Source organism: Monodon monoceros, unplaced genomic scaffold (assembly GCF_005190385.1).
Source record: "Monodon monoceros isolate NGI ecotype Baffin Bay Population unplaced genomic scaffold, NGI_Narwhal_1 Super_Scaffold_7, whole genome shotgun sequence".
NCBI classification, from domain to species: Eukaryota; Metazoa; Chordata; class Mammalia; order Artiodactyla; family Monodontidae; genus Monodon; species Monodon monoceros.
The window spans coordinates 66,371,854-66,443,942 of NW_021703784.1; the positions used below are offsets into that span (position 1 = coordinate 66,371,854).

Consider the following 72,089-nt stretch of genomic DNA (forward strand, 5'->3'; position numbering starts at 1 on the left):
CCACCATGATAGTGACACATTTAATTCAATTTGATGAACAAGGAACAAGTTACTAACAGAAAATATAAAACCACCAGGAGCACATATGGTCACAAAGACGAGCTATTAGACCAAGAACATTCAGCTAGCCAAATATTCCCATAATGCTTCCTTATTACTTTTAAAATTTGGGAGCAGGTTTTAATGTGTTAACATTTATGGAGAAGAAACATAAAATTGACAAAATTCTTTCTACCAAATTTTCTTGGACCTGGGAAAAAAGACCACCATTATTTGATTTTAGCTGTGGGAACACATTGGTCCAGCTTGTGGAATCCTAGTGTACTAGCAGAGAAAGTTTGAAAACCACACTCTTAACAGTCATACCTTTACTCAAAGCATGAGTGATAGTCATACATTTACTGAAAGCACGGGGTCATTAAAAAAAAAAAAAGTATGACCTTAAACAACTTCATAGAGAGAGAACATTTTGATTACGACTAATTAAATTCACTTTTTTATGTTGTTGGGCTTTAAGAAACTCTTTGCATAGCTTAGTAGAGTTCAGAAATTTTCCTGGACAGACTCCTTGAGCCACATAGCATTTTCCCCACGTTCTGGCTGGTACAATCCTATGGGTTAAGATTCAGCCTCCACCCTCTTTATAGAAGGCAGTGCTTACTTACAAGGAGATGCTAGCTCTCTGGGTGGCCCAAGACATCAAGATTACAGATCTAGGGCTTCCCTGGTGGTGCAGTGGTTGAGAGTCCGCCTGCCGATGCAGGGGACGCGGGTTTGTGCCCCGGTCCAGGAGGATCCCACATGCCGCGGAGCGGCTGGGCCCGTGACCCATGGCCGCTGAGCCTGCGCGTCCAGAGCCTGTGTTCTGCAACGGGAGAGGCCACAACAGTGAGGCCTGCGTACCGAGGGGAAAAAAAAAAAAAAAAGATTACAGATCTAAAAACATTTATTTTCAAGATGTTCTAGTGATATGACTGATGTGATTTTTTATTTTTTATTCACCTGAAGAGACAGACAGGCAGTATATCTATAACGTATCCTGATTCATCTTAATGTAGGAGACATTCTTACAGAGTCTTCTCATCTAACATTTTTTTAAATTGAAATATAGTTGATTTACAATATTTTGTTAGTTTCAGGTGTACAGCACAGTGATTCAGTTATACATATCTATATGAATATATGAGAATTCTTTTTCAGATTCTCTTCCCTTATAGTTTATTACAAAATATTGAGTGTAGTTCCCTGTGCTGTATGGTAGGTCCCCGTTGGTTATCTATTTTATATATTTTATATATATATATTTTATACCACATAGTAGTATATGTTAATCCCAACCTCCTAACTTATCCCTCCCCCCCTCACCTAACATTTCATAGGCATGTGTCCATACCCTGTTATCTCTATAGCTACACTCATTTGGTCACTCAATAAATATTTATCTGTCTACTGAGTACTCTGGCACACATCATATATACTTAACATTATTTGCTTATCAATACCCATTTTGGGGTGTCTCAATAATTTTTAATTGTCATTATTTATAGTATTAAAATCTTTGGACTTTCTTCTTTTAGTTATGCCTCTCAAAATGGTATTACTAGGGAAAGGTCTGACCAGGTCAAGGAATCATATAGCTACTCTTGTGTGTGGTCAGGATTAAAGTGTAGGTTTTAAATTTAGAATCATATGTAAAGTTTATGGTTAGGCCACTGTAATAGACTACAATAAAGATGACAAAAGTCTAAACCAGACCAATGGTAGTAGGAGTGGGAAAAAAAGATTAGAAAAATACTGAGGAAGGGAGAACATTGGGCTTGGTATCTGATGAGATATAGGGGGTGACTGTAGAGTTAAGGGTGACTAGTGGGTTTCTAGCATAACTAACCAGACAGGGAACACAGCAGTGGAACAAGGAGTGAGAGGAGTGAGATAAGTTCCATCTCATAACGTTGACTTTGAGGTGTCTGTGGGTAATAGCCAGGTGGAGATGTCCCAGTTGATTTATAAAGTTCGTTGAAGAAGTATATGTAAAAACACAAGGCTTTTTTTGGTTTGTTTTTATTTTTTATTATTATTATTTTTAAATTTATTTTTGGCTGTGTTGGGTCTTCGTTGCTGCGTGCAGGCTTCCTCTAGTTGTGGCGAGCAGGGGCTCTCTTCGTTGTGGTGCATGGGCTTCTCATTGCAGTGGTTTCTCTTGTTGTGGAGCACAGGCTCTAGGCACGTGGGCTTCAGCAGCTGTGGCTCGTGGGCTCTAGAGCCCAGGCTCAGTAGTTGGGGCGCACAGGCTTAGCTGCTCCGCGGCATGTGGGATCTTCCCGGACCAGGGCTTGAACCCGTGTCCCCTGCATTGTCAGGCGGATTCTTTTTTTTGCGGTACGCAGGCCTCTCACTGTTGTGGCCTCTCCCGTTGCGGAGCACAGGCTCCGGACGCGCAGGCTCAGCGGCCATGGCTCACGGGCCTAGCTGCTCCGCGGCATGTGGGAACTTCCCGGACCAGGGCACGAACCCGTATCCCCTGCATTGGCAGGCGGACTCCCAACCACTGCGCCACCAGGGAAGCCCTGGCAGGTGGATTCTTAACGACTGCGCCACCAGGGAAGCCCCACAAGGCTTTTTAGTATGAATTTTTTGAACTAGAAACCCTGGAGGTCAGTTAACTGTATTATTTTATAAGGACATAGACCCAGACAGATACATCTATTCTCAGAAAGCTACTCAGAGAACTGAGATTCAATTTAGGAGAATCTCATTCAGGGCTGTTTCAGCCCACCATGCTGCATTTCATTTGTCTGTCTTGTTGGTTTTACAATCAATAAAAAAATACATAGTTTTCTCAGAATCCCACAATTATACACAGAACCCAGATAAAAGGCACAAATCCCACTTGCCTTCTTTTGTCACTACATAACTAACTTCTTTTTTGTTTTTTGCGGTACGCGGGCCTCTCACTGCTGTGGCCTCTCCCGTTGCGGAGCACAGGCTCCAGATGCGCAGGCTCAGCGGCCATGGGTCATGGGCCCAGCCGCTCCGTGGCATGTGGGATCCTCCCGGACCGAGGCACGAACCCACATCCCCTGCATTGGCAGGTGGACTCTCAACCACTGCACCACCAGGGAAGCCCTAACTAACTTCTTAATCAAAAAGATTCTGCCATGCCAGAGATAGAGAAAATAAACAGAAAGTGGTCAATTACTAGAAGTGACTTTTGATCTAAGTGAGCAACTCTAAATATTACATTGTTACTGTAATCTGGCTGCACATATTTCTATACTCAGTTGTTAAAGAATCAGTCATTCGATTGTCATCCTGAAAGCAAATAAAAACAGTATGTTCATCACAGACCACCCATGATATGAGGTATATGGGTTGTGACAGTTAAATTTAGCTGTGACAACAACAGTTTATAAGCAAAAGTGCTAAAGTTAGTTAAAACCTGACATGATACTGTTATAAAGAATTCTTGAGAAATAAAGCTTCTTTTAAGTAAGTTTCTGGTGTTAAAAACAAAAACAGAGCTTCCCTGGTGGCGCAGTGGTTGAGAGTCCGCCTGCCGATGCAGGGGATGAGGGTTCGTGCCCCGGTCCGGGAGGATCCCACATGCGGCGGAGCAGCTGGGCCTGTGACCCATGGCCGCTGAGCCTGCGCATCCGGAGCCTGTGCTCCGCAACGGGAGAGGCCACAACAGTGAGAGGCCCGCGTACCGCAAAAAACCCAACCAACCAACCAACAAAGCATTCAAGTAGTGTAAAATTAGGACCTAAATTCTGAGGGAGGTATGAAGATCATGTGGAGAATAGGTTTCCGTCTTCTCTGCAGTGTAAGGAAGGAGAATGGGGAAAGAAATAGAATGAATACTTATTGATTAGCATCTACCATGTGCCAAACATTCATCATAAATACATTATATCATTTCATCCCTCACATCAATTCTATGAAGCAGACATTATAAGCACCTCACAAATGAGGACACTGAGGCACAAAGACACTGAGGCACAAAGAGATGAGGCAGTAGTGTCAATGAATTACTAATTGCAAGGCTTTCATGTCGGATATAAAACCCTGGCTTTATATCTGAGTTCAACTCTTAATATTAAGCCTTAATTGATAAGAAGTAACACCCTCTCTTATGACTGTAGTCATCATCTGTAAATGATGATATTAATAGTATTTGCCTGGTAAGAGGCATTGGGAGGATTATATATGCCATGGAAAAAGCACTCAGTGTTATGCCTGGCACACGTAAGCACTCAATAAATCAGCTACTTACCATTGTCTTAGACCACACAGCAAGTAAGTTCAGACAGGACCGTACACTTTTCTGATTCTAAACTGAACTTCTGCACTATACCCGGCTACCTCTTCAGGCTCCTGAGATTCCTGGGGGTGGAGAGTAGAGTTCGGGGCAGGGGGTGGGAACAGATAACATTGAGAGGGCAGTAAGGCAGGGAGCTGATATGCCTGACCCTACTTTGAGGACAGCACTCAGAACTGTTAGGGCAAAAGAACTATAATTTTAAACCCAATCTTGGTTTAAGGGAAAGGCTATAAATAATTAGCTGACTAAGGACATTTACCAGTGTGGAAGGAAAAGGTCACCAGTAGAACCACTTACTTTATCCAATACATAGCACAGATATTTCACACTTGATAATATTTGAATTTTAAAAAATATTTTGGTTTTCTTGTCTTTTTAGATAACCTGAAGTGAATTCCTCTGTCTCCTGTATTATTTATAAATCATGTGGAAAAGTTTCTCACAGCTAGCAAAATATCACTAATATCAATCTCCTTGCTAATAAAAAATTATATTGTTTTTTCTCCTTATAAAAATATCTCTATAAACTCCAATCACTTCTAATCCCAAAATGAAAGTAACTGCATATGGCTCCCTCTAGTGTCAAGACAGCAAAATATAAGGGCCATTTAATTTTCTTGTAAGATTTACAGTTTTTCATTCAATACATTTACATATTTAGCCCTTACTTGGTGCCAGATACTGTGTTTATTCTCTTACTAGACATCATGGTCCTAATTATATGATATTTTGTAATGTGAGCACATAAAATGTATTTTAGATCCCTATTAAAGGAGCAGTGTAAACAGCTTTTCTAAACAGTGCTGCTATCTCACTCAGTTTACATTTAGCAAGTGTACAAAGCTAATAAAATGCTAATGAAACAACTGTTTTAACTTTTTTCTCTTTGTTCTCCTTATTTACGAATTTAAGAAAATGGCAATGTGAGCCAATCTGATCTGAACAAAAATGGCCAGAATGTTAAGCAGGGAATTTTCTGAGAGTATAAAAAGAGATATATTCTAGGACATACAGAGGCATACATCCTTGGGATTTAAAATGCAGTAATGGTTGATTGTGAATACAAAACCAAAATGTTTAATGTGCTAAGCTGCTTTTCCTGCCTTACGTATTGTCAACAGGTGTTCTATGGAAAAAGGATTCCCCGGTTATGTAAGATTTAGATATGCTGGGTTAAACCAAACTAATCTGTTCTCTTTACTGAAGTGCCTCTCAAAATTTTTAGTATGCTAATGTGCACAGTGAATCTCTGGTACAGGACAGTATAAAGCTTTTCCCAAACTTACTTAACTATGGAATCCCTTTTCTCTCATAATATCTAATGACATCAAGGAAGCTATGCTCAGTGGAACAGAACTTGGGAAATGATCTAATCCAAAGTTGCATCAGTCCCTCTGCTCTCATCACAAATCTCCAAGCCTTGACTTTGCATCAAACTGATCCCCTTCCAGCATTCCTAGTAGCTTTCCCATTTGGTAGCCACTGACTTTCCTTTCAGATCTCAGTGCTCTGGAATCTCAAATGCCCTATAGTCCTCTGGTTCTCTCTGATTAAAAAAGCAAGTGGCTTCAAAGTTTCTGACATCATACAAGGTATCAACCTCCTTCACACGCCAAACAAATCATTCCATTCTCACTTAAGTGCTGAAATAGGAGATGCTGCTTTCACTCCTTCACAGACCTTATCTATGGACTCATCCTGAATGCAGCCTGAATCCTAGCTGGAAGACAAAGTATAATAGTTTAGTGTTCAGACTTAGCTAAAAGAGCAGACTACCTCAATCATCCCCAAGGAAAGCAAGGGCCAAAAGAACAGCACAATCTGACCCTAGGGAACTCAGCTCAGAAATGCATTTGGAATCATATTGGGATGGTGCCCAGCCCTAGTGTAAAGTGAGGAAAAGGGGAGGAGGGAGTGAGGCATAGAGGCAACATGGAAACAGGACAGCTTTTTGAATCCTCCCAGTGCAGCTCAAGTAACTGGCTGGAATTAATTTAATTCCTAACAAACATAAAAGAATACCCAAAGCTAAAGTTGAATGATTAAAAAATCTATTTTGGATTATCTACTTTTCATTATGATTCAGGATAATTAATAGTGTGTTTATTTTAGTCAGAGTTCATAGTACTCTTTTAAAATGAAGATGGACCTGTTTTCTCAAGGTATTTGATACCATCTTCCTGGATCTAAATTTCAGAGAAAAGCCCTTTAGAACATGATAAGGCATTCTTACAGATGCTGATGTTAGAATATTAAATTAGTAAAAATCAGTCAAGTAAATCAAGGCCTATCTCATTTCACATCACTGCATTTGTAAATTCTCTTAATAAAGTTCATATATTCACGACTCAAACAGCAATTTAAATTTATAATAGAAATCTATAACCCAACTAAAAGAAATCCATTTCTCATAACTAAAATTATGTAATAACACATTTGTTTACAAAACAAAAGATTTAGGAATAGATCTGTTTATTGTACTGTGAAAATGGTCTTGATACATGTGAGAAACATTATATACTTTGAGGACAACATTCAGAACTGTTAAAACAAAAGACAAACTATAATTTTAAAATCAATCTTGATTTAAGGGAAAGGCGATAAATTATTGGCTGGAATGCATTCAGCATGAACTCAGATTCTATATAACATAAAGCACAAAAGAGTACAAAATATGTTGGAGTCCAGTAAGCCCATACCTAAATTTTAACTGTAAAGCTGCAAGGACTTTTTTGTTTATTCTTATATACTAGTTTTCTTCTGAGACAAGTTGATTTTATCTCCAAGACTTAAGGCCATTCCCTATAAGAAAGAATGAAGATGTTTATAATTATTGAAACTATGTACAATCAGTAGGTTATTCTATCTTAACCAAGCCTCCATGCAATGATACCACATCAACAATGAAACCAAGGATGTACAAAAGAGACTCACCAAAACTTTACTTGGTTAAGTACTTTTAGTGCTAGATTTACAAATAGTCACCAGATTTGTAGCTTGGATTTCAAAAAACTCTGAAGAACCCATTTCACAAACACCCCATGGGAATTAATCTGATTTTAAGCAAACAAACAGAATGAGTGGCCCAAAAGGTGGGCTATTTTAATGAAGTAAAGTCATATTTCTATTCAAGGATACTACTATTATGAATATACATGCATCTAATGCATGAAACACTGGTACGACAGAGGATGATACATATAGAAAATAAAGAGACATAAATTATTTCTCTTTTTATTTAGTTCAGAGACCATCTCAAAAAAACACAACTGTTACCTGACTCTTTGCACGAATTCTTATGTGGCCAGTAACAGGGGCCTCTGGTCCCTGTTGAATCGGCTTCTCAATGCTGACATTTGCAAGTGCATCTTCTCCAAATATGGAACGAGCATAGAGGTTGGCTGCCATAAAGCCACAGTAACCAGAAAGTGCCTGGAAGAAATTTGTGATGAATTCAATACTCTACTAGAGAACTACACATAAGCAAGACCAAATAGCATAGGAAAATTACCACTTAAAACAGGACTTACCATGTGGTAGTAGTTACATGACTGTGTGAATTTGTTGACACTCATAGAACTATAAATGTAAAGAGTGTGAGCTTTACTGCGTCTATATTATACCTCAAAAAAACTGATTTTAAAGAAATAGCACCTATCCTCATTTGTATTTATATGTTCTTTGTTTACAGCTGTCTGCCTGCCTCCCATACCAGACCCTGAGCTCCATGAAGGAAGAGACTGTTTTTATTTTGTTCTTTTTTGTACATCCAGCAGCTCACAGAGTACTGGGCATATAATGCTTGTTGGAGTATTTGTTCAATAGACTAATATGAGTTAAAACCTACTTGTATGGCAGCATTCTTTTATGATTAAATCAATATTACAAGGTTAGCAGAAATTGTATAAAGAAAAACAAATTCCTGGGAATTCCCTGGCAATCTTCACTTTTTGGTCTTTCTTTCTAGTCTTTTTTCATACATACACAAACACAGCAGAAAATCAAAGTACATTAACAATTCCATACTTGAGCAGATATATTATGACCCACAATCAGAGCCAACAGAAGAGATCATGGACATTTTCTAATCCAGTATTGTGAACTACTGTGGAATAAGCCTTTAGCCAAAAGGGAGAAGACTGAAAAGAAAAACCAATGTGATTATTCAGTTGGGTCACTGCACTAGGAACAAGCAGATATTGTTCCTATTCCAGTAGAAAGCAGTGAGCAGATTCATACATTCTATGGGATAACTTCTTTTAGCTGGTCCAGAATGACACTGCTTTCCTCAGGCTAAATAATACCAAAATACACTAGAGGAAATACAAGAAAGCCAAGAATCTACCATCTTACTCTCTATCAGATTTAAGAAGTACAAGGGCAAATTTTACCTTCTCTGGAGTGAGGCATTTCATGTTGGTTGACTTTAATATGTGCTGTAAATAGTCATTTAAATCAACTATATTTGTGTTAACTGTCACCTGTACAGAGGGAGAGAAAAAAGTCGAGGTTATAGCTCTTACTTTAAGAAAGTTGTGAATTTCTTATCTTGGGGTTGAAAAGACAATCATTCGTATGTCATATTAGAATCTCCTTCAAAGTATTTAGGTGGAAAGGGTGGGCAACAAAAAGTAAATGACATCTACAAAATCCAACAAACTGTAGGTTGGTATCAGAACTTTCAGATACAGATAACTTCACAGACAATCAACATGCTGTATATAAAATATTTCTAATAAAAATCAAGGCTTACAGGAACAAAGCTCCCTAGCAGGCACTGACTTTGCAAAGCTTCTACTGGACACTGGATTCAATGGCAAGTTACTATTCATACATACAAGGGATGGAACATTGTTTATAATGTCTTGAACAATCAGATTAATTATAGAACTGTTACTCTCACCAATTTAAAACCGTAACTTAACCAAACCACTTGCATGCTTTCCAGTTAAAGCTAATTTGTAAGCACAGATATTGAAAGACTTTGCTTTTCACATCTGACACTTATTAGAGGGATTAATTTTATCAGAGAATCCCTCAACACTAGCCAAAAAGAAACATAAGGAGTTCAAGGAAATCTCCCAAGGACTAACTTTGTTCTCCCATTCAAATTCGGCCCACATCTGACGGAATTCAGCATCAGTGCAAGTTGCAGGTTGGATATAGTCCATGATGTCAATGTGAATATCACTGAGGACCACACAATTTCTGTCACTTGCTGCTCCAGAGACATCATAAACTGCAATATACACATATAAAAAGATCGCCAATCACCAAAGGCAAATTTTAATTAAAAATTTTTAATATTTCCAAGTAACAACTATGACATTAGCAAATAGTTTTGATTATATAGTAGGCTCTATGTTTTACAAATTATTACCTATTTAATATGACCATCAATCCTATGTTATAGTATTATTATTTTCCATCTTATAGAGAAGTAAAAACAAAGATAACTTAATTAAGTGGCTCAAGGTCACAGAACTGGTTAAGTGGTGGAGGCCAGGATTCAAACTCAGTGAGTGCTTACATAGCAGTTGCAGTGTTAGACACTGTAGAAGGATACACAGGTAGTAGTGTTCTCATGCACATGCTTAACTAATATTTCTGGATGAATACTGCTGAGCCATAGTACGTAATGATACAAGACCTTTTCTTCTGTAACTGTTTCTTCCACGGTAGAAAGTCATAATCTGACTGGAGCCTACCTTTTTTTTAGCCTGTTTTCTTGACATTCCCCCACCCTACTTTTGGAGAAAACTAAGGTTACCAAGACTAAGTTCCTTTAATTTTCAACCCCACCTCTAAAAATAAATGTATCTTTCTCTGAATCAACTTTCACCTACTTACCTTTCCTATCAGACAAGTACCGCCTCTGCTCTTCAAGGTTCATACTTGCTGCCATCTGTGATGCCTGCTTTGGTTCAGGACCTCATTCCATCAATCATTACCTCTTTCGTCTTTACCTTCATATTCTTTACTGACTTTCTTCCCTTATAGTTTATAAACATAGTCAAGGTCCTCTCATCGTCAAAAAAAAAATCTTCCCTCATCCTTTATTTCTCTTCTGGCTACTGCCCTCTCTCATTCTTATCAAAACCAAGGTCGTACACTCAGAGTGGCCTACACTCACTATCTTTATTTCTCCACATCCTATGCAGTCTTCAATCCACCACCACTGCCCAAGACAGGTCATAAGAAACGTTTTATTATCACTGATTGTCAAATCCAAAGGGCCCTTCTCTTAGGGATCTTCTGCAGCTGCCGATACTTCTTCAGAATTTTTCCTTGCTTCTCTAACCACACTTCCTTTGCAGGCTTCTCCTTCTCTGACCAGCTTTAATACTACCCTGAATAAAAACTCCAAACAGCTCTTAATATTGCCGTTCTCTCGGATTCGGTTTTCAAATTTCCCTTCTTCTCACTCTTTATGCCTTCTTTGGGTGATTTCTTCCATTTCTATGGTTTTAAAACAAATATTCATCTCTACTTTACCTCTCGTTCAAGTTCCAGACTCATCTCAAACTGCCCTTCAATAACTTAAGACACTTCATTACTTAACCTCAAGTTTAACTTATCATCTCTCTCAAATCTGTCCTTCTCTCCTATGTTCCGTTTTGGTGATTAACATAAACACCAACCCAACATACCCAAGCAGGAAATCTGAGCGTTGCTCTAGCCACTTTCTCTTCAATCAGTAACCATGTCCTGGACATTCTATCTCCTTAAGTATCTATTATATTCAGCCCTTCTCTCCATCCCAACCACTACTGTGTGGGTTTAAACTCTCCATCATCTCTCACCTGTGCTACTGCAAGTCTACTAGTTAATCTTCTTGCCTCTTCCAATCAGTCTTCTTTAGTGCTGCCACAGAAATATTTAATCATGTAACTCACTCACTAGTAATTCCTTAATGGCTCCCCTCTATATCCAGGATAAAGTCCGAAATTCTTAGCATGACAAGTATAATATAGCTGCCACTAACCTTCCCAACCTCCTTCTCTTCTACCACCACCCTCTAGCACACTCTAGACTCCAGGTATATCAAACTACTTGCATTTGTTCTAACTGAATCTCTATCTGTAGACCATTTACTGATCTTTTAAAACCCCACTTGAGCTTCAGCTCCTCCACAAAGCCTTTCCTTTACCTTTCCTCCCAACCCCCCACCACTCTGAGAGAACCGACCCAATCTCTTAATAGACTTCCACTTCACCCAGCACAGCCTTCTTTCATAGCACTTACCGTTATGTACTGCACATATCTACTTCACATATCTGTTTTCCCTTACTCAACTAGAAGCTATCTGAGGACAGAGATTTTTTTGTTCCTACCACAGAAATTGCTTTTCTTTTTTTTCTTTTGGTACGTGGGCCTCTCACTGCTGTGGCCTCTCCCGTTGTGGAGCACAGGCTCCGGACGCGCAGGCTCAGTGGCCATGGCTCACGGACCCAGCCGCTCCGCGGCATGTGGGATCTTCCCGGACCGGGACACGAACCCGTGTCCCCTGCATCGGCAGGCGGACTCTCAACCACTGCGCCACCAAGGAAGCCCCAGAAATTGCTTTTTTAAAAAAGAAAGCTTATTGCCTTAATACCTCTGTACAAGCTAATTCCTAGGTGGCCCGGCAACAAATGCCTATACACGGTTTGAGACCCAGTTCAAATGTTATCCTTTGATAATATACCTTCCTCCTTTATAAAGCCTTCTATACTGTTAGCATTTTCCCTCTATGATCCCAAAGCACATAGTATATAAACTAGCCATTATCACATTGTATTCTAATCTATTATTTATCTCTCTCCTCCTTTTGCTTGACAGTTTGAGGACAGTGACTCTATCTGGTTCATTTCTGTATATCCAGAACACGGTACAACACTGAATAGCATAGCAGATGCCCCATAAACGAATGAATGCATGAATGGATTCAAGTCCTGTCCTCAAGAAATGTCACACAGCTACTCATTACAGAAATTCTTTAATAAAGTATCCAAACATCACATGCTATAAAACAATTCCTTACCTATATTGCCAAAAATTATTCCATTTTCTGTTGATGCTACTTTCACATTAGCTTTAATATTTGCAAAGTCATGTGGAGCAAGAGTCAAAGGAGATGGCTTTTCCACAAGTTTCAGGTCCCCTGAAAAAAAATTTAGACATGGCTAAAAGGACATAAATATTAACCTCTCCAATCGTAAAACCTTAAAATGTATATAGCTCAATAGTTTCTAGCAAAACAAGGAACAAGAGAAAGGTTATGATTCAAATATAAGGAAAAATAAAGAAATCATTTAACACTATTATTCACATCAAAATGCACATTTTCTTTTAAAAGGTAATAGGCTTCTCAGAATAATTCTATATTTAATTCATGTGTGTGGGGGAGGGCAGGGCGGGGGTACTCTGGGCATACTGCTTTATTTCAGTGAATGGATACAGATGTCTCAAAAGCTTAAGTCTTAAACTATACACTCCATTACAAAGATAAAACAATCTGAAGAAAGGACTGCAAATTCTTAGAAACAGTTCTTTATATAGGCCTCAAGCTATGCTGAGGAAGACAGGGCAGAACTGTTCTCCCTTGATGTCTTAAAGTCCCTTAACTCTTGTTTAAGCCATATGGAATTTCCTAGGGGCAGTGCACTGTTCCTGTATGCAATTTATACTTTCCAACTTCAAAGCCATATGTATAAATGACCAGAGAAAGTCTGATTCATGTGTCTATATAAAGAAGAAGAAAAAAAAAAATCTCACATTGCTAAATGTGATAATGATGTATTACTTTGGCCACACATGGTATGTATTAGTAATGGGCTCAGAAAATACCTAGTTCTGTACTAAAGCAATTAAAACTTAAAACTACTTGGTAAATCTGTAACTTAAACAGCTCTTATTTAATCTAGAAAAACTGACATATGCTAGATTAAGCTCACTGAATACCAAGAACATAAGCATAAGAAAGTCAGTATCACAAAGGTTCAGAAAATTGGAGTAGAAGGAGACTAAATATAAAACTAAGACTTGATTCAAAATGTCACAAAGGGCTCAAGAGAATTCTTATACTAAGACTTGTGCACTTCTCTTAACAATCTGTCATAAAGATTTACTATGTAACGATATCTTTCTGTTATGGTAAATTTCCTCACCCAGAGTAGCTAACTCTAACGTGCAGTTCTGCAAGGTATCACTGGTTTGGTTCACAACAAGTACGTCCAGGACGATATCATACTGGTTGACATGAACATAAGCTTCTGCATATACAGGGTCTGAGAAACCTGTCAGTTGGGTGACCTGTCAAACAAAAATAAAGATAATCAAATGACTGAGACAATTTAACCAAACATATCCTAGCCAAATGACTAAGTCTGTTAGGTAATTAACAGGTGTGCTTAGATTAGACCAGTCATTTGAAATGTATAATAAAATTGTTTTGTAATGTAGACATGGTAACTGAAACTTAGACATTAAAAATAACAGGTCCTACACTTTACAGCTCAGTAGTAGAAAGACGTTAAATATGTTCAGCAAATGCATTAAACATTATCCTAACTTAGGAACTGAATAGATTTGCATACATTTTCAGTTAAATCCCTAAGCACCTAAACTCACTAGCTGTTACCCAAACTCAGGAAAAATAATTACAAGCAAGAAACACTTGTAATTCCACAAAGATAAATTTTTAGATGTTCCCCGACCAAAAAAAATTTTTTAAAAAACATCCAGAGTATATATAACACTTTAAAAATGTAATATTGTCACCAAAGACATAAGCAACAAAAGAAAAAAATGGGTAAATTGGACTACATCAAAATTACAAACTTTTGTACATCAAAGGACACTATTAGCAGAGTGAAAAGACAACCCACAGAATGGGAGAAAATATCTGCAAATCATACATCTGATAAGGGCCTTGTACCCAGAATATATAAAGAAATCTTACAACTCAACACAAAGAAAACAACCAGCCAGATTAAAAAATATGCAAAGGACTTGAATAGACGTTTCTCCAAAGAAGATATATAAATGACCAATAAGCACACAGAAAGATGCCCAACATCACTAATCATTAGGGAGATGAAAATCAAAACCACAACAAGATATCACTTCACATCCACTAGGATGGTTACTACAAAAGAAATAAAAAGGAAGTGTTGGCAAGGATATGGAGAAATCAGAATCCTTCTGCATTGAAGGTTGGAATGTAAAACAGTGCAGCTGCCATGTAAAACAGTATAGTGGTCCTCAAAAAATTAAAGCAGAATCACTATGATCCACCAATTCCACTTCTGGGTTTAACCCAAAAGAAATGAAAGCAGAACCTCGAAGAGATATCCGAACGTCCACATTCATGGCAGAATTATTCACAACAGCCAAAGGTGGAAGCAACCGAAATGTCCATCAACAGATGAATGGATAAACAAAACGTGGTATATATTCACAGTGAAGTATACCCAGCCTTAAAGGGGAAAGAAATTCTGACACATGCTAAAAAATGGATGAACCTTGAAGACATTAGGCTAAGTGAACTAAACCAATCACAAAAGGATAAAACTGTATGGTTCCACATAAGGTACCTAGAATAGTCAAATTCATTGGGATAAAAAGTAGAATGTGGTTGCCAAGGGCTGAGGGAAGAAGGGAATGGGGAATTATTGTTTAATGGGTATAGAGTTTCAGCTTTGCAAGATGAAAAAAGTTCAGGGGATATAGACGGTGGTGATGGTTGCACAATAACGTGACTATACTTAATGCCACTGAACTGTACACTTAAATATAGTTAAGAGGGTAAATTTGATGTTATGTAAACTTTACCACAATTTTAAAAAATAAATTGAAAAATTTTATAACTGTAATATTGTCAATATCAATTCCCAATTCTAAGGGAGAAAAGTGTTTCAGTAGTTCCTATTCTGCCACTGATCTTATCTTGGTCAACAAAACCAATTTGAGAATGTTACTCATCTAATGGAGGAAGGATTAAACCAGATTTGTAAATTTAACATCTGAGTAGAGAGAGATTAGAACAATTTTCCTAATGAAATCCTATTCAGAACTCAATATATTAAGACTATAAAAGTGTAATTGTCCTGTTTAAAGTAGCAGGGGGCAGGAGAAACTTGAGGGCAGGGTATTGGGGAAGAGGCTAGTGCCCTTTTAAAAGTTTTAGTCAACCACTAAGGATCCCTCAGCGCTATGTTTCACTTTGTGGTAATTTGACACACAACTGGAACAAGTTAAAACTCATCTCTGGGACTTAACAGTGCCATCATATAGTAAAGTATCAGGCTGCACCGAGTTTCAATTCATGTTTAATGAACCTATCAATCAGAGTAACTTGACAAAAACTGATGCTGTACTAGTTATTTTTCCTTTTAAAAACAGCAAGACCAACAACTTCCTGATTACTACTTTCTTAAGTAGCCAATTTAAATAACTCACCAGTGTATTTGACATTTTGTTACCTTGTTAAGTTTAGATGCTAGGGGATCTGCTGCCTCTTTCCTCTGTGTGTTACCCATTGCTGCCAGCAAACTCAGCTGAAACTGATCTTCCTTGCAGTTCATTTCATTCTTAGCAGTTAGTTGCATGAAGGAAATGGGGTCATCAGGCTGTACTGTCACATTCCTCTTTTCAGATTCTTTCTGTGTTGAAAATACAATATACCATCTCTCTTTAATATGGAAAAAAAGATAGCTTTTTGTAGGCCTTCAACAGGGACAAGCCCTCACACATGAGGACTGAAAAACCAACAGCAACAACAATAAAACCAAAAAGCACTATTATGGCTTTATCATATATACCTTACCTTTTGGGATAATTTCTCTTCTTCAAGTTTAGCAGATAACATGTGAGAAAGGGACTGTCTGCATTCCTTATTGAAAATGTCATTCATTAAAGGTGAGCATTCAGATAAGACCTTGAGGCACAGGGAAATTCGATCTACATCATCATCTGTAATTGGCTTCTTAGGAAGAGAGGATTTTCCCAAATGCAGGATAGTGGCCATGAGCAACATGGCCTCAGCAACAAAAGACTAGATAAGGAAAGAAATGGCTTATTTATTGTCAGGCTTCTCCAAATGCAATAATGTCACTTTATTATAACTCACAATCCAAGAAATAAACCTAATTTTCACTTCACCTGAATAAGATTTCAAATATTTTAGATTTTATCTCCCTGTTTTTTTGCACCCTTTTCCCTCCTTTCTATTCTAACTGCCACCCTCTAAAATCTTCATTAACCCTTAACTGATAGACAGAAGTGGTTTTTAAACTATTTTCTCTTACTCTAACCCCTCACAGGCCAATGCTATCTTTTATCTTTCCAACTACGGAAAGTTAAAAGAATGATACACTTCACGGATTGTTAATATTCTGCTATAATTGCTTTCTTACTCTACCTATATAGGTACACTTATTTTTTTGGCTTAACATATGAAAGTAAGAATCTTTAATTCATAAATATTTAGCATACATCTCTTAAGGATCAGGACAGTTTCCTTTATAATCATAATATCATCATCTCACTTAAGAAATGTAACAGTTCCAAAATATATCTACTACACTCCAAATTGAACTAAATCTTCCTAATTGTCACAAAATGTTTTTTTTTTTTTAACCCAGGACCAGTTTCATGCATTTTATTTGACTATTATTCTCCTTAGCCCCTTTTAACCTAGACCAGTCCCCTGGTTTTCTGTGTTGTTTTCCATCACAATGATTTCTTTTAAAGAGCCCAGGCTAGCTGTTCTACAGAATGTTCTCCACTTTTAGTTAGAGTACAAGATAGGTAATGTTTTGCATTATCTTATTGTATTGCATTAGGAGGCACATAATGTCAGGTTGTCCTGTTACTGGTGATGCTAAGTGTGGTTACCTACTATCTTAATCTTTATTGGGCACCAATCATTTCACTCCACATGCAAATACCTTCAATGATTTCCTACAGCCTTCATGTTGAAGTCCCTATCACTCAGCCTGCTATTCAATCATTTCACTCCACATGCAAATACCTTCAATGATTTCCTACAGCCTTCATGTTGAAGTCCCTATCACTCAGCCTGCTATTCAAGGTCTTCCACCAGTGAATTCGACTTACTTTTTTAGTCTCATGTAGCATTATCCTGACACATGCTTTATATCTTTGTCAAAATGTCTTTGGCTAAGTATTGATCAGCATACATACGTGAAAAAACTACCAGAAGCCTGGGAAAGAACCTCAGAAGAGTAAGTGTGATAATCCTTTGAGCCTAGATATTGTCTCCAGAAGGAGGGGAAAGAGGAGGGGGACAGAAAAAAGTAGCTAAAGAAATAACGGCCAAAAAATTCCTGAATTTGATGAAAACTACAAAACCACATATCCAAGAAGCTCAATGAACCAAAAGCAAACAAGAAAACCACACCAAAGCATATCCTAATCAAATTACTGAAACTTGAAATTATAGTGATAAGGAGAAAATCCAAAACAAGCCAGAAGAAAACGGGACACATTCCACACAGAGACACAGGAGCTACATCTTGATAGTACGGAAAGCCAGAAGACAATGAAGCAACATCTCTACAGTACTAAAAGAAAAAAACTGTCAACCTAGAATGCTACATCTGCAAAGATATCTTTCAAAAATGAAGGAGAAGGACTTTTTCAGACAAACAAAAACCAAAAGAATTAACTGCCAACAGACCTGCACTACAAGAAAAGTTAAAGCAAAATCTTTAGGCAGAAGGTATATGATACCAGAGAGAAAGTCAGATCTACATGAAAAAATGAAGAGTGTCGGAAAAGGCATAAATGAAGGAGAGCCGGTATGGTGATAAACAACCAAACTTCCTTCTGCCTCGTATCAAAGGTCACAAACTTGCTGAACCAGGTATGTTACCAGAAATCCAGTTCTCTTAAGCAGGTATCAGCAAATGGTCTCCCAACTTGCAGAACTGAGACATAAAATGCTGGAGATTTCTAAAAAGCATAATTTAAAGAACAGACAAGACCTGAATAAATAAATAATGGCCCACAGAGAGTTACAAAGTAAATTGCTGCCCATAAATAAAATTAGTCAATAAAAAAGAGATAATACATCTTGTAATTTTACCCGACCCTCTAAACCTCATTTATGGATTTATAAGGAAATCTATAAGATGGAAATTAAAAAAAAAATCCTTTGAAAGTCCCTAATCTAAAAAGAAAATGTCTAATTATATGGAGGTTTGAGTAAATGAAAGAATCTAATGGACTATTATGCAGCTATTAAATATTATTATGATTAGGAAGGGTTTAGAATAACATGGGAAAATGTTATAAAGTTAAGTGAAACTGCAGTATTGTAAAACACAAAATGATCACTACTAGGGGAAAAAGTGATCATTATTAAAAGCCATAATGAACTCTTTCTGAGGAAGGAAAGATTTTTGTTACTATATCTGGTAATGTAATTCCATCTTTTGATGTTTCTATCTATCGCCAGCACAATATTAACAAGATTTGTACTTCAGTGCTCTAACCATGAGTGTTTTTTTTCTCATTAGTTTTTAATACATCACTCATTATTTTAGCAATGTGAAAAAAGATATGAACAAAAATAAAATAAAAACGTTCACAATTCTACCACAGAGATTTTTTTTTTTTAATGAAAGCAAAGTAAAGATTTTTTTCAGGCAAATGTAAGCTGAGAGAATTCATCAGCAGCAGACCTACATTATAAAAATAATCAAGTTCTTTAGGCAGAAAGAAAATATCAGATAGAAATCTGCATTTATACAAAGGAATGAAAAGCACCGTTAAGTGGTAAATATGTGGGCAAATATAACTTTTTTCTCATTAAAAAAAATACTTGGAAGAAAATTGACCATTTATAATGGATGAATGGATATACAGAAACAGCAAAATATTATATAGCCTTAAAAAGGAAAGAAATTCTGACAATGCTTCCATACAAATGAACCTTGAAGACATGCTAAATGAAATAAGCCTGTCACAGAAGGACAAATATTGTATGATTCCATTTATATTAGGTATGTAGAATAGGCAAATTTATAGGGGGAGAGGAGTAGAATGGTGGTTGCCAGGGGCTAGGGGAGGGAGTATGGGGAGTTACTGTTTGCTGGGTCGTTTCAGTTTGGGATGATGAAAAAGTTCTGGAGAGGGATAGTGATAATGGCTGCACAACAATTTGAATATACTTAATGACATTGAACTGTACATTTAAGAACAGTTAAACTGGTAAATTTTATGTTATGTACATTTTACCATGAAGAAAAATATGAAAAAACAAAAACAAAAACCCACCCAGGAAGGTACGTGAACTTTGTCCTGTTCTCAACTCTCAACTTCTTACAACTTGCTAAGTATGTCCCCCTTCCCTACCTGAGTCTGGACGCTAGATAAATAAGAAATGGGAAAGAAATGGTGAATATATACTAAAAAGACAACTGACTATTTAAAGCAAAAATAACAACAATACATCACAGGGTGGATAACATGACATGTAGAAATAAAATATAGGACAATGACACAAAGGATGGTAGTAGGGGTTGGGTGGAATGAAAGTACATTATTGTAAATTAACATACAGTCAGAATGGTCAGACGCTACAATGAAGGTATGAACTGTAGAAACAGGAATACATTTAAGAGGCACTTCTAGGATAAAACAGACAGTAACTGACAGGATGAAGATGCTGGAGGGAGAGACATTTCCTTGACTGGGCCCTGACTAATCCCAGCAAGCAGAAATAACCTCATAAACCCTTGTATCACTTCCACTGGACTAATCACGCGCTATTGTTATTACATTACTTTGTCAATTTTACAATCATTAGGTTGTATATATGTTATGCTATATCACTTTGTCCATTTCCCCAACTAGAGCATAAGCTCTCAAGATTCATTTGTTGGGTAAATGTAGGATAAATGAACTTACATTTTGCTTTTTCTTCTCCTGAACCAAAGCTACATAGCGCAAGGCAACCTTGGTCAGAGTTGTGGCAAGCGAGGCAGCCACAAAGAAATCTCCATCCAGAAGGAATCCTCGCAGGGGAGGTCTGCAAAGCAATCAGGGAAAGTGAAAGCCACCAACTTCTCAGCCATCAACGACTCAAGGAAGCCTACTGAATACTCTCAGTGCCACCCTTCAGTGATAGGGATCTCAATTATGGTTCCCTCTTTAGCTCTCAGAATGAAAAAGGAAAAAGAAAAAATCACATGGCTTTAACACTTATCTTCAAATGATAAAAGAGCTAAATGAATAGGGAAAGAGAAAATGGTTAAAGGTGCATATACTGAAACCAATGAGCTACATTAAAACCCCAGCTTATCTACTTATTTATTATGTCCCTCTGGGTAAGTTGCAAACCTCTCTAAGCCTCAAATTCCTCTATAAAATGTGGTTAATCAACAGGATACTGTCAAAGACTATATGACACAAACTCTTTATTTAGCCCAATGCCTAGTACATAGTAACCATTAAAATTTTAGGCACATTTTCATCAACTTCACTATAAAATTGAGAACAAAATAAGGAGGAAAACATCAAAATTTTATTCCATCAATTAGAAGTGGAAAATCTTCAAAATATGTTTTCCAAATGCAAAAAGGCAACAAAACTCAAATATCATCAGTTACCTCCACTTAGCATTTTCTACATGAGTAAAATAATTTTAGTTTAAACAGAACACAGTTATTTCAATGAGAACAGTTATAAGGAGCAGAGGATTAAAACTATTAACACAATTTCTGGGGGAAAGAACGTAAAACATCATTCTCCTTTCAAGTATCTTATATGGCAAAAATTTCCATTTGGGTCAAAAGAGGAAACTATCAATTATAAGAAAAAGAAATCCTTTGACTGTTTTAGACACAGGAGTAATCATAGAGGTGTAGCTGGCAGGGCACAGGTGCCACAAATTACCTTTCTTCCTCTTTCTTGGTGGGTCTGGAACTGCTAAGGGCACTCTGTGTTGCATAGGTGCCCATTTCAGTTACCAACTTCTGAACTGGCCCCACAGTTATTTCTTCTTCAGGTTTTAATTCACCAGCTTCTTTTTTAATTTCTGACTCTACAATTGGGATCTAAAAATCAATTGGAAACATCAATTTAGTAATAATATCAGTAGCAAGCAAAACATATTTAAATATTCAATCATTTCTATAGTTCTTTACAGAACTATTCCCACAATGGGATTTTTGGAACTTGGGACTCTGCTTTCAGTTTTCATCCCTTCCCAGGGTAATGTAGTGAGAACAGGGGCTTTGGAGTTGGATGCCACTTTTAGTTGTATGGTTCTGGGAAAATTAATTAAACCACTTTGAGCCTCAGTTTCCTAATCTGTTAAATGGAAATCTTAATTCCTTCCACACAAGTTACTTAATAGGAAAATGCTTAGGACACTGACTATAAGACAAAGGAGATACTTACTAAGCCTTATTCTTCTTCTCCATCCCTTCCCTTGAAATACTAACCAAAACCAGCACCCATCCTTCCATAAAATGAAATAAATCTAACTTATTTGTACATAATAACTTCATCAACTTCCTCTTTAAACCAAATGGATACTTTGTATTTATTTCTCAACACCAGTCTATCATCTAACTTAAGAGCTCTAAGAGTCTTCAATCATTATCTATCGACTCCTTTATTATATAGATGAAAAACCTGATGTCCAGTCAGGTTTAGGGACTTATATCCAAAGACCCAGAGCTAATTACTGGCAGAAGAAAGACTGGAATCCAGGCGCCTAACAAGCACTGTTCTTTCTATTCTACCATATGGTTGTTTGGATGAGGAAATACTGCCAGTTTTAGTACATAAATACATATTCTAAAGTCAGCCCCGTTCTTATAATATATGCATTCTTTTTTCATAACACAGAGGATTAAGCAGAGTTTTACAAGTCTTTTTCTTTTTTTAAAACACAGACCTTTTGTTCAAATAAAATCTTACCCAGAAGGGTAAATAATACAGATAAAAGAACAGGTGTTATGGCTCAATGTAGGGGAGGGCAACTCTCTTAATTTCCCATTGCCCAAAGGCTTAATTATCTGTGTAATTAAAATTTTTTCAGTGTTCTTTAGCCCAAGCACTACTAAATAAAAACACAAAAGCAAATCACCACATAAAAGTCAGTTTACTAAAGTAAAAAATCACCATATAAAGTAGAATTTACTAAAAGTAAAACATACCTCCCCAAGGGACCTGCGGACCTCAGTCATCACACTCTGAATGTCTTCCTTGGTACTACAGTATTCTCCCAGGATCCATAATGCTCCTCGGTAAATCCTATAGCAAGAATACAAGTTCTGAAACACTGATTCTGCCAACAAATCTTGAAGCAGTGATCTTTCTTTGTGAATTTAAGCTTAAGCAAGAAAACAATATTCTGCAGTTGTGAGGGACTATGGATGAAATATTAAGGAAGAATATAACAAAGACACTACGTTTCTTTGATTCTCTCTTGAAATCACAAGGATTAAAAGGAAAGTAAGCGTCTTATCCATCATTTTTAGGAACATTCTACAACTGGTAAACCTAGTAGTAAAAATAAAATACCAAAATGTTTCCCAGAAAGGTGTTATCTTCCATTTAGGACCAAATTTAAGGTAAATTTGATTTTATAACTTATCACTACAAAAAATGTATTATTTTAATATAAAAAGTAATTCACTGAAGAGGCAGGAGGCTGAAAAGAACAATGAAAAAGGAAGGAATGCAGAGGATCATAACAAGAAGACCAAAAACATAAAGAAAGCAACAATTTTCTAATTAAAAAATGTTAAACTGAATAAAGTCTTCAGTCATCTTTTCCCTAAGATTTTCATTAAATTTATTCAAAAAAATTCTAGAAACTGAAGCTCTAAGAGATTATGGCTGCCAAAAGCTAAACTTTGATATGTTGTTTTTTTTTTTCCCAGAAAGGAAGCAAATCTTTCTCACTTCCATAAATATCAATACATCTTCATATCATAAAACCAATTTTGTAGTCCCTTCTTTTCTATACAGGCAGATATAATGCAAGTCTACCACAGTCTATGAGATGATTTACATGAAGCAAAATTTGGATGCAACGTCCTTTCTCATTAGCAAAGGCTATCTGAAAGGAAACAATTCAGACTTAGGTTGTATTTTCAATCCTTCACTTCAGTAAATGCTAAAGGGGGGATATAAATAATAATGGTATCCCCAAAATGATACCTTTTAAGAATATGTTCCTTAGTCACTTCAGGATTTACAATGTTTTAGAGGAAATGAGAATAGAGAAACCTACCTACAACACATGGGCCAAAAATTTTATTTTGTACATAGATTTTGGGTTAACTAAGGGTGAGAGTAGAGGTGACATGTTTCTGACATTTATTTTGTCTTGACTGTGTTGAGACACCTCTCTTCCCCTATATTGTCTATCAACTGACCCTTAAAAACAGAAGTTGGGGGCTTCCCTGGTGGCGCAGTGGTTGAGAGTCCACCTGCTGATGCAGGGGACGTGGGTCCGTGCCCCGGTCCGGGAAGATCCCACATGCCGCGGAGCGGCTGGGCCCGTGAGCCATGGCCGCTGGGCCTGCGCGCCTGGAGCCTGTGCTCCGCAACGGGAGAGGCCACAACAGTGAGAGACCCGCGTACCGCAAAAAACCCCAAAAGAACAGAAATTGGTAAAATGCTTATTTGACTTTACATTTAAACAGATTTTAAACCTACTTGACAGATTTGATAGCATGAAAGACTTCAAGCATCTTCTCAACAATAAGCATCCTCAGGTTATCAAAGCGCTGAATGGCTTCACGAACAAACTCCAAGACATCAGCAGCTGCTGCTTCATTACTGTCACTGAGAAATTCCATTAACTAAAAGAAAAAAATGCATAACGATTACATGTTTTCAGAAAGAAAATTATCTAAGGTTTAATAAGTAAATTAAACAAGTTTACAAAGAATATAAATAATACTTTTCAAATACATAACAAAACGTAAGTTGAGAGACAAGCACCATTATGTAAACAAAGTCATGATGGCTTTTCAGTTTATTACAAAACACATGATAAAACAGAAGCTGGAAATCCACAAGTCAAAATAACTGGACACATCTAACTTGTAACTAAAAGTAAAATCATTTTAGAGAAAATTCAGAGCTCGAAGTCAAAATTCCAAATTCCAATAACATACCTAATTTATCTGACAATGACAGAAAACAGAATATTCTGGGTATGTTAATTTTTCCTCTAATTAAATCCTTCAATTTTAAGAGGTAAAATCCCACTGAATAATCTATACACAAAGAATAATTTTACTTTAGGGGACTGTAACAAACATTAATTGCAATAATATGTGGAAGTATTTTTGTCACTATTTTTTTTTGTTTGTTTATTTTTTTGGTGAAGATGTAAGAGAAAGAAGTCAGAGTCCTTATCCTTTTGAGTTTAATAGTAAACATAAAGATCCCTTCTGACCATGAGATTTAGTGAGTACAGACAGTTGAGATTTCCAGAGTTTAACTGTTAAATAACTAGAATTTAACTTTTATTTTTAGAGAATTTCAAAGTTAAGATCATTGGAATTACATACCACAGGAATAACATTTGCAGCCATATCTGGAAATCGGACAGAACAGGAATGCAATGTTCGCACAAGGAGTTGTCTGTATTTGTCAGTATCTTCATGCTCTGACACATTATTTGTTTTAATCACTTCCTTCTTAAGGACAATAACCAGCTATAGAACAAAGTAAAAATAAGTGAGAATAACATCATGTTTGGCTTGACAGCTTACAAAGTGCTGTCAAAGTTTTGTTTTACCTCTTCGACATTCCTAGAGGAGACAAGATCCAGTGCTAACTGCAGAGTTTTCTTGCGTACTTCTAAGTCTGGTGTGCTCAGTACTCTCAGGATGTCCATAACCAGATCCTGAAAAAGAACAAAAAAATCCAGAATTAACACCAGTATTTCTAGTCACAAGAAGAAAATCCTAACTGTAGAATAAAGGATTCTGTCCCTCATGACCTTAATTCTTTGATCTATAATAAAATCACTACTGGTGGAAAAACCAGATAATTCGAGTCGCCTGATATAAGGCAATATGAAGTATATAACATCACATATGATGCATTCACATTGAAAATGTTTACTCATGACTCTATCAAGCTTTCTTTTTTTTTTTGCGCTACACGGGCCTCTCACTGTTGTAGCCTCTCCCGTTGCGGAGCACAGGCTCCGGACGCGCAGGCTCAGCGGCCATGGCTCACGGGCCCAGCCGCTCCGCGGCATGTGGGATCTTCCCGGACCGGGGCACGAACCCACGTACCCTGCATTGGCAGGTGGACTCTCAACCACTGTGCCACCAGGGAAGCCCTATCAAGCTTTATCTCAAACTTACAGTTTATAGGAAATACAAAAGTCAAGAGGAACAAGCTAAATGACACAAAGAAAGTAACCAGACACATCCAGAAGGAGTCCAGACATTTGGTCTGGTCTCTTGAACAAGTCAGTGTCATGAAAAAACGATACTGCTCAAATTAAGAGACTTAAGGAACCATACATCACAACCACATACATCACAACCAGATGTGATGTTTGGTCATGAACTAGAAAAACAAAACTAAAGGGCGTTTTAGGGACATCTGGGAAAACTGGATAATATTAAGAAATTATTAACAATTTTGTTAAGTGTGATAATGTTATTTTGGCTCTGCAGGAAACTGTAATATTTTAAAGAAGCATACTTAAAAATCTATAGCAAGTAAGTATTTTTAAATATAGCAAAACAAAATATTTTACTTCTTTAAAACTTTCTATTTTTAAAAATTTCTCTGATAAAAATGTTCTATAAATTTTAAGAATGAATTAACTGTATAACCTTCACTTACATCTGCCAGTTGTTAATAACTTATTACATTTGCTTTGTCATACTCTCTCTACTCCTAAATGTTTTAGTGTATACTCAAGAAAAATTTCTTATATAACCACCGTAAAATTCTCAAATTCAGAGAACTTAACATTGATCACAGTACTATTAAATAATAGAGTCTACATTCACATTTCTCCAACTGTCCCAATAATGTCCTTTATAGCAAATTTTTTGTTGTTATTCTGATCCAGGATCATCATTGAATTTAGCTCTATTTGTACCATGGGGCTTTATTTTTATAACAACCATTCTCACAGATTAAATAGGTATGCTGATAATTTTCTAGAATCTAATCATCTTTATTCTCAGTTGGTATAATTATTTTCCAATAAATGTAAATTATATTAAAATTAAATATATCTCTACTGCTAAGAACACCAAGTGCAGTACAAATAGAAAAGATAAAAGGTAACATATTAATTCATGTTAGAAATGTTTTTTTATAACAAAGACAATATCCCAAAAGGCTATGGTGGTTCAAGAGTTACACCTTAGTTGACCAAAATTTAAACTGCCCAGTCTCCAGGCATGTAAGCTAACCAAGACAGTAAGTCTTAGGAATTATCTCAATTTGAAAAAAGATTTTATTGAGGATTTCTCTCTTTTAGAAAACACCTACCTGTAGTACTCGTTCATGAGCAGGATGTTCTTTCAGTTCTATCAATCGATCCAGAACTATGAGCTTTACATTGTTGTCACTCTCCTTAATAATTAAATCAATGTAACACTGAGCAGCAGCCTATATGAAAAGAGAAATATATTTTAAGAACACATTCACCTACCTTAAACACAGAATCTGAAAATAAGAAATAAAGCCTCCAAGAAACCAAAATACATTTACCATTACTGCACTAAAAGTTTATGCATTTTTCCCAGAGGAATGTGTCCCTCTATTTCCTAAGTTCTAACAAATTTCATTATTTTTTTCAAGGTTACAAAAAATCAGAAGCATCACAAATTAAAAGGATGAAAAGGGGCTGTTACAGGCAGAAACACTTGTTAACAGGCAAAAATTAAGGGCTGGGCTTCCCTGGTGGCACAGTGGTTGGGAGTCCGCCTGCCGATGCAGGGGACACGGGTTCGTGCCCCGGTCTGGGAAGATCCCACATGCCGTGGAGTGGCTGGGCCCGTGAGCCATGGCCACTGAGCCTGCATGTCCGGAGCCTGTGCTCCGCAACGGGAGAGGCCACAGTAGTAAGAGGCTCCCCCAAAATTAAGGGCTGAACCTAAGGAACAAGGGAGAAAAAAGCTGACAGAGAATCCCAAATAGTTTAGCTATTGAGCATCTTTTAGTTTAGGTGCAAACTCTAACACACCTGCATTATGGTACAGAAAACTCAAGTATATAAAGATGGCCCTGAGTCATTAAAAGCAAAGGACAAAGGAGCAAACCTGAAAGAGCTCCCAATGACCAAAGCTAGAACAATTTGATCAACAAAATAAATAATAATATTGGATTATAATCCACAGAATAAAATATCCATATTGATATAAAGAGAGAAAGAAGGAAAGGAGAGCGGGAGGGAGGGAAGAAAGGATGAAGGAGAAGGGACAGCTCCTCCTTGCGGAAGAACTCCAAATAATACATGTAGAATAAGGGTAACAGAAAATCACCATTAGAATATCATAGTAGTAACTGTTGTAGAAAAGATTCACTGATAGGTGCTAAAATTAGTTGGTGTAAGTCAGAGGAGAAATAGGATATCTGTACAGTTTCAAAGTATCTTCTCAAGATATTGATTGATTACAAAAGGAAAAATCATAACTCAACAGTGGAGAAATCTGGCAGACACCACCTTAACCAAACGATCAAGGTTAACATCACCAGTAAGACGATGTATCAGCATCATATACTCCTAGATATGATACACTGAGAATGGTGCATCACTTCTGTGGTATTTCCCCCTCGCCCAAATGCATAACCTTAATCTGATTAGGAAAAAACTCCAGACAAACCAAAATTAAGGGATATTTTACAAACAAACTGACCCAGTACTCTTCAAAAGTGTCAATGTCATGAAAAACAGGGAAGGGATGAGGAACTCTCACAGACTGGAGGACGCTAACACATGATAACTAGATGCTACATGGGATCCTAAACTGGATCCTGGGACAGAAAATGATCTTTACTGGAGAAACTGGTGAAATCTGAATAAAGTCTATAGTTTAGCTAACAATATTGTTCCAATGGTAATTTCTTAGTTTTGACAACTATACAATTGTTATGCAAGACATGAACATTATGGGGAGCTGGGTGAAGGGTAATGGGAACTTTGTCCTAGTTTTGCAACTTTTCTCTACGTCTAAAATTATTTCAAAATAAAAAGTGAAAAGAATTTTTTAAGTATTGGTGGTGAAAGCAGTAAATTCTCCTATTTATACAATCTGGCTTTCTAGAACAGTTCATTCTATGAATATAGTAGGGGTTCTTCACATAGTCTTGATAAACTAAAAAAGAGAAATATTTCATTATTGAAAATATACACTGGAACTTTTTTAGGGTCCATCCTTTAGGATCCAGTATCCATTTTCCTAGATCCGTTTTTTTTTTTTTTTTTTTTTTAGCGGGTATGCGGGCCTCTCACCGTTGTGGCCTCTCCTGTTGCGGAGCACAGGCTCTGGACGCGCAGGCTCAGCGGCCATGACTCACGGGCCCAGCCGCTCCGCGGCATGTGGTATCTTCCCGGACCGGGGCACGAACCCGTGTCCCCTGCATCGGCAGGCGGACTCTCAAACACTGCGCCACCAGGGAAGCCCTAGATCTAGTTTTTAATGTAACTAAAGTATGGGTGGAGATCTTAAAATACGAGTGTCATTCTCCAGAAACCAGAAATACTGCTATTCTCTCTCTGTCTCTCTTGCTCTCTCCCTATATACATATGAAAGCAGAAAGAAAGAAAAGGAAAGTCAGACTACGTAAGGAATCAAATAATTTTCTAATATTTGTAGTTATTTCTATGCCATGTAATGCTGTGTAACCACACAGTAAACTGCAATGTCACTAAATCATAAGTGATAAGATAGCATATCTATCATCTAATTGGCACCCCCCCCAAAAAAAGGAGTACCTTGATTGCAGTAGGTGCACTAGAGAGTGTCACTAATGTTCCAGCGGCTTCATATTTTACAGCAGGGCTAGATGACTGTAGTAAGTTATAGATGCAGCGAATGAAACGAGCCCTTTCTGATGGATTAGCATGACAGACCTGGAGAAGAAAACATTTAGGTTTCAGTTGACTGCAGGAACACTTGCTTTCAAACAGATTTTTTAAATAGATATCAGCTTACAGGATGCTAGTTTTCTTAATCTGAAAGCTAAGAATAGTCTTATAAGGACACCTGAAGATGTCGGCCAATGTCAGATGAGACGCTGTGACACAACACTGGTAATTTCAGAAAGTAATAGGTTTTACTTCAAATAATTGTTACAGCTACTCAATCCATTTATTCATTCAATAATACTTTATATTTCCACTCTTTCTATAAAGATTTTTAGATGGCTCATAATTAAAGATATGCGTACTATACACAAGTGAAATAGAAAGAGAAAATGTAAAGTAACAAAGAAAGGACAACACATTAACTAAGTACACTAATATGGGTACTGTAATAGGTATTAAATTTGTTCCTACATTTTTATTCTGGATGTCACGTCAAAAAGGGAAACATGATGGATTATATAAATCTCAACAGCTGATAAAAGAAAAATACCAATTCTTAAATAAAGCAAGAAAGATAACCTCTTCTTCAAGTACTGCTACTTATTATTTGGGGCCATATTCAATGTTGGGAAGACAACTATAATTTTCTATCCCGTTCTAAATGCATTTCAATACCTTTACCTGTGAAGCAAATATTCCTTACTTTTTCTATTTTGAAGTCAGTATTTATGTTAGATTTTCCTAAAATATATAGTCAAATCTCCACTACTCCAACATGACTCAAAACTTCTTCCCTCTTATTATAACCTGGATCCTACCAGACAAAGAAGTCACTGGATAGCAGAGAATCCCTATTTTTGAGACTCTCAGTGGTATCCCTAAACCATACACATGAATTATATTTATATATATTACACATATATTTATATATTTATAGTTCTGGTTTCATCTTAAATGCCAGTTCCAAATGACTGGGTACCCTGTGTTGAAAGGGGCCTCTTTCCTGCAGAAGCAAAGAGGTTGTAATGAGTGAGAGTGTCTGCTAGGGGTATTCTGTCCATGCCACCCTATTCAATAAAAGTCATTCCTAACAAATATTTTTGTTGGCCTCCAATGGTATCAATAGCAAAACTGGATGTTATTGCATCTTTTATTTTCTCAGATCGTTTAAGATGAAATCAGTTCTTTCGAAGGATATATCAAATTAAAATGTTGCCAATAGAGTACTTCATTTTAAAATCCAAATCTCTAATCTAGTTTTAAACTTTCTGTGAGTCACCGGCTTACAATGTCATATTAACATATTTAAAGTCTTTCTATTCTCTTTTACAAACAGGAACAAAAAAATACTTAAGACTTTATTTTGGTTTGTTTTTAGATTTCCAAAGTAGTCTTGTGTGGGGACTGCCCTGGTGGTCCAGTGGGTAAGACTCCGCGTTCTCAGTTCAGGGGGCCAGGGTTCGATCCCTGGTCAGGGAACTAGATTCCACATGCATGCCGCAACTAAGAGTTCACATGCCGCAACTAAGAGTCTGCATGCAGCAACTAAGAAGTCCCCATGCCACAGCTAAGAGTCCACATGCCGCAACTAAGACAGTCCACATGCTGCAACTAAGAAGTCCATGTGCCGCAACTAAGAAGTCCGTGTGCCGCAACTAAAGATCCCACATGCTGCAACTAAGACCTGATGCAGCCAAAAAAAAAAAGTAGTCTGGTATGTATTCAAGAAAAGATCCTGACTTTTATTTCAAAGCCTAATTCATAATCTATTCAGTGACTTAGCGGTACACAACAATTTCTTTGCAGCTGTATTGGGTCAAACCACGAGTTTTCATAGAATTCTTTACTGAGGTTTAGAAAGAATGGAAATATTTGGAAAATATGATAAAACAAAGGGGGTGGGGAAGACTTTAATAGGCCATGATATGAAATATTTCTACTGTTAAAACATGTTATCCTAGCAATTAAGCAGCATCCCAGAGACTACTTAACCTTATCTCAAACTCTTAATTTTGCCCATTATAGATTAGTCTTACCTTATAAATTAGTTCAACAATAACCAACTGAAGAATGTCTCCAAATGTCTGAACTTGATCAATACAAGTACTTAGGTAATCCAAAGCTCGATCCTGAAAAAATAACAATATATTTATCAAACTCAACCTCATTCAATAAAAGGACTTAATGAACTTTAAAAAATATATACAAATAAATCTAAAACAAATGAGGAAATGAGGGCAAAGGAAAATTAATTGATGGAAAAAAATGAAGGTTAACACATAATGTAAAAGTCAAATATACCTTCTAGAAATGGGCCACAAATCTAGGGTCTGAATTTTCTAGCAGCTAAGCCAAGTAGAAAGACATTATGTATTACATGATTCTGGGTATCCACACAATCAAAACAAACCAACTGATTATGAGCACAGTTACTCCTATTTCTGAGACCCAAAAGAAAAATCTCATTGATTCTCACACACTGAACACTGTGATAGAGAGAACTATGGCCTCAACAACAGCTCTACAGTAAAAGTATCGACAAATTTTATTGAACTATTTCTGATTATGTCCCTTCATGCAGGTAAACAGCAATAACATAGGTCAATAAAACCAACTCTAGAGAACGACAAACACTGTGGCCCAAATAAGCAGCTTTCTTATAATCTTGTTTACAAAGATAAAATGATAGCATCTATATTTCAGAGGAATGGATAGATTCCATGCTTTCCAGTCTTCATGCATATTTTGATAATAAATACTGGATGGTAAAAATTCCGAGATTAGATCCCACCAAGGTATGCAGAGTCACTGCTAACCAGCAGAAGAATAAACTTTAATCACCAGCGGAGCTGGATGTACAGCTGACATTTACTTATGAAGTTTGAAAAGCCTAATAAAGACATATCTACATTGAAGTCCACCCTCTTTTGAAGCTATGGCTCAGGATAGACCCCATACTATTTTTCTCTGTTAAACAATTTTAGATCTATACTGAAAGGAAAAATAAAGCCCCAAAGCAGAGTGCCACAGCACATGGCCATAATAATTTCAGTCTGGAAGAACTGTAAAGTGGCTGCTATTAAATGCTTCTCTGATGTTTACTTTAAAAAAAAGAGTATATACTTAAGCAATATTCCACAGAAGGAATTTTTTTAAATTCTATTTTTATATAAATTAAGTTAAAAAATCTAAAAAAGTCAAAATATACAAATCACATGTACTATAAACAAAATTATTGACTAAAAACTTGATTAGGCCTCTGAAATATCTTTAATTCTCATTTAAATACAGTGATAAAAGTATTTTTTAAAAAGTACTTCACCTGATCGGCATGAATAAGCATCATAAATGCATTTCTTTTGCAACTTGCATCCTTCTCATTCACCAGAAAATCATGAATCAGTTCAGGAGCATCAGGTATAAGATGTTCAAAATTTCTTGAAATAAAACAGGTAATATCCATATTTAATAAAAGCTACTTTGTTATTTTAGTAACTCTCTGGACACTACCAAAATTAACCTTTATCAAACCTTATAACACTATCCATTTTTTTGCTTTTCAAAACTTTAAATCAATTAGAAAATTTTGGGTATGAATCAGAAGCTTACATCTTCATCTATTAAGTTATCAAATTATATGTTTTCTAAGTTAATACAGAAAAAGCTGATTTATCCAACATGCTACCTATCAAATGAATAGCTCTTAACAATTCTCTTTCATATACTTTAGGGATATAATGCTGATGCTCATAATGACAACCTCAAGGTACTGAAAGATCCTTCATTAAGAATTATTAGAGAAAAAAGTCCCCTGAATTTTATTAATTATGCACTGTATTTATTTACTTCTTATTTTGAAAATTTAAACTGTTTGCAGTATACAAGACAATGAACACCAGCTCAATAAAAACGGTCACCTAGCTTTAACAATGATTAATTCAGTCTTTTTTTTTTTTTTTTTTTGCGGTACGCAGGCCTCCCACCGCTGTGACCTCCCCCGCCGCGGAGCGGAGGTGCAGGCCCAGCGGCCATGGCCCACGGGCTCAGTCACTCTGCGGCGCGTGGGATCCCCCCGGACCGGGGCACGAATCCGCACCCCCTGCATCGGCAGGCGGACTCTCAACCACTGCGCCACCAGGGAAGCCCCATAGTCATTTTTGTTTCACCTACATCTCTACTTACTTCCTCTCCTCCCATATTATTCTTAAGCAAATCCCACACCTTGTTAACACTTCTTCTGTAAATATATCAGTATGCTTCTCTAAAATTAAGGACTCTTTCTTTTTTAAACTAATATTAATATCATTATCATATCTTAAAAACTGTAACAATTCCTTACTATCATCATATAGAAAGTGTTCAAATTTCTGTCTTATGTCATAATTTTTGTGTGTATACTGTAGTTTAAATTCTGAAATTTGTGTAGTCTGTATGGTAACTTTCAAAGAACTCTACGTTATTAACCAGAATACCACTTTTCCTAACAGACAACAAAATCTAATGTAACAGTAAAAGAACTGTGAAATTACTTAACAATCAACTATTAAAGCACAAAGATATTTATATAAATTACGTTCTAATTCTAAATAAATTTACACCAGTGACTGTAAAAACCAAGCATTCCAGCCTCATCTAACTCATTCTTTTAAAGTCCAAATCTTCAGCTTTCTAAGGACAGGAATCAGCTGAGAATTGCAAACCTTCCTATTAAAAAAAGTTCCCTCCTTAAGGCTTCTAAGTGTAAAAAGACCCACATTCCACAAAAAGAGAATTCTAAAATAAGGTCAAAATCTCAAAGCTATGGGCTAAGCAAGTTAATAAATTAATTAATTGGGCTGGAGTACTAAAATTGAGAATGACAGGTAGTGCCATAAACTGGAAAGTGTACAACCTGTTTAAAGGGGGCCATATTCACTTCCAGCAGATTGTCATTATGCAGAAACCAGGACCCAGTGTTGCCAGATCTTTCAACTTTTCAACGTTAACAATTTAATGATAATAAAGAAAAAATGTTCAGGCTAATCAAAACATATTTGCAAGCTACATACAATCTGCAAGGAACCACTTTGGAACTTCCAGTCTGAAAGACTGAAGAGTCCTCACAGAACTAAGCCAAAGGAAGACCTTTATTTACCTATAGATAGTATAGATGGCCAAAACAGCATTTCTTCTAACATAGCTGTGTCGATGCTCCAAACAAGCACGGATAGCTGGCATTAAAGGTTCCAGCAATTCTGCCTCTTTCAATTTGCAAAGAAAACGAAGAGTAGATCCTCGAATAAATTCATTAGGATGTTGAAGGTCCTGACATAAAATTTTAAATATGAAATGTTGAGTCCCAACATTGTACAAAAAACCCACAATTTTTAAATACAAAATTTTCCAATAAAAAAGTCAGAAAGTAGGTTTGAGGAAAAAGACCTAGATTATTACACAATTTCCATCACATTCCTGTTGATTAAAGCAAGTTTTACTTATCACATCAATGTTTTATATTCTATGTGTCATTGTTTTTTATTAATAACATATAAAATGCATGGAAAGTGTATGAAAAAAGTAACAATAAAACTTTTCACAATAACATTTTACAACTTCAGTTCCAAATATCTACAACCTACATCTTACCCAAGATTTAATTTTAAAAATTAAAACAAAGCCCATTCCACCAATTTTACAATTATTTAAAAATCAAAGCAGTATTTGGAAATAATCATGGTTTGGTTTACCTTTCTATATGCATCACATACAAGGATCATTTCGTGTAAAAGTCTCCCATCTGGAGTTGTTTTAGGAACAATTTCCCAAAATACCAGAAGTAATTTTTTGATGGTGTGATCCTGAAGAGGCAGCACAAAGCGAATGATAGTCATCAGAAGTCCAGGAAGCTTTTCACCATTTAGAATCATAATGATTACTTTCTTCAAAGCTTCAGTCTTTGACTTCACATCTCCTTTTTCTGATTCAAAAATTCCAAAAATAAAAGCACAATTATTTCAAAAGAAAATTTCTCAGATAATTTTAAAAGCAATTACAAAATAAAACATTTTCTCACATTATCAGTGGCAATGGTAACAAAGGTACTAACCCAAGTGACAAGGGTTTTCCACCTGGCTTTGACAAAAACAAGCTGTACCACTTTATACAAGTCATTCATCTCTGAACCTCATGATTCTTTACACATAATATAAAGGCACTGGATTAGATCTTTGGTCCCAAACCAATGGAGTTAATGCAGAAGCCGTGAATCTACAGGTGCTCCAAATAATGTACTGGATTAGTAACCATTATTTACAATAAAGGATGATGCATTTAAGATAAAATGCTAGTTTACTGTTACTTAACCTAAAAATATTTGCTATATGTTATGCAAAACAATCTATAATTTCACATCGTTATTACTGCATACTTAAGAATTTATGGTAAAAATCTTTTGGATCCAAAATTCGAAGACAGAAATATGAGACAAGCACACTCTACTACAATTGTTTAGATCATAAAAATAAAATCTGGGAGAGGGAAGGATGGAGAGGGGTGATAAAAGTCTTTAATAATCAAGAGGAAAAGAAGAGAACTAGAAGTAAATTTTCAACAGTTAGAACATATGTGGCTATTAGAATAGTTCCTGTTGTCGCTAAAGAGACAAGAGGCTGTGAATGACTAACTGGTAGAGTTATAGGAAGGATTTAAGGCTCAGAAGAATCGTACTAGGTAAATCAAAAGCTCTTTCTAGCCCCCAAAAGCTATATATCTATTACCAACTTGGTATGATATCTTAACATGTTGAATAGAGAATATCTTCAGGTATTTGGACTGAGAACACAGTGAGGGTTACTGCCAAATTTATCCCGTAAGGGTCAGTATTTTTGTTTAAAACAGACTAACTTCTCATGCATCTTTCCATGCTTCAGAGTATTACATCTCCTGCCACACATGAAAAATTGTGTGCCATATCAAATCAAGAAATGAACTAATGTAAAAGGATGAATAAGTACCAATCTGGGCAAACCTTCAGTTTTTAAGTCATGAGGATGACAAAAACAAAGCATCAGGAGAGAGTTCAGTACTACAAAACTACAAAATAAGACAGATCAGGCAAAGTTCTAAGTGGCTAAAGTTGTATTCACTGAGTCTAAACAGGTTTTCCTCTCTTTGTCCCAAAGCTTCCTTTGTGAATATAAAAAAAAATTTTTTTTTTACCTAATCTGTTTGATCGTGTAAAGGACACAAAGTCCACAAGACAATACCCTATCACTATAATGCTGATGGCTTCTTTTGTTCCAGTTTTGGACTACTTTTCATGAATTAGCAAATCTAAAAAGTTTAGCAGGATAAAAATCCACTTGTAATTAAAGGTTAAAAAGTTTTAAAAGTTTATTAAGCAAACTTGTAAAAAATCAACACCATTTATTTCAAGTTCCCCTAACCCCAATTTCCATTTATTCTAACAATTCAAACTGAGGTGAAGAATGCTTCTTTCCACGTACTCAAAATTTTCAGAACTTCTTTTCCTGTGTGAACACTATCAAAAACATAGAAATTTTCAAATATCAATTCAATTCACCAAAATATACTCCAAGGAATGTATAGTCATCAGGGCTCACATCCAGTGATTAAAGGTAAAGGGTAGTTAAAGCAACTCACTATTTCACCAAACAAAAGTATTTGTTACTCAAATTGGAAACTACTCCTAAACTTTTTCTCATCTCAACTCTTTTGCGATAAAGTAAAAAATATACAAAAAATTCAAGACTACTTATTTATTTATTTGGTAGGTGGCAGGTAGTTAAGAGTATTTTTACAGTTAAGGACAAGTTTTGTTCCACCAATAAACAGCAATAAAGTTTATTGTACCAGCAGTAAACTTAAGTATTCTGGGGGTTTAAAAATTAAAACTTTTAAATTATGAGAAAAAAATAGTACTGAAAGTTTATTCATTAATTCGCATTCCATTCTACTATCTAACATGAACATGAAAAAAAAAGGAAATACAGTATAGGTGGCTTTTGTAAACTAAGGATATCAGTTTAAATGCCATAAAAACACATTTCTTTTTCCTTCTCTAAAAACAGACCTCAATAGAAACATAGTACTGAGTAGCCTAAATCAGGAGGTATTCCGTTACTGCTGATTAAGAGGTGGGAATATGCAAGTAAAACATCATCTCCTTTCAAACTGCAAACTATCTTTTAAAAGATACTCTCAAGGTTTGAAGCATTATTTTCCCTCTAATCTGTTTTAAACAGTAGTTATCAGTTTAAGTTAAACTTATTTTTAGTAGTTCAGTCAAACAAGAATCATTATCTTGGAATACGCATTACCTAAAAAAAATTTTTGACAGAATCACTCACAAAAAGGAGATACAGTATACACTTCTAAAATTCAGAAATATAGTTTTTGTTTTCTTCTTTGTATAAATGCTTTAAAAATGAAAAGCTTAAATCTTTCTGAAAAATATACATATATCCCAGTGTTGACTTACTTGTTCAACAGGTAGTGAACCCAAAGAACAAAGTTCTTTTGGTTTTACAAGCTAAGTAATATGAAGTTAAGTGCACAAAGGAATTAAAACATTCAAATACACATTCTCAACCTGTTATCTACAGAGAACTGTCAGCTACATTTAAACAAGACATTACATTATTTTGAAGAATAGTTAAAAACTAAACCATTACATTTCTTTAGCCCCACCCCACCATGTTATAAGCTAAACTGAGATATTTTATTTGTAAAAACCAATATTGCAGGACTAAAGGTAACAAATTTTCATTTTTAATAAGACAAAGATCTATTGAAGAGATCCTAAGAAAAAATTAAGCATTTCTAATTATAAAGGAACTTGAAAAGCAAATGAGCTTTTTATTTTCATTTCATTTTCAAAGTATTATCAAAGTTTACCTAGATCATTTTTTAAGCTAATTTCAGAAGGTGGTTCTGAATCCATCGGCACGTTAATTAACGTATAGCATACATTCTCAGCAGCCGTCATGGTTTCCGGTTATAGCCTACTCTCGATACAAGGTTTAAAGATAACGGATGCCAAAAAAAACCTAGAAAAATAAATACAAGGATATCATCACAAGCGAAAAGACAAAACAAAACCAAAAAAAGAACCAGTAACTATCGTGATCTTTCTTGTCTTTAGCTCAGTTTGGCTTATGAATTTTAAAGTATTAGAAGAGGAGGATCAATCTACGTTATGTTGCATAAATATAAATCTTGATATATTAAAAAACACACACTTGGCAGCCTTGGCCTAAGGTATATTATCTCCCACCGCACGATCCCGCCCGGGGTTCAGAATGCTGTACTGCAGAACTAAAGCCCACAATACAGTGACAGTCCCCCAGCCCCTCAGCCCATCGCGATATAAAAGTGATTTTTAAACATAATACACAATCTGAAATTCTGAAGTTAAAAGAGCCCGTGCACGAATACTCTGCAGAAACCTTAAAGAGCTTTAATGCGTTCATCCGTGGGACACTTCCCGGTCCCTTCCCTCCTGCAAAGCAAGCCCCGGCCCGAAATGGCGAGCCCCGGGGCCCTGGGTCGGAGAAGACCCCCGGCCAGTACGCAGGCCGAGATGAGGCGTCCCGCCCAGAGCCTTCCAGTCCCGCATTCCACTTCGCCAGGCCCGGACGCTAGCGGCCTAGTCGCTCCCCTTCCGAAGCTTCCCGCTAGAGCGCGTTCCTCCGCCTCTGCCCAGCCCAGGACGACTCTCCGAGATTAGGGGCTTGCGGCCCGCTACCTGACTCCAAGGCGCAGCGGCTGGGGAAACCGCGGGACCGTGTCCTCCGGCTCCAACCCGAAGCAGCGGCGGCTGACCAGCAAAGTCCAAGGCTGACGTGGAAGGGGGTGGGGAACCGACCCAAGCCGCAGCCACCTTAGCCCCTACGGCAACTCAGAGAGGACATGCATCTCTGCTCTGCGTCTGCGCGCTGCGGGTACGTCGTAAGCATTTCTAATTCTAAAAGAACTTCAAGTCTCTTCCACTTCTCAAGCCCTCGGCCGCTTTAGGCCAAAGAGGGAACTGGGAAACACATACTTAAGTTTTCCCCTTTAAGCTTGGGTTAAGAGTTGAGGTTATTTAAACGCTACTTAGAAATTGTATTTTCTTCCAGAAACGGAAACAACCAAGGAGAAGTGTTTGGACAGAAAGTAAAAACATTTTACAGGGCTCTGTGGCCCACTGGCAAAGAACGCTAGACTGGGAGCTGGAATCCCTTTTCTAGCATGCCCACTAATAAACTGGGAAAGTAGCTAAATACAATTTGAGAAAGTAATTTCAGTTCTTCTAATAAGAGACACTGGATTATATGAAGATCCATTTCAGTTCTTAACGCTGTAGTCTGAATCTCAGCCTCTGCAGTTAGGCTGGAGTTGCTTGAACATCACAGTCGCACTGGTATGATTTCTGGTCCTTATTTAGTATCGGTCCCTTTCAGGATCCTTTACAAGCACCTAGATTAAATTTTTTTAATCCTTAAAGGGAGACTAACAGTCACTGTTTTAAAAGGATTTCACCTGTCTCCAAAGACCTAACTGTTACAGCTACAATCAGTCACAGTACCTGCGGTTTTGTCCATTAAAGGTTCCACGTACTCCCCTCCCCCAAAGAGGGTTTTCTGGCCAATTAGTAATAAAGTTTTTTTAGAAACCTTAAGCAAAATACTGTGAATACAAAGAGCTCTGACAGAACCCGACCTTATTAACAGGCTCATCTCAATTAGGGACATAGAACACAAATAGTGCTTCATCTATCTAGAATCCAGTTATTTTGAGATTTCTTCTTTCTGGAACCATCAAGCAAAAAATAAATTCTTTGAGAACCCAAAATATATCACAAAGGCCATGTGCTCCTCAAATCCTGTACATTCATTTTATTAAAACTATTTTTCGTGAGATAATTGTAAAAATGACGTTAATACAGATATCCCATCTTCACCTAGTTTCTTCCAATGGTAAAAAAAAATCTTCCATAATTATAGTACAATATCAAATCCAGGAAACTGACATTGATACAATTCACTCCTCCTCATTCAGATTTTACCAGTTTCACATGCAATTTTACCATGTTTAGATTTGTATGATCACCACTGGTCAAGATATAGAATAATTCCATTACAAAGCTCCCTCCTGCTATCCTTTTATTTTAATTTTTATTGGAGTATAGTTGCTTTACAATGTTGTGTTAGTTTCTTGCTGTATAGCAAAGTGAATCAGTCATACATATATCTACTTTTTTTTAGATTTCCTTCCCTGCTATTCTTTTATAGCCACAGCCACTTCCCTCTTTAACCCCTGGCTACTACTACCCTGCTCCCCATCATTATAATTTTGTCACTTCAAGGATGTAATATAAATGAATTATAGAATATAACCTTTTTGTTTGTTTGTTTTTGCGGTACGCGGGCCTCTCACTGTTGTGGCCTGTCCCGTTGCGGAGCACAGGCTTTGGACGCGCAGGCTCACCGGCTATGGCTCACAGGCCCAGCCGCTTTCCGGCATGTGGGATCTTCCAGGACCGGGGCACGAACCCGTGTCCCCTGCATCGGCAGGTGGACTCTAAACCACTGCGCCACCAGGGAAGCCCTAGAATATAACCTTTTGAATTTGACTTTTTTTTTTTTTTTTTCACTCAGTGCAATTCCCTTGAGATCAACCCAAGGTATGTGTACAAGAAGTTCTTCCATTTCTATCTTCATTTTTAATATGGAATTTTCACAAATGCAGTTATCTGGTTCCCAAGCCCACTTATCAAGAAGTGACAATCTATCAGCATGAAAAGAGGACCCAAAAGGCATAAAAACTAGACTTAGCAATAAGAAAGCTCGGCAGTTTGGGTCTGCGCTGAAAATTGTCACTGGCAGTGTATCTGTATTATTGTATATTCTGAAATACAGAGCTTGTTGAACGGATATCAGGCTCTTAAACAGCCTAATTCTTCCTCACTTGTTATAACATGAACTTTTTGGGGGGACTTTTTACTCTAGCATGTAATTATATCATTTTGAACACTTTATTTTTTTATTGGGGTACAGTTTTACAATGTTGTGTTTGAACACTTTTTAAATTATAAATTGAGAGCAAGGACCTGTCATATACTAAGAATTGAAAACTTTAAATGTTTAGAAAATCAAGGCCTAGAGAAAAGGGACTTGCCCGCAAAATGGTTAAACACTGAAAAAACTGGGATGAGAACCTGAATCCTGTCACCTACTTTACTGTCTCTTATTATTATTATTTTTGCAGTACGCGGGCCTCTCACTGTTGTGGCCTCTCCCCCTGCGGAGCACAGGCTCCGGACGCGCAGGCTCAGCGGCCATGGCTCACGGGCCCAGCCACTCCGTGTCATGTGGGATCTTCCCGGACCGGGGCACGAACCCATGTCCCCTGCATCAGCAGGTGGACTCTCAACCACTGCGCCACCAGGGAAGCCCTGTCTCTTATTTTTAACTATACCAGTTCTTCAAAGATGTACATATAGATGCCTAATAATTCCAAGTGAATTACATGTTATCTTTATATTAAAGTGATAGGTTTTATGAGGACATTATTAGGAATTTTACTGTTTATTTAATACAGACTAAATGGAATGCCTGAGTATAACACACTAGATAAAACATGAAAAGGCATCAAAATGAACTCTCTACAGATAATGGAATTGAATCTTATCGGGGTGGGGAGGATTTTAAGTTCTAAAGTCAGTGTGTCAGACGAAAATTACATATTGAAAAAAAAATTACTAAAATTTCCCCCAAAGTACAATACAGATCAGTTTTTTTTTTTTTTTGGCTGAGTGTCAGCAAAGTAATTGGTTTACATTCAGGGAACAGACACAAAAATCTCTCTCTCTCTCTCTCTCTCTCACACACACACACACACACACACACACATTTAAACAACAGAATTACTCAACAAAGACGAAGCTCACACAGTAAAAGGCACATGGGAAGGGAGACCTGCTTGAGGAAAGAGCAGATTATGAAATTTCTCACTTATGCTCCCTTGCCCAGACTGTACGCTGAGTCTGAAGGCAGGTAGGAGGACTCCCTCTTTCACTGTTTTGTGTTTGTGAGTTACGTATCCTTGATGCAACTACATTGTAGGTCAAATGGTACTGGTGGCCTCATGGCAAGCTCAAATGGCAGACTCTTGAGGCTGATTCCAGAGTGGAGACCAACATCTCCACATTCCTGTATTTAGTCAGAGGTCATTCCTTCAACAAGGTTGCCAATTTCTCTTACCACTCTCCCTTCAAGAAGTCACACAGAGATTTAAACCTACTAAGTTTCACATAAATTTTCCCACTTAACCTTCACAATAATTCTCCAAAGGATTTCCCTAAGGGAAGGCTAAGTAAATTGCTCAAAGCCAATAGCGGCTAATTAATAGAATTAGGTCAAAAATCCAAGTTCCCTATCTATAAACAAACTGCTCCTCTCTAGAAAGATATGAATCTCAGAAAATAAAATAATTCTTCTAGGCTTCTTAGCAGCAAAATTCTTGATTACTGGCTTTGTTTTTTAAAACAGATTTCCTCTAATTTCATTTTGCATGGTCTAAGATAAAAATTGTACAGCAATATTTACATACACAGTTCATAGGAATAATGGAAGGCAGCCTAAAGATTATGCTTAAGTAGGGCTGGGCAGGATAAGAGGAAATGATAGCTTGGGATTAAATTTCCCTTTTGCTATTTTTGCAAAAATTCCCTACACTGAGACCAGACCAGAGATATCACTACTGCCACCTGCTGGTTGGAAAGAAAAATCGTTCCTATGTTAAACTTCCCATTACTATTGTTAGAAAGTGGTAGTTTCTTAGGTTTTAATCAGAATCTCCAGGGTTGAACCCTAAAATTTGTATTCTGGACCAAATCTCCATGGATTCTCATGCAGCCAGTCCATACACTGGGGCATTAGTATAAGGCTGTTATAGATAAGAGGTAATATTTTTCCTGTCACTAAAAATAAGGCAATTTAATTTGGCAAACATGGTGACCACACATGATGATGACACAGCTGTAATCTCAGACTACTATTTAGAGTTGAAGCTGCTTAAAAAGCAAAACACCAATACATCAGCAGGTGAAACAATTTTATTTCACAGTTGTCTTTAAAACCACAAAGACAATATGTTCTTCATATAAAAACGTTAGTTCAGATAACTATACTTTCTAGAAAATGATTATAGAGACGCTCTTAAAGAAAATGCACCCCATCATATGGTTTTGGTGAAGTTGCTTGGAAAAAACTCACATCTGGACTGATTCCTAAAACATACCATTCCACCATTCTGCATCTTTTGGTTCAAAGTATAGGTTATTGTCATCAATACGTGTTCCTGCATTCTTACATGTATGATAATACATATATAGACTGGTTTATCATTTAATGTTCCATTGGTTCATCAGCCTTTTCTGCAGGTTCATCAGCAGGTTGAGTAGGCTTAAGAGAGGAAGAAAAAAGAAAATATGTAAAAAGAACACTTGACCAATATATATTTTTAATCATAAACATTGCGTTATAAAAAAAATTTATGAGAAACGGAGTTAGGAGACATTTTGGATACTCAATTTTGGTTCATTGTCCTATTAAAATTTCTGAACAAAGGGTTTTAAAAAAATAGATACAATTTTACAGTTCTGAAAACCTAAGCATCACTGAACAATTCCAGCGTTTCATCGTAATTTGTCTTGATCAAGAATAAAGGCTTTCCTTTTATTATCACTACTAGCCTTAAAATACTGGCACATTTTAGACATTCTTTTCCTCTTTAGCACTAATGAACACAGCAAAAATATTTTCAAACAAAGCAGTTGTATGGTACTCCACTGCACTCTTCCCAACAGTGCTGGTTCTTACCAACAGCAGTTAAATAATGCAAATCTTGCTCCTCCAAATACCAACATGTTAAAAAAAAATTCATGCTGTAGAAGAAATTCATGACCGTTTTTTTTTTCAACTACACAGCAATCAAAAAAGCATCTACAAAAGCAAATGTGTACTCTAAACATTCAACAAAAAAAGGCTAGTATTTAACCTGAGATTCACCAATACTTCTTGATCCTTTTCTCAATATTTGTGAAGAGCCAACTTAGTTTCCCAAGCTGGTCCCCAATGAATTTTCTCTCAGTCCCCACTCTGGTAGGATCTTGGCTGGCCCTATGACTTGTTTTAACCAACAGAATGTACAGAAGTGATGCTGTGCCAGCCCTGGGCCTCAGCCTTAAGAATGCCTGGCAGCTTGCACTTCTCAGTTTTTGAACTTTTGCAACCTCTGAGCTGCTACCCTGCTAGAGATTCTCTGGTGAAGGAGAGGCCCTGAGACTACGTGGACAGAGGCCCAGCGATCCTAGCAGAGGTCCCAGCCATCTAGCTGTCCCTCTAAGATACTTAGCAAGTATGAGTAAAGAAGACACGTGAGTAAAGCCATCTTGGATGTTCCAGCCCCACTCCCTCAACTGACTGGAACGTTTGAGAGACCCCAAATGAGATGAGCAGAAGAACTATCTAGCTGAGCCTATCAACCCACAGAAGTGAGAAACTGCAATAGGTAACCAAATCACCCTTTTTGTGTTTTATGGAGATCACTGACCCCTCAGTATTTTACTTTAGTCAGTTCTTAGTTTTCCCACTGCCACATGAATTACGAGCCTATCTCAATAATTAAAGACAAAAGTGGTAGATTTACACAGTCATGGTAGGAACAATAGAACTGAAGTCTCTTGCTTATAATTAGTTATATACCTGTGTCTTTCTCTGTGGTCTTTCTTCAAGACCTTCCAGGAATGGAGACACATCATCATCATCATAAATCGTAAACTCCAAGTCTTTACCAACAATTCCAATGGAAACATTCTGAGGGGAAAAAAAAAAGGTAAAAATTAAAACTCAAGAGAATTTAGGTTGGAAAAACGCTTATGATAAAATGTTGCATGGAAAAAAGCAGAGTAAAAATTTATATAGCACTTGAATGAGACTTAAAAAATACTTGGGGAAAAAAGGAAGAAGAAAACTAGTAAACTTTTGTAATTTGCAGATTTAATATTCACTTTTTAAAAAATTATTTATTTATTTGGCTGCACCAGGTCTCAGTTGCGACATGTGGGATTTAGTTCCCTGACCAGGGATTGAACCCAGGCCCCCTGCATTGGGAGCACGGAGTCTTAACTGCTGAACCACCAGGGAAGTCCCTAATATTCACTTTTGATAATCATGAATAATTCCAAAGGTCTATGTCACCTAGAAATTTGCAACTTTGTTCATAATGGGAATGCAAAGACCAGTGTGAGGGAACAAACTGCTTTGCTAGGAAGTAACCCTAACTTCTAAGAAATAATCTGATTTGTTTCATGTGTAAGTTAAGACATGATAGTTCTTAGGGAAATAAATTTTGGGTTCTAAAGTGTTGAATTTAGGGGATTGGAACTATGTTCTACATGGAAAAATTAAAAAGCAATTCTTAAAGTGTTCAGTGAACCAGTGCAGAAGAGCTCCCGTAAGATTAAAATTTCAGCAAAAACTTGAGGTATTAAGGATATATAGGGCATTCTCTATGATTCAGTAAAAATGTGAAATCAGGAAGCCAGAGCAACCTTTTCCAAGTTGTAAATGTCAACAGTCAACTGTATACCCAAATTTTAAAAGACAGTCATCTTGGAGTGATGGCATTATAGGTATTTTAAACAAATTAAAAAAATTTAATGTACTTTCCTAATTTTTTTGAAAGAATATTATTTTCATAATAGAAAAAAGTGTTTAAAAAGATTATGCAGGCTATAAAGTCTTCATAGACATATTAAATATTAATTATCCATTCATTATAACAAAATGGATTTTATAATATGCTGACTGATCTCACTTTAGTTAATGATCATTAACCTCAAGGAGGCCTTTAGTGGTTGTTGTATTATACGGGTCCCTAGATCATTCAATCTCCCCTTCCCTGGACAACTCTTTCTAATATTCTCCATTCTCCTTCCAGCTTAAAACCTTGCTCCTATTTCACTGAGAAAATAGAAGCAATCAGAAGAGAATGTTCACAAGCTCCCACAGTATCCACTCTTTCCTGTATCTATGTCCCTAGATTCTCTCCCTTCCTGTTACTGGGAATGAATAGCCCAATTTCCTCTCTAAGGCCTACCTTTCCACCTGTGTGCTGTTCAAGGTAATTGGTCTAGCAGTTTTTCTCATTTTTATCTTATATAAATGTTTTTCTTGATACTGGATTATTCTTATACCCATGCAGCAAACCTGCTGTAACCTCTCATATCTTAAAAAACCAAAACAACAAAAAACCCTTTTTTCACTACATTCTCTTCCAGCCACCGCCCTATTTCTCTGGACCCACAACAGAAAATCTCTTCCAAAGAGCTGTCTCCAATTTCTCTCCTCTTATTTTCTCCTGACTCCTTTCCTATCAGGCTTCTACCCCACCGTTCCATTAAGATTGTCTAGTCAAGTCCCAGAGACATCACTGCTAATCTAATGGTTAATTCTCAGTCCACATCTTCCATGGTCTATTGGCAATTTTTCATTCTCTTCTCTTTAAAAGACAGTTGGCCCCTCTATCTGTGGGTTCTGCATCCTCAGATTCAACCAACCATGGATCAAAAATATTCGGGGGCTTCCCTGGTGGCACAGTGGTTGAGAGTCCGCCTGCCGATGCAGGGGTCCAGGAAGATCCCACATGCCGTGGAGCGGCTAGGCCCGTGAGCCATGGCCGCTGAGTCTGCGCATCCAGAGCCTGTGCTCCACAATGGGAGAGGCCACAACAGTGAGAGGCCCGTGTACCGCAAAAAAAAAAAAAAAAAAAAGCAAAACAGAAAATATTCGGGAAAAAAAAAATTCCAGAAAGTTCCGAAAAGCAAAACTTGAATTTGCTATGCACTGGCAACTGTTTACATAGCGTTTGCATTGCAATTACAACTATTTACATGCCATTTACATTGTATTAGGTATTGTAAGTAATCTACAGATGATTTCAAGTATACAGGAGGATGTGCGTAGGTTAAGATGCAAATACTATGCTGTTTTATATAAGGGACTTGAGCATCTGCAGATTTTGTATCCAAGGGGGGTGGTCTGGAACAAATCCCTCCCCAGATTCCAAGAGATGACTGCAGTTTCTTCATTTGCTTTTAAGGATGCCTCATTTTCCAAGTTTTCCTCCGACCTTCCTCGTCACCTTTCTCAGTCCTTTTTGCTGATTCCTACTCACCTCCCAACCTCTAAAGGGTAGAGTGCCCTTAACCAAGTCTTCAAACCTCTTGTCTAACTATTCGATTCTTTTAGAAATCTAATCCAGGCCAGTCTCTAAATGCCATTTCTACACAAAGACTCCAACATTTGTAACTCTAGGATAGACCATTCTCCACCAAACTCTAGGGGGTGAACATCTGATATCTGTTTATTCTTTATCACCAAATGGACAAACAAGAGGCATTTCAAATCCTGTTAAGTCCTAAACTAACCGCCTGATCTTCCTCCACAACCTTACCCCAAAACCTGTTCTCTAACTGTCTTATCCATCTCAGTAAATCATAAATCTCTCCTTCCTCTCATCGGGCCAAAAACCTGATTTATTTTTTTTTATTTTTATTTTTTTTGCGGTATGCAGGCCTCTCACTGCTGTGGTCTCTCCCACTGCAGAGCACAGGCTCCGGACGCGCAGGCTCAGCAGCCATGGCTCACAGGCCCAGCCGCTCCACGGCATGTGGGATCCTCCCGGACCGGGGCATGAACCCGCGTCCCCTGCATTGGCAGGCGGACTCTCAACCACTGCGCCACCAGGGAAGCCCCTGATTTATTTTTTTAAGCTCACACCCCACAACCAATTTGTTAGCAAACCTTTTTGGTTCTAATTTCAAAACATAAGCAAAACTGAACTACTTCTCATCATCTCCAACTCTTATGACTCTGCTCTAATCCACCACAATCTCTCACCTGAATTACTATAACAACCTTGAAACTATTTCCACCCATGTCCCCACTACAATCTGTTCTCAGAACGGCAACCAGAGTGACTCTTTTAAAACCTAAATCAAGCCATGGTATTCCTCTGTTCAAACTCTAACAGCCCACTGGGAGTAAAATCCAAAGCAGCTACAATGGTTTATAGGACATATGCAATCTGGCCTCCACTACCTCTCTGACTTCATTCCTTCTCTTCCTCTTGATCACTGACTCTGACACTACCGGCCTCCTTGCTTCGAACACTAGGGACATTCTGGACTCAAGGCCTTTGTAATTATACTCCCTGGAAGAATACTGATCTAGACATCTGCATAGCTCACTCACTCACCTCCTTTAGATCTTTCCCTCAAATTTCACTTTCTCAGTGAGGCCATCCCTGACCACTCTATTTTAAATTATACCCACCACACCTCCTTCTTACACCCTATTGGTCACTCTTACTCCTCTTAACCTGTTTTATTTTTTCTATAGCATTTATCACCTTCTAATATCCTATATAATTTACTTGTGGGTATACTGTCTCTCTTCCCCCACTTGGATGTATGTCCCAAAAATGCCAAGATGTTTGTTATGTTTACTATATATTCTCAACGCCTACTGCCTACATGTGGTAAGTGCTCAATGTACATATTTGTTCACTGAATTAAAAATATGATGATATTCCTACCTCTTGAAGAAATGAAGAATATTGTACCTCAGACATACTGCTTTTATTGCTTTATACCAAAAAGAAATGTTTAAAAATCATTTCAAAATCAGTCCCTTTTAGTGAGCATCTTAAAGTGAGAGAATGAGCCAAGGCAACCAACTCGCAAATTGAAGAACTGTAAGTACACAAACTTCTCTATTACTTACATTTATGTGATAAATGATTAAACCGTAATGTTAGTATCTACAATTGGGAAATGTGATATTTACCTTTGTAGTTAGGTCCTGTTCTGCAGGAAGTGTCTCCCGTAAGGCACGCAGACCATGCTTAACCAGTTCATTCAAATTGCCTAAAATATAATAGATTAACAATTATTTCTTAATTCCATTTTCATGCTAGGCTTCTTTTATTTGTCAGCCCTATAGTCTGAAATCATGGTTTTTGTCACATACTAAATACATCATAATACAAAACCCAAAAGTCTAAAGTTTGGCCATATAATCTTTTAATAATCTATTATTAGATTGCTATTATTTTATTTAATGAGAGGATAATTGATTTTTGTTACTGAATTTACCCTTTTCTTATGCTATAAGTTAAATCAAAATCCTGATTCACAAATGATACAGCTCAAAGTTTCATATAATGTATTCTGTGGAATGCTCACCACTGTATTTGCTCTTTATAAAAGGAGCCTCCAACTCCTTGTATGTGGCCAGTACAACTATCCTTGTGTAGTTTTGGCCCTGATGCCAAAATTACACAAGAATACCACAAGAAAGTAAAACTACAGATTAATATCCCTTATGAACATATACACAAAAAACCTCAACAAAATACTAGCAAACTGAATCCAGCAACATTTATGTTTATATAAACATTATATATATATATATAAAATTTATATTATACATTATGACCAAGAGGGATTTATCCCAGGAATGCAAAGCTGGTTTAATGTTCAAAAGCAATGCAATACATCACAATAGAATACAGGGGGGAAAAAAACCAGATGATTACCCCAATAGATGCATAAAAAGCATGTGTTAAAATCCAAGAGCCTTGCATAAGCAAACTACTCAAAAACCTGCCCTATCACCACACCTTACATCTTTTACCTTTCTTTCCCACAGCTACATTGACTTCTTATTTATTTATGGACTACTTAATGCAGAATGTCTGTGTGGCTAAAAATAAGAATCTCAGAAAACTAAAAGTTGTAAACAGAACTTACAACTGGTAGCTAGTACAGTAGCTCTCAACTCTGGCTGGGGCACACTTACTTCAGACCAACTGAATCAAGAATCTTCAAGGTCAGGGACACATATTTATATTTTGAAAAAGTTCTACTGATGATTCAAATTACTGTGGTAGCCAGAGAAAGTAAAAGCTAGTATGTGTGACAGAAATAATATACACTTCATGGGTTTAATCTTTTTTAAAATTCTTTCTGTAAAGCAGATACTTTTCTTCATTTAGAATACTATATTTATTCACTACATAAAGACTGGAGGGGACAAGAAAAAAAAATCACTTACACTCCATAAACTCTGACATATGTCTCTCCAAATAAGTACGAGCTGACTGAGAACGGGCTCCAATGGACATAGCTCTGCAGTCAAAATAGTTAGCAGATGGACAAGTTTGGAAAATGTGAGGGCCCATATCCTACAAAGAGAAGAAAAATACACTACATAATTCTTCACTTTGATTGAGCTAAAAATTAGAAAACTTCTAGTCAGTTTTTAAAAAATCATTAAAATATAACAATACTCTACGAACTTACATCATAACCAGCAATAAGCAGCCCGACACCATATGGTCTCCGGCCATATCTTTGTGTTGGTATCTGAGTTTCTTAAACTAGTTAAAGAGCCTGTTCTAACAAGGTATAAAGTACTATCTTTATTTTCAAATTAAACATTATTAACAAAGAACTCTGGTTTCTTAACTGCTGCATAATCCACCACAAGAAGAAGAAAATAAAAGAGAAATATTTATTTGGCTTATTATAAAAAAATGTTTGGCTATCCACCAAATCCAAAGTGAGTGCTACCAAAATGACTTTCTCTGATGTAAAGAATCTCATTCATTTTGGATATAAGGGGCAAGGATTTTTTGGGAACATCTAGAACCACCAATAAAAAATTTTAAATCTCCTCTAAAAATGATGCTTAGTTTTTCTGAAATTTGGCTTATCTGTATCTGGAAAATATTAATTGCTTATCTATAAGGGCTGATAAAAGAGCAGCCCAATTTCTTATTTAGACCCATTCTTCCATGGTAAAACTTCCTACAACTCTCCTTCTAAAAATTTTAAACATTCCGCTATTGAAAAGTGACTAACCTTAAAGTTTTCACAATCTTACCCATGTTATGTATTATCATATTCCTAATAAGTAACATAAGGATAAAGTATCAAAACCCTTTAAAGTCCACATCCATAAATGCTAAAATAAATGCATAAATAAAAAGGATACTGCTTCCAATTAGAGATACAAGACGAGACACAGGAAGAGGTCTGTCAAATACAAATCTGGAATCCAAACACTCCTGGCGCATAAAATTACTAAAAAAGAAACAAGAAAAATTAGTAATTTCAAATCACAGAGAGTTATTCTAAATAATTTCATTTCTTTTTGCTTTCTTCCAGACATTTACATGAATTACATCCATACAAGGGAACCACAAAGACATGGCCACAAGGATGCATTTTTATACCAACTCTTCCTTCTAAATTTTAAATGACTAACCTTAAAGTTTTCACAATCTTACTATGTTTATGACTAAAATGTTCCTTAGTTCTAGATAACCTTTGTCTCAGAGCACTTTATAGAATAGAGAAGAAAAGGCTGAGCAAGAGAAAAAGAGCAATGTCTCTTCTCTTACCCTTCCCACTGTCAACAAGACAGTGCTTTTTTTCTTGAAAGCTGATGAAAATTTTCCCAATAGAATACAAGAAATAGAATCCATAGTACGGCACTGTTAACATGTCCTGCCAACGTTACTTCTATCCATAAGCAGCACTCTAGAGGAGATACCAGACACTAGACTGTTGAGTCTCACTCTTAAACCTGACAAGATTCAAGCAAGTATAACACAGGGGAAAAGGAAATTCATGCCTAACTATTAAAGCCAAGAGAATAAACAAGAAATGGATATGTACTTTTCTTTCATGCTGCTTTGTCTAGTTTATGTGTATGTCACATCTGATGAGCAAATGTTGGCTGCAGGAACCAAGCTACTTGTTCTCTACTTTCATTTAAGTCCATTTCCCAGGGCTGTCTAAAACCCAATATGGCAGGTACTAATCACATGTGACTAGTGAGCACTGAAAAAGTGGCTAGTCTGAATTGAGATGTACCGTAAGTACAAAATATACATGAAATTTCAAAGACTTAGTACAAAAAAACAACGTAAAACATCTCATTAATAAAGTTTTTATACTGATTACCTGTGACACGACAATATTTTGGACAGATTGGGTTAAATAAAATGTTTGACGGCACAACATATATTACATTTTCAACAGCTAAAAGAAACCGTCACTAATAATGCCGTCACTATACTGCTGACCTAAGAGAGCAGGGGGGCTTGCCAGATAACTTAAAAATTTTAAACATTATTATTTCCCTTAGTGTTTATATTCCTTCTTTCCTAATTAAATCACAGACTTAAGAGATTACTTTTGGCTAACTACCTCCCACCTCCCAACACACACAACAAAAGTCACTGTGTTAAGTGTTCTACATGTTAGGCTATTTATCAGTAACCTTAGAAAAAACACTAAAAAAATTTGAGAGTTTAAGTGACTAGATCAATATCAGACTAAGTGCTAAAAGTGAGGACTAAAGACTGTGTGATTCCAAAGCCCCACCTCTGAATACTGAATGAATGAATACTAGAATACTAGAAATAATCTTTATCTCCTCTGGTCTCTCACAGAAATATACCAGTTACTCTCCACTTTCTACTTTGTATTACAGATATTCTACTAGATTTTAAGTTCCTAGAAGATGAGATCTATGTCTGATTCACTTTTGTATACCCTGCAGTACCCAGTATTGAGCTTTGCAAAAAATAAATGTCAAATGAATACTGATGTGTTAAAGAAAGCAAGGGTAGTTCAGCTGATCCTTAGAAACCTGAAAAAAGTGTCAAGCTCTTCTCAGACCTGATATCAAACAATATATACTGAGTTATCAAGTAAGACATTATTCAATGACTTCTCAAAAGCGTTAATATTAATATGATTAATTCTATTAATTAATACTGCAGTGATCAAGAAATGGAATACTTAGTAACTGACTCCAAATCCATTAAGGTATTCATGATCTTAACTTATAAGCACTCTGGCAGACAACTTCTTAAAATATCTGCATCTTTTCTAGAAATGTAATCAATTATGAATCAAAGGGATGTTTCTTTTGTTTTCCACGATCATACTCACCATAACAATCTAGCATCAGCAGTAAGTCCCGCAATTGAGATACCAATATGGTTATCAACATGAAGAATTTTTTTCTGATGAGCTGCAAGTTCTGACTGTGCTCTCTAAATAGAGACGTTATTTAAGACAGAAAAACAAGTTTACAATTTTATTATCTATACAGTGAAAGTTACATTTGACAGTTGTTTTCTAAAGGAAGAAGATATATTTACTGCTTTACTTACCTTCAACGCAACCAACACTGCATGGGTTTTTGATTTAAGACCAACTGTGGCTGAACCTTGTTTGACAGCTTCCATTGCATATTCAATTTGATGAATCCTGCCCTAAAACAAAAAAAAAAAACCCAACATACCTTAGAGTCATCTTACAAGACCCTCTTATATATTTAAAATTAGAGATCCCCAAAATCAGGTGAACATAGTTAAACTAGGAAACTTGGGACTTCCCTGATGGTCCAGTGGGTAAAACTCCAATGCAGGGGGCCCGGGTTCGATCCCTGGTCGGGGAACTAGATCCTTCATGCGTGCTGCAACTAAGAGTCTGCATGCCACGACTAAAAAGATCCTGCATGCCGCAACTAGGACCCAGCTCAGCCAAAATAACAAACAAACAAACAAAAAAACTAGGAAACTTACTTTTATGATACATTTAGGTTTCAGAAAAGTCTAAAGTGATTATATTCCATTTTCTCACTGCCCACAATCCCATAAGTTTCTAAACACATTGCAGCCACCAAAAACCACTTCATAGAAATAGCATAAAACATTTTACCTGAGGGCTCCAAACAGTGACATCATTGTCATACTGGTTGCGAAACTGAAAGTAAATGAAAAAAGACTTATTAACACGAGAACATTACAAATCCCAAATCTTAACAAGATCTATCATTAAAAAATGTTCTTCCATCTGTTTTCATCTAACATTAACAAAAGACTGTTATTGCAACCTCATTGGAAGATTACTACTGTAGTCAGCTGCAAACCAGCTTTACATTTACAAGGAGCTAGTTGGGTAGGGGAGAGCACATCTAGATGGGACTTATCCTCCCAACCTATCTTCCAATTCTAACACTGTCCATAGCACCCGCTTTAGGTTCAGTCAATTACTAAAGTTCCTATGTGTCCACTTTCCTTCCTATCTTTGCTTATGCTCTTCCCTTACACCAGACCTTAATAAATGGTCAAAAGCATTACTTTCCCCTAAACTAGCTCAAATGTCTACCTCCTAAAGTCTTCTCCATCTTTCCTCCCCAAATCCCAAAACATACTCCCACCAGTTCTTTATCTACACGTCCCTTTCTACTTTATATTACGATTAGGGACATGTCTGATTTATCTTTGAACCTTCACTGTGCTTAAAACAGTGCCTTTGAAACATTCATACTGAATGAATGAACACAATGTCCCCAGGAAGTTAGAAGCGGACACAAATAGCCACAGCGACAGACCCATTACTGCTTTAAGGACGGTATTAAAACAAGTCCACCAGCACAGTACTTGGGAGACTAATCGTGGTGGTGAGCAAGCTGAAGGCTGGAATGGCAGACATAGGTCTGCAAGCCCTGAGCCCTATATTGTAACCCTGATTCCATCACTTCTATCAGCTTCGGTTCACTCATTTGTAAAACTAGGTGACTGGACAAAGTGATTGAAAAGGGCCTTTTCTGATCGAGCTCTGAGGGAGAGATTACAGAGGGACCCACCTGGAAAATGAACGCGGTCCAGGAACCCAAACCCTGGGGTCAAGTCCGCACTTGGCAGTACAGGCAGATCTCAAGTCCCCATTTTCCCTTTCTCCCACACAGAGCACTAGGGGCCTCTCTGGACCGCTCGGAATCTACTCGACTGAAGGAAACTGAGGGGCGAACTCGGCTAGTAGTCCGAGGAGGTACTGTTCAAGGCCCGGTGGAAAGCGAAACAAACCCCGGGAAAAGGCCACACCAACTACCGACCTCCCCTCTCCCGGCCGGGCCGGAGATGCTGAATCACTGCCTGAACCCTCCACTCGGCTAAGGTTCCCATGGCCCGTGGCCTCGGACCGCTCTAAGGATGACAGGCGAGGCGGCTCGCCAACCCCAGCCAGCGGACCTCTGCCCAAACCCAGCCTGAGCTCGGAATCCAACTCACCATGGTTCCGGCGCGAGGCTGGCTTCGGCCTCCTGAAAACCCGCGGACCGAGCAGCGCTGCCTAAACTTCCGCTAGGCGATCTACAGAGAAGGCTGCGGGACTTTGAAGGCGGTGGCGCAGGGTAGAGCAGTCTATTCCAGAGATGTCGATAGACTTCCCTCGCTCCCCCGCCCTCAAAGCTCTCAGCCAGCTCGGGAGTGGGCGGGGCCTGGGAAGCAGGAGGAACTGAGATAGGCGGGAAACCCCGGGACAGGTGTCCCCGCGGGAGCTAAGAGCTGCTAGGCGGCCACTACCAAGTCGCCCTTCTTGGGTCCTCAGTGAAGTTACCTGTGTGTTGCAGATTCCCGCCAGTTTCTCACCGACCAGGCCAGATGCACCTGAGACTCCGGGTGAGCGAGTGTGCGGCTCAACCTCTCCTTCAGCTTCCACAGAGATGTGGGGTGTTGTGTCGTGTGAGAAGAACGAGACTGCAAGAAAGGCCACAAATAATGGTTCGTTTCTCTGTGTGAACCATACTCTTCCTCGAGTATCTTGTTTGTAGACATGTTTTTCTTTCTACTTTGGAATCCTTTTCCCTTCTCCTTGGAGAACTCATCTTTAAAGGCTTTGTTGTCGTTTATCACTCTTTAACGTCATTACTGGTTCCCTCCGCCCAAGAGACTTTGAACTCTTCGAGGGCACTAATGTCTTTCTGTGCCCTCAGAATCAAGCACGATGCCTGAAAGATCAGGCTACTAAGGAAAAAGGTGGACATTTTCTTACAAGACACGTATTTTATCCTTTGTGAGCAATCTTTTAGTAAATCCCCAAATGAAATAGTTTAGGACAGCTCTGCAATAAGCTGCCAACCTAACATTTACCGACTGCCAATGATGACTTATTTTCTTTATGAAGAAGAAAGGATGAGTACCTAGACTCAGGAAAGGTAAGAGTTGAGAGGGTCCTTAAGTATCTAAGCTTTGCAGATGAAATAAGAGATCATTTAAGTGATTTGCTCAAGTTCCGAGCAGTTTAGTACCACACTCTTCTTTTTAAACCTTGTCACTTGTATATTTTGGACATTTTTTCCTGTTAAACATTTTCTAGGTTAAACGTGACTCCCTAGTATTCTGCATTGTGAACATATGATACTTTATTTATCCAAATCCCCATTGTTTAATATTTAGGTTACCCCTCTCCCAAGCAACTCATTTATGAGCTGCTTGACATATTTTTTGTGTGTACATTTATACTTCTTTAGAATAAATTCCTGAAAATGGAATTGTAGGGTCAAATGAAATGGGTATTTCTAAGTCTTTCATAAAAAGTGCCAAATTGCTCTCCAGAAATGTTTTACCAACATATATTCTCAACAGTAGTATATGAGAGTGCTCCCCTTCTTAAACTCACCAGTACTGCTTGTTGTCATTTTTCAAAATCACTATTAGTTTAGCAGATTGAATTAACAGATTGTTTTCTTTTGTTTTCACAGCACCTAGCATAATGCCTAGCACATATTAAGAGCTTAATAAATAGTGTTAAGTGAATGATTAAATAAATGATCATTTAAAATGATTATATAGCAGATAAACATTTTGATAGTTCTTTTCTACATATCTCTATATATTCATGTGCCTCACACATATATATAATAAATATATCTTTTTTAAAAGTAAAATCATATTAAACTGTTTTATATTAGACATAAAAAGTTGTGGCCATCTTTACATGTCCATAAGTAATAATCTATATTATTTAAAATAGTTGTGTAGTATTCAGTTGTGTGGAAATACAATAATTTACTTAACTATGGGTGGGCAATTAGATTATTTCTAAGTTTTTGCTATTATAAAAATACTGTAGGGCTTCCCTGGTGGCACACTGGTTGAGAGTCCGCCTGCCGATGCAGGGGACACGGGTTAGTGCCCCGGTCCGGGAAGATCCCACATGCCGCGGAGCGGCTGGAGCCATGGCCGCCGAGCCTGCGCGTCCGGAGCCTGTGCTCCGCAACGGGAGAGACCACAACAGTGAGAGGCCTGCGTACCGCAAAAAAAAAAAAACAAAAAGAACAAAACTATAATGAATATTCTTGTACATGCACACATTTTGTGTACTTTCCTGATTACCTCCTTATGATGAATTCATGGAAATAGAATTGCAGGTCCAAAGGGAACCCACATTTTCAATCATGATAAATATGGCTAAATAGCAAAAAAAAAAAAAAAAAAAGAAAAGCTATATCAGTATATTTTCTAGAGTGCCTGAGAGTCCACTTTCTTTATACCTTCACCAATACTGGATAGTGTACAAACTTTTTACCTTCCTCAAGTTGATAGGCAGAAAAAAAACTCTTGCTGTAATTTTAGTTATATTTTTTGATTACTAGTAAAAAAATCTTTTCATATATTTCTTGGCTGTTTATGTTACTTTTGTGAATTGCCATTTCATTCCTTTTCTCAATTTATTATTTTGTTAATCATTTTCTCATTGATTTGTAGGAGCTCCCTGCCAAATGAGATATGTAGGGTGCAATTGCACAAAACTTTCCCACCACATGTTAAAACACATCCTGTGGAGTTATTTCTTCCCTGCTCTGTGAATGAAATATGGCACAAATATCATGACTCTTCTGACATTCAAGTAAAAAAAAAGTTAACTAGGCAATTCAATAGCCTCAGATCAGTAGTTAATAAGTCCAGCATAATAATAACTGGCAGATAATAGCAAAGCCCTTTCCCTCCTCTAACCAGTTTGAGCCTGCCATGGTGAAAGGGGAATGGTTGACTTCTTCTCTATGTCCCAGCCTAAAATCTCTCTTCATGCCCCCTCCCACCACCACCAACTCGGTGGCCTTACTTCTCCCCAGATGAAATAGAGGAAAGGGCAAGAGAGTTCTTAATGTGGCCAGTACAGTTCTGTTGATGCTCTCTGAGATCAGCAGGTGTTTACACTTGACTCATTACTTTATGCATTCTTTGGAAACACTTCCATCCCCAGTGAGCAAATGTAAACAGTCCCTCACTTGCACTTGGGTAAATATATGCCATCTCATCTAAAGTTCAGTGTCAGTTACTAGCATCTGTTGTATACACCTCCAGCTTCTTACTGTGGAGGTCTCCTCACACTTCCACTTGATCCTCGCCGGTAGCCCATATCTGACCGAAAGAAACACCCACGGAATGGCTTTGCCTCACATCTATGGGAGTATAGACTTTGACAAAATTGAAAACTCATCTTCACAGTTAGCCAACCAAAATTTCTTGCTGCCTAGATTCCACTAGAATGTTAGCTCTATGAAGGCAGAGGATTTTCGTCTATTTAGTTCACCTCTGTAGTCACCTGTGCCTAGAATAGTGTCTATACTTAATAAGTGCTCTATAAGTATTGAGTGAATGAGTTCCTCAGATATAAGCCAGACACTAATCCACCACCGTGACGCCCAGCTTAGGGGTCCTATATCTAATTTCCATTAAAGCCTCTCTCCCTAGGCATGAAGTGAGGAAATGGGTAGACAGTTAAAAGTGGCAAAAGCAGCCCCCCTCTGTTTTTTAATTTCTAATTTTGGTGGTCTTCCACTTTACTGTGGAATGTGGGAATAGTTGGCACTTTACTTTCCTTAGAGCCTCAGCCAAAACTGAGACAGAAAGTCCCACTTTAACATCCTGCTACACACATATAACAATAGTACTTATTTACAGTTTGTCTCCATCTAGTAAATCAAGCCCCTGGAGGACAGGGACTGTGCTATATTTGTTTGTATAATATATATATCTAATGTATCATACAAGCTAGGTACTCAATAAAGTTTAGAATTCGTGGATGAGTAAGAGTACTTTAGCAGTAGTAATAATTCCAAATATATTGCAGATATTCCAATTCAAAGATTAAAGTACAAAACTCTGTTTATAGTACTCTTCTAGTAGAAATCTTTAAATTTGGAAATATTTATAGCAAAATGACAGATTTACTTGTACTTTAATGTCACTGTGCCAGATATTCTCTGCTGCCCCTATAGATCTGCGTCACCCTTTAGAGGTTACATCAGCAAGTTCCCTTCCCCTCTGGCTTCTGGTTGAGCTCAGCTGATGGAGAGCACTAGCAGGAGATCAAAAGGCAGTAGGAGACAGAGATTAGTGTATTTATTACCCTCTCTCCCTCCACGTTGGCCAGGTTGGGGTAATAAATACACTGCATCATCTCTTGCTGTTTCCCTCCTCACATTCTGATTATATTCTCTTCAGTTGCCCCTTTTGAGTGTGCCATCTGTTTCTTGCTGGGACCCTGACAGATACAAAAATATTTTCAGTTTTTACAGGGTGCAGGAGGTATACACTAGTTTTTTTAATGTGAGAAAAATCTGTTATGTTTTCTTGAAGTTTAGTTTATATTATACTTCTAAGCACGTTAATATTGGTGGCTCTGAAATAGCTGGAAAATAGAACCTAAAATGATATATGCCCTTTCCTGTTTCTGCCTGTTCAAATATATAGGAAAGAAGTCAGCTTACAGTTGGTTTTATATTTTTCCAATTATAAGAGGAATATACATTTATTTTAATTTTTTTCAAATGCAGACAGTATGAAAAATAATCCCATATAATCCACTAGGTAGAGAAAATTACTATTAGAAATTTAGTCATTTTCCCCCTACAATAATATCTATCAAAGAAGGGAGGAAAATTATCCTGATAATACATTTTCCAATATTTATAATATATAGTACATTGTCTTTGTGTGCATATGCATATTGTGGGGTGTGACTCATTCCATAGAAAGAAATATTGTATTTCTTTAGATCAACATGAATCTAACCCTGAGTTCCCATCCTGCCATGTTGGTGAGAAAGTCAATCTCAGTTATTATTGAGCATTTCCTCTCCATCCAGGATTGTACAAAGTTTCTAGGGCCTTAATCATTGCGGAAATACCTGGAATTACCTCAAATTATTTGGTCGTCTGTCCACATTGATTTACTGCTGAGCTTCCCTTTTGTGCCATCTTCCCTTCAGGTCTGAGGACTCCAATATTTCTTACCACCCTCAGAACTCAAGAATCCGGAATCAAGTGAGTGAATTTGGCACCCCCTGCACCCAGGTGCAGCCTTCCTTTCTGAGGTTTTGTCACAGAGCAAGACAGGAGTCTTAGATGTTCACTCAACTTATGGGCTTCCATCTCCTAAATCCTGAGGAATCTCTCTTCCACGTCATCCTCAAAGGCATTCCTTTCTTTTTTTCCCCTTCTCATTTCACAATATAGGGAGAGCCTATATTTGTCTCCATGCAGCTTTTGCTTTTTGCCTTAGAGGAATCTGAGGTCTGGATACCTGCTTGAATGGGGTCAAGAAGCAGGGAGATAGGAGAAAACATAGAATTAATATCTCAACAAAATAAACTGCCACAAAAATTTGTATCCAATTATATATGCTTATTTTTAACCTGCTTTTTAATTTAAACATTACACCACAAACATTTCTTCATGTCACATGCTTTTAAATGTCTGTATAACCGTAAGGTATTCCATCATAAGAATGTATCATAATTTATTTAACCAACATTTGATAGCCTTTAGATAGCTCACTCTAAAGGTAGCCTTATCTGTATCCACTACAACCTTTTTTTTTTTTTTTAAAATAGATACTCAGAAGCTAAGATTCTCTTTGGGTAAGAGCTAAAGCTTGGGATAGAGCATATTGAAATTAATAGACATAATTTGGAAGATTAATACTTTAGAATTCTATCTAAAGTATATAAGATAATTTTCCTCCTCAGTGTGTGTGACCAAAAGACAGGCCTGTACAAAAGCCATTGGCATACTTGAGTTGTTGAGAAATGCTTTTTTTTTTCCAGAAATTAAGAAATTATTACAGAATGTCATCTAGATAGTTGAGTAACAATAAATGTTACATGTGCATAGGAAAGTTTCAACTTGGCTCTTATTCGAATTTATTTTTATTTAATTCTAAAAAATCCTGAAGTGACTAACAATGGTCTTTAAACAGAGTAGTGCCACTTTTCTGGCCTATTCTTTCTGCAAAATACCCTTACTGATCAATTTTGCAACTGCTGGTTAAGAATCAGGATGTACCCTGAGCCAAATCTTTAAATCATGCTTAAAGGAGCCTAAAGCCATTAAAACCCCAAGAGATCAAAATATTTCTTCTATCCGTCTACAAGTAGGGCTCTGATACAAGAGCCACTGTGAATAATCCAGCCAATCACCTTCAAGTCACAAAGCCACCAATATATTCATAGAAGGGAATGATGAAAAGGAAAGGTTTTCGAGTCAGATATTTCTCTTTAATTCAACAAATATTTGTTGATTACCTTACTATATGCCAAGCATTATTACTAAGGTGCTGAGAATACCTCAGTAAACAAAACAGACAAAAATTCCTGAGGAAGAGTGGTATGGGATGAAATCAGAGAGGAAGTGGTTTGGGGGCTGCAGATAATATAGGGCCTTTAGGCCACAATAAGGACTTTGACTCTGAGTGAGATAGAAAGCTACTAGAGGGTTTTGAACAGAGACATTTCAGGACTGACTTTATAAAAGATTATCCTGACACTGTGTTGAGAACAAACTATAGGGGGCCAAGGAGGTTAACAAGATCAAGCCTACAGTAATCTAAGTGAGAGATGACAATGGCTTGGACCAGAGTTGTAATGGTGAGATTGTAGGAAGTAGTTGGATTCTGGGTATATTTTGAAGACAGAGCCAACAGTGCTTTGTTAATGGATTGGATGTGACATGTAAGACAAAGAGAAATTTCAAAATGGCTAACGTTTTTGGCCTGAGCAAATGGAAGAAAAAAGTTGCAATGAAATGTGACAAAGGAGAAATGGGAGGAGTAGATTTGGCGGGAAAGATGATGGATATGGTTTTGTATGTTTCAAGTTTGGGATGTCTCTTAGACATTCTAATGGAGATACGGAGTAGTAAGTTGGCATATGAGTTGGAGTTTATTGGAGAGGTCCAGGATGGAGATCCAAATTTGGGGGTCGTCATCATAGAAGATTTATTCAGAGCCATGAGATTGGAGTGAGAGTAGATAGGAGAGAATTCCAAGAACTGAAAGCTGGGGCATTCCACTTTTGAGACAGAACTGGGTTTGTATTTAAGCCTAGCTACTTACAAGCTCTGAGACTTTCGATGACTTATTTCACCTTTCGGAACCTTTGTTTTGTTGTTGTTCTTGTTCTTGTTGCTTAAACCTGTAAAATTGAGATCATATTGACCAGTATCTTTTATGATTATTGTGATAAGTGAATTTCTCATTTAAAGTGCTTAGCACACTGCCTGGCACATGGTAAATAGTCAGTAAATATTACCTACTATTATTATTACTTTTAAAACCAGCATTTGTCTTCCAAAATGTTGCTGACTTCCTTAGTGATAATATGCTCATATAATCAATATAGTGGCAATGCCTGCTATTTATTTGGATAAAAAGTGACAAATTAGAAGTATACAGTGAACCACTCCCTCCCCCCATATCTAATACCTTAAATAAGATACACTTTTAGCCAAGAGTAAAGCCAAGAGGTTTTTCAACTTGTTAGCTTTTGAAGTCCTCTTAACTGTTTAATTTTGCATTAATCTCTTTTGAAAATTTTTAGGTACTTTTATTTAGCTGCCAAGATCTATGAAACACAATTATAGAGACTCTCCTTTAAAGCTTTGGCATTCAGTATGGCTGACTGCTACAAAAATAAAAACATGGTTGGTGAAGTTTGAAATAAGGACGCCCTTCTTTAACACATTTGAATAATCATTTGATCTAGAAATTATTTCATCCTTTATCTAAAAAAGTCTTTTAATTTTCAAAATAGATGGCGTCTTATTGCCCTAACAAAATAAAATATATTCTGATCTAATTTTCATAGAAATAACTCTGAGATTGTTCGGAAAACTACTTTCTATATTAAAAACAGGCAAATGGGCCAAAGCCAGCCTTTTTTTGGTGTCAGAGTGGCTTCAGAATTTCTTTTCCTTTGGCCTGTTGCTGAGGTGGCAAGGGTAACCATTGAGAAACAAAAGAATAGAGACATTTTAGGGTGGAAAGAGCATTCTTATAAATAAGGCAAAATTTTTCACTTGTTATAGTTCTTTTTCTTTCCTCGCTACAAGAGAGAAAAAAAGTCAATCCCTAGTCTACCAGTAGGCTAGTAATTCCTTAGATCATAATAAAAGTAATGTGCCCTTTAACACCGATATTTTCTAGAGTTGAAGTCCAAAGTTATGTGTGCAATTCCCTCCTCTGCTGCTAGGTGGCAATTAATGCCTTGGAGAGAAAAAATCCCCACCCATCCCTTCCCCCCTTCACCTTCCCCACCCCGAAATATATGTGCATTTTCTTTTCCTTAAGGTAAGAATTCTCTTAAGGATAATATTCTCTTTCCTGCTTTGTTTTGTCCAAGTGAATTTACATTCACCTTTTCCTTTCATTGTTAAGAGTAACACATACAAATCCACCACAGACTGCTATAGCTAGGGAAGAATAGATCATATCTCTTAAAGAGGGTGGTTTCCAAACAGAGTGTATGTTCATGAGTGATATAGAGTAGGAAGTTGCTATAATTTCCCTGCAGAGTTTTGTTTTTCTCAATTTTAATAAAGAAAAATTTCCTGTGAAAGGAATTACAATTGGCCCACGTTAACGTTATGCCAAATGTTATATAATTAAATAGAAAATAAAAATGAAGAAAGAAAATAATTTTAAAGACCTAAAAGCAATTTCAGTGTGGTGAAACTGCTTTTCCAAGTGAACTATAGGAAAAACAATGAAAGAATTCTTCATAAGAGTCACAGAGCGGTACTATATAAAAAATAGAATTTTTTTTTCCTCAGATAACCTACCCAGATTTATCTATTCCTAGCAAAGTTATTTAAAGACTACACATAGCTTCTATGTATTTATAAGTCTAGTGAATCTGGTTTACATCCTTTTTAAAATATGTTTAATCGAGGACGTTGCTTTTCATGACCTTCTTTGCTGAAAGAGTATATGTAGTGGGTGTTTGTTTTATATAAAATTCAAAATATCAAATCCCTGTTCAAAGAAGACTCTCAGTTTGGGTCTTAAACCAAAGAGACTCTCCCCAGGCTGAACTTAATGAAGCCGAACACCAAAAAAGAAAAGCTGCTTCTGGCATTCTAGGCCTTCCCTGCATCCAGATGGCCTGTCTGTAGCCTAGCCAGAGCCAAACCCTTCCTGCTGCTGGCCTTGGATGACAGCCCCAGGCTACACCAGCTTCCATACCCTTTTAACTCTTCAGTGTCCAAGATTTTTAAGAAAAGATGGGACTTCCAATGTGAATTGGGCTGAAAGGGTAAATCAAGTTTTCAGCTTGAAGTTTAGTTTATAAAATTTTTATCCACATCCCCTCCTCCCTCCCCTCCCATAGGCTCCCTCCCACAGTAGCTCAGTCAGCCATCTGGCATCAGAGGAGCACCATTTGGAAGACAGTGTGTGTGTGGGCAGCCTGCAGGTGAGGACAGGGCTGCCAAGGCAGACCATGCGGTTTGTCCTGTGCCTACACCCAATACCTGACTTGTGCCTTTCCAGAGCATTAGTATACACACAGCAGTCCTGCTGTTTAGGGTGGGGGTAACTTCAAAAAGTATTTTTTAAAATAACTCGTTCACTAGACTTAAGTTCAGCAAACAAGCGTGCATAAATGGGAGATATAAAATGACCATGCATGGATTTAAGTGAGAGCTTCTCTGAAGTCGTTGTACCAGAAAAACAAACCTACTCTGTTTTAAAAGTATCCTTGGAAGTCTTTCTAGAGGCAGCCATTGTTTTCATCTTGGGTTTTCAAAGGTTTGGGAATTTCACCAGAAGGTAATACACAAAGCAAACTTTACACTTGAAGGTAGAATTTCCCTATGGTTTTGCTTTTCTCTACATAAAGAGATGTAATTAACTGATTTGTAAGGGTGCTTCTCCGTTGGCCAGAATAGATATTTTCAGATGAAAGCCTATGTCACTTTCCTTCTTATTTTTGAATCTCATTTCTTAGTTCTGTGCTTACTGTTATTTTTAATTATTATTATTATGCCTGTTGCCAAGCTATTCTACTTTCCACAGAGTTGATTAGAGACCTGAGAAATCCAGGCCAACATAAAGTCCTAGTTTCCAGATCAGACTATGTGAACAAAGAAAAACAAAAACAAAAACAAAAACAGCAAAAGTGCTAGTTTTTACAACACTCTTAAAGAAAACAAAATTAAAAAGTCCGAAAAGGAGCCTAGAGCTGTAGAGAATGGAGTTTAAAAACAGGAACCCACAAACCGGTTTGCAGGGCAGAAATAGAGACACAGATGTAGAGAACAAACGTATGGACACCAAGCAGGGGAAGTGGCGGGAGGGGGGTGGGTGGGGTGTGATGAACTGGGAGATTGGGATTGACATGTATACACTGATGTGTATAAAACTGATGACTAATAAGAACCTGCAGTATAAAAAAATAAATAAAATTGTAAAATTAAAAAAAAAACAAAAACAAAACAGGAACCCACAGAAGGAAGAATGAAAGGATAAAAAAAACATGGAGTACCGAGATGAAAATAAAGTATATAAAAGAGAGAATAAAAATAGATCTGATATATCTGTTGCTTTGCAGCGTTTAGCCTGGAGTGCTGGGTGGCTCCTCCGAGCAGCAGAACTGCCCTCAGCAGCTGACATAAAAGGGCACTCTGGGGCTTCCCTGGTGGCGCAGTGGTTGGGAGCCCGCCTGCTGATTCAGGGGGCGCGGGTTCGTGTCCCGGTCCGGGGGGATCCCGCATGCCGCGGAGCGGCTGCGCCCGTGAGCCATGGCCGCTGAGCCTGCGCGTCCGGAGCCTGTGCTCCATGGCGGGAGAAGCCACAGCAGTGAGAGGCCCACGTACCGGCGGGGAAAAAAAAAAAAAAAGGGGCACTCTGGCACCTGCTTCCGGTTTGTGGCTTCAGAACCAAAATCCTTCCCTTGACCCTCTCCATCCGCCTAGCTCTGTTCAGACCTTCACTCCCCTGGTTTCAGCTTTACTACTTGCTTCTGTGCATTTGCCTGGCTCTCAAATGCAGGTTGTCTTCTGTGCCACGACCTTGTCTCTCTTCAACTAAGATGGTGAAAATTGGGACTCGCCATCCAGCTATGTTGTCTCAGGCCATCTTGGGCAATAGTCCTCCCCGTTGGACCCAGTCCTCAGGATTCTCCCTTCTGTGAAAAACACAGTGATCTAGACAGGAATTTTGGAAAGATTTGTCCTCAGGGGCGATAGGATATCACTTCTGGTTCAATGCACATTTCCAGAATATAAGCTGAGATCATCTAAATGCAGAAAGAGGAAAAAGGTCCATCAGTTCTGACCATAAATGTCTAATAACTGATAATAATAACTGATGGATTGCAATTGGATTTTCACAGAACAATAAAATACTACTCCCACCAGAAAGTAAATGTGAGAAAAAATTTTACAAAGGAAAAAAAGAAACTAACACATGGAGTTAGATGTCAACTTTCCTTCTTAGAAAATCTGAAGAAAAGTCCAGTTAAAGGGGAACATCGTTTAGAATAAGTCATCTAATGTTAGTTTAATGCTCTTTTTTTTTTAAATGTGCATTTTATTTCTGAGAAAAGAATTTTACTTCCCTTTTCAATTTGAGGAGGGGGGCAAAAACTTGGGAACATCATTCCTGTGTTCTAGTGTCAAAAGAAAATTGTTGGCATGAGAAATGTTACGAATTTATGAAAAACAATAGTTTTCTCCCCTAATTAGAATGTTGTTTTTCACTGTTTTTCCCCATCACCGAGAGAGTATATGTATAAAAACCCAGCATCCTTGCATACAACCCTTTGACTAGATTTCACAACTCTAGTTCTATGCTAATAAGAAGTCTTTATTTAGTTTCAGTCTTTCCAAATAAGCCTGTAAGTTTCTGAAGCAGCACATGCCAGTTTGGTCCTCTCTGTCCTCTCTCCCTTGACCCCCGGCTGAAACCTGGCCTGTTCACCTAAAAAGGTGAAGCTAGACCCTGTTCTACAGAGCATTTTTGTCTTTATGGGGCCCCATAAAACCGTGAGGACTCAACTCCAGCCCAGCGAGGAGATAGAGACTGGCCGCCATCTAGTTCAGCTGGCTCAAGAGAAGTCAGCTTCCTCGTCCTCTCACAGACAGTCCCTTCCGTGCTGACCTCTGGCTAACTGGCAGGGCTCTTGAGCTCTGACTCTGCTTCCTCTCTGCCCACACTCTTTTTCCCCACATTGTCAGTCGGTCCTTCTTGGAAGGGGGAAGAACCTGAGGAAAAGGTGCTGGGAAGAGGAAAATTGGAAGTCCTGACATTCAAGCCCCTAAGGATTATTTTCCCATCCTTGATTAAGGTTTACTGTTCATTTAAATGGATATCAACACAAGACTTGCAAAATTTGGAAGGAAATCCAGAAAAGAGGGGATATATGTGTACGTATAGCTGATTCACTTTGCTGTACAGCAAAAACTAACACAACATTGTAAAACAACTATACCCCAATAAAAAATTTTTTTAAAAATTAAAAAAAAACTATACCCCAAAAAAATTAATTTAAAAAAAATTGCAAAATTTGCAGAAACAGAGAATTTAGCATGTTCTATGCATCAGGGTAGATAGCTTACATATTTCAGGAGACTATGTTAGCCCTTCTGCAAATATCCCATAGTATTTTATTTATGTTTTTCAACACATGGATTCTTTTAAATTGAAGTATAGTTGATTTACAGTGTTGTGTTAGTTTCAAGTATACAGCAAAGCAACACATGGACTTTGTTGGAACACAATTCAGTCCATAATATTACTTAATAAAATGGCAAACATACAATTCCACATGCTTTCTGGTCATAAGCTAGGCGGTTTCACTCTAATTACAAACTCACCAACAGGCAAATTTTGATCTTTTGTTTTTTAAATAGACACTTCATTATATACACAGGTGATAAAATCCCAGACTTACTATAAGGCACATAAATATACACCCTGCTAAATATTTAATATTATCAAACTTGTACAGCTTGAGCATCCTGTAGCCTTTTAAAAATGGCATATTTAATGCAACTTTTGCAATCATTTTGCTTTCCTTTTATAATTATTATGATCTGTAGTTCCACTGTATAGAAATAGATTCCAGGAAAAATTACAATGCATATAGACAATGGTCAAATAGCTCAAAGAATTTGATGCTGGAGCTTCCCTGGTGGTGCAGTAGTTAAGAATCCACCTGCCAATGCAGGGGACACGGGTTCAAGCCTTGGTCTGGGAAGATCCCACATGCCACAGAGCAACTAAGCCCATGTGCCACAACTACTGAGCCTGCACTCTAGAGCCCACCAGCCACAACTACTGAGCCTGTATGTCACAACTACTGAAGCCAGCGTGCCTAGAGCCTGTGCTCCGCAACAAGAGAAGCCACTGCAATGAGAAGCCCATGCACCGCAATGAAGAGTAGACCCCGCTTGTCGCAACTAGAGAAAGCCTGCATGCAGCAACGAAGACCCAATGCAGCCAAAAATAAATAAATAAAATAAATAAATTTATTTTTTAAAAAAAGAATTTGATGCTAAAGCTTTAAAAAATGCAAATGACTTATCTCATAATCATTTGATTTTGAAAGAGACCCGAACAATAAATACTGAAGACCCTCCGTACCATGTTTAAAAAATTTTTTTAAAGGTAAAGAATATAGAGGAACAATCGTAAAATTGTAAAAGTCCCTTTACAATTGTAAAAGCAAAGATCTGATTGTATTTTCCTGATTTTTCTTCCCCTTTGATGACTTCACTGATGGTGCCTCAGCTGCATGTATGGCATCTCTCCTCCTGCTGACTTTGTACAAAAAAATTCCCTCCCTCATTTGGGGATGTTTGTAACCCTTTCATCTAGCCCACTCTATTTACCTTCCAAAAGCTGGCATTCAGCTGAAACCAGAGGAAAAAAAAAGTCTTTTCCCAGTTTGTTGGCAACTTGTTGAAGGCAATTGACTGCTTTTCAATAGAAAACATTTCCTTCCCCTATCGTGTCACCTCTACCCCTTAAAACACTTTCCAGAGCTCTGGCTGAGCCCTCCCTGGATTGCCAAACAATGGTTTCCTTTTAAATAAAGCAGCTGGTGTCATACGTAGGTATTTTCTTAAGAAAAGAATCATTGATTTCCGCCCATAATGTGTACATAGTAAAGAGCACCACAGAACTGGAAGGGGCTTCCCAATTCAATCCCACCCATGAATTTTACAGGGGAGGAAACTGAGACCCAGGGAAGTAAGGGTATAGTCCAATTTCTAGATCAAAGATTCCTCCCTTTATCTGTGACATGGACCACCTTGTCAAACTGGTGAAGCCTGTGGATTCCCTCTCAGAATAATGTTTTTAACAACATAAAATAATGTACAGTACATGAAGATGGACCCCTTCCTTATATCATGTACAAAAATTAACTCAAAATGGATCAAAATCCTAAACGTAAGAGCCAAAGCAATACAATTCTTAGAAGAAGACATAAAAGTAAACCTTATGACTGTAGATTAGGCAATGGATTCTTTTATCTTTTTATTTTATTTTATTTTAAGTTTATTTATTTTATTTATATTTATTTTTGGCTGTGTTGGGTCTTCATTGCTGCGTGCAGGCTTTGTCTAGTTGCGGTGAGTGGGGGCTACTCTTTGTTGCAGTGTGCGGGCTTCTCATTGCGGTGGCTTCTCTTGTTGCAGAGCACAGGCTCTAGGCGCACGGGCTTCAGCAGTTGTGGCGCACGGGCTTCAGCAGTTGTGGCACGTGGGCTCAGTAGTTGTGGCTTGCGGGCTCTAGAGTGTAGGCTCAGTAGTTGTGGCACACGGGCTTAGTTGCTCCGCAGCATGTGGGATCTTCCCGGACCAGGGCTCAAACCCGTGTGCTCTGCATTGGCAGGTGGATTCTTAACCACTGTGCCACCAGGGAAGCCCCTCTTTTGTCTTTTTAAAAACATCTTTATTGAAATATAATTCATATGCCATAAAATTCATCTATTTAAGGTATGTACAGTTTTAGTACATTTACAGAGTTGTACAACCATCACCATGATCTAATTTTAGAATCTAACTTTTTTTTTTAAACAATAAGGAGGATTTATTGGTTCATGTACAGGGATAATCAAACAATGACACCAAGGTCTGGATTTTTCTAAGCATGTCTGTTCTTTTCTTCTGCCATTTTTTTTTCTGAAGAAAAATTAGATCTGATAAGGGACTTGTATCCAGAATAAAGAACTCTTGCAGCTCAATAATTAAAGACAAACGATCCAATTAAAGAATGGGCAAAAGATTTGAATAGGCATTTCTCCAAAGAAGACATACCATGACCCATGGCCCATAACCATGTGAAAAAGTGCTCAGCATCATTAACCATTAGGGAAATGCAAAGCAAAACCACAATGAGATACCACTTCATACCCTCTAGGATGGCTGTAATCAGAAAGCCATGCAATAACGAGTTGGAGAGGATATTGAGAAATCGGAACCCTCAAACACTGCTGGAGATGATATAAAATGGTGCAACCACTTTAGAAAACAGTCTGGCAATTCTTCAAAAGGTTAAACACAGAGTTACCATATGACCCAGCAATTCCACTCCTCGGTATAAACCCATTAGAAATGAAAACATAGCATATATCTACACAAACATTTGCACATGAATGCTCATAGCATTTCAGCTATTATTCATGATAGCTAAAAAGTGGAAACAACCTAAATGTCCATCAATATGAATAAACAAAATATGGTATAGCCATGCAATGAAATATTATATGGCAATAAAAAGAAATGAAGTCCTGGTACATGATACAACTTGGGTGAACCTTAAAAACATGCTAAGTGAGAGAAACCAGTCACAAAAGACTGATATTGTATGATCCCATTTATATGAAAGGTCCAGAATAGGCAAATTTATAAAGACAGAAAGTACATTAGTGGTTGCCAAGGGCTGAGGGATAGAGAGGAAAAGAGTAGGCAGCGACTGCTATTGAGTACAAGTTTCTTCTTGTGGTGATGAAAATATTCTAAACTTAGATTATAGTGATGGTTGCATAATTCTGTGATTATATTAAAGCCTTTGAAATGTGCACTTTAAATGGGTGAATTTTATGTTATATATATTATATCTCAATAAAGATGTTTTAAAAATACATAAGAATCCAAAGGAAACCAATTCCATCAAAATATAGTTATCAGAATATTAAAAAATATATATATGATATAGTAATATATGTGCTTCTTTTTTAACGTGTTAAATTAAAAGACGCAGCAGCAAGTCTATTAAGTACCATAATTTTGAAATAGTGATGAATAGATATCATATCTTGAGATATCTGCAACAAATGTGAAAGCAATAAGAAAATGTCTGACTTCTCGTGGTGAAAAATCATAAGTACTGCTAACACTGTGGTTTCTTGTCTACATTAATAATCAAAGGACTACATGGGCAATTTAAGCCTACAAATGGGAGGAGGTGAAAGATAGGGCAGAATTGGGAGAGCTCTTGAAGGAAATGCTAAAT

General features: G+C 37.4%; 2 protein-coding genes across 2 annotated transcripts; both read right to left on the reverse strand.

The window, feature by feature from the left end:
• Positions 1-6,731: 6,731 nt before the first annotated feature.
• Positions 6,732-39,218, reverse strand: COPB1 (coatomer protein complex subunit beta 1). The gene is made up of 22 exons (XM_029208900.1): positions 39,115-39,218; positions 38,265-38,416; positions 35,096-35,325; positions 34,504-34,673; positions 32,692-32,806; positions 31,406-31,498; positions 29,277-29,414; positions 26,828-26,947; positions 25,101-25,208; positions 24,871-25,017; positions 24,008-24,153; positions 22,498-22,594; positions 21,227-21,387; positions 20,240-20,360; positions 16,131-16,358; positions 15,787-15,966; positions 13,471-13,615; positions 12,345-12,464; positions 9,415-9,560; positions 8,713-8,802; positions 7,598-7,753; positions 6,732-7,123 (listed from the first exon to the last, which is right to left on the reverse strand). Exons 2-22 carry the CDS (start codon positions 38,353-38,355, stop codon positions 7,064-7,066), a joined length of 2,862 nt encoding a protein of 953 aa, XP_029064733.1. The 5' UTR covers positions 38,356-38,416; positions 39,115-39,218; the 3' UTR covers positions 6,732-7,063.
• A 4,232-nt stretch (positions 39,219-43,450) lies between these two features.
• PSMA1 (proteasome subunit alpha 1) lies at positions 43,451-55,722 on the reverse strand. The gene is made up of 10 exons (XM_029209618.1): positions 55,575-55,722; positions 54,220-54,264; positions 53,670-53,771; positions 53,446-53,549; positions 51,476-51,564; positions 50,782-50,852; positions 50,534-50,663; positions 49,265-49,344; positions 45,119-45,229; positions 43,451-43,816 (listed from the first exon to the last, which is right to left on the reverse strand). The coding sequence occupies exons 1-10, from the start codon at positions 55,575-55,577 to the stop codon at positions 43,760-43,762; spliced, it is 792 nt and encodes a 263-aa protein (XP_029065451.1). The 5' UTR covers positions 55,578-55,722; the 3' UTR covers positions 43,451-43,759.
• Positions 55,723-72,089: the final 16,367 nt, after the last annotated feature.

Excerpts from the sequence above, each read along its gene's own strand:
- COPB1 (XM_029208900.1), bottom strand. The coding sequence starts at position 38,355 with ATGACGGCTGCTGAGAATGTATGCTATACGTTAATTAACGTGCCGATG. Across the intron at positions 13,616-15,786 it reads TAGCATCTAAACTTAACAAG|GTCACCCAACTGACAGGTTT; the intron begins GTAACAAAATGT and ends TTTGTTTGACAG. Across the intron at positions 9,561-12,344 it reads AATAATTTTTGGCAATATAG|TTTATGATGTCTCTGGAGCA; the intron begins GTAAGGAATTGT and ends TGTATATTGCAG.
- PSMA1 (XM_029209618.1), bottom strand. Across the intron at positions 50,853-51,475 it reads TGTATCTCTAATTGGAAGCA|AAACTCAGATACCAACACAA; the intron begins GTATCCTTTTTA and ends AACTAGTTTAAG. Across the intron at positions 45,230-49,264 it reads AACAGGACCTAACTACAAAG|AATGTTTCCATTGGAATTGT; the intron begins GTAAATATCACA and ends TTTTCCCCTCAG.